This window comes from Miscanthus floridulus, chromosome 5 (genome assembly GCF_019320115.1).
Source record: "Miscanthus floridulus cultivar M001 chromosome 5, ASM1932011v1, whole genome shotgun sequence".
NCBI lineage: Eukaryota > Viridiplantae > Streptophyta > Magnoliopsida > Poales > Poaceae > Miscanthus > Miscanthus floridulus.
The window spans coordinates 134,248,295-134,318,283 of NC_089584.1; the positions used below are offsets into that span (position 1 = coordinate 134,248,295).

At 48.6% G+C, this 69,989-nt stretch overlaps 5 protein-coding genes and 2 pseudogenes across 5 annotated transcripts; 3 read left to right on the forward strand and 4 right to left on the reverse strand.

The window, feature by feature from the left end:
* The first annotated feature begins 7,676 nt into the window (after positions 1-7,676).
* Positions 7,677-14,034, forward strand: LOC136450860 (serine hydroxymethyltransferase 7-like). Its single transcript, XM_066451502.1, has 4 exons — positions 7,677-9,135; positions 12,660-13,062; positions 13,217-13,318; positions 13,428-14,034. Exons 1-4 carry the CDS (start codon positions 8,083-8,085, stop codon positions 13,649-13,651), a joined length of 1,782 nt encoding a protein of 593 aa, XP_066307599.1. The 5' UTR covers positions 7,677-8,082; the 3' UTR covers positions 13,652-14,034.
* Positions 14,035-16,216: 2,182 nt separating this feature from the next.
* LOC136453687 (uncharacterized) lies at positions 16,217-18,289 on the reverse strand. Its single transcript, XM_066454246.1, has 2 exons — positions 17,370-18,289; positions 16,217-17,148 (listed from the first exon to the last, which is right to left on the reverse strand). The coding sequence occupies exons 1-2, from the start codon at positions 17,694-17,696 to the stop codon at positions 16,519-16,521; spliced, it is 957 nt and encodes a 318-aa protein (XP_066310343.1). The 5' UTR covers positions 17,697-18,289; the 3' UTR covers positions 16,217-16,518.
* An 8,726-nt stretch (positions 18,290-27,015) lies between these two features.
* On the forward strand, positions 27,016-29,833 carry LOC136453688 (uncharacterized). The gene is made up of 3 exons (XM_066454247.1): positions 27,016-27,688; positions 28,476-28,603; positions 29,350-29,833. Exons 1-3 carry the CDS (start codon positions 27,254-27,256, stop codon positions 29,495-29,497), a joined length of 711 nt encoding a protein of 236 aa, XP_066310344.1. The 5' UTR covers positions 27,016-27,253; the 3' UTR covers positions 29,498-29,833.
* Positions 29,834-30,552: 719 nt separating this feature from the next.
* Positions 30,553-31,728, reverse strand: LOC136455398 (zinc-finger homeodomain protein 8-like; annotated as a pseudogene).
* A 731-nt stretch (positions 31,729-32,459) lies between these two features.
* LOC136453689 (ubiquitin-like domain-containing CTD phosphatase) lies at positions 32,460-36,143 on the reverse strand. Its single transcript, XM_066454248.1, has 6 exons — positions 35,727-36,143; positions 33,849-33,993; positions 33,462-33,576; positions 33,310-33,373; positions 33,025-33,199; positions 32,460-32,919 (listed from the first exon to the last, which is right to left on the reverse strand). Exons 1-6 carry the CDS (start codon positions 36,038-36,040, stop codon positions 32,674-32,676), a joined length of 1,059 nt encoding a protein of 352 aa, XP_066310345.1. The 5' UTR covers positions 36,041-36,143; the 3' UTR covers positions 32,460-32,673.
* Positions 36,144-44,613: 8,470 nt separating this feature from the next.
* LOC136455399 (beta-galactosidase 7-like) lies at positions 44,614-51,913 on the forward strand. The gene is made up of 18 exons (XM_066455438.1): positions 44,614-44,844; positions 45,889-45,984; positions 46,112-46,224; positions 46,375-46,441; positions 46,906-46,998; positions 47,082-47,225; positions 47,322-47,416; positions 47,507-47,615; positions 47,712-47,796; positions 48,336-48,454; positions 48,576-48,737; positions 48,816-49,000; positions 49,101-49,195; positions 49,357-49,469; positions 50,162-50,269; positions 50,349-50,456; positions 50,553-50,698; positions 50,794-51,913. The coding sequence occupies exons 1-18, from the start codon at positions 44,614-44,616 to the stop codon at positions 51,194-51,196; spliced, it is 2,472 nt and encodes an 823-aa protein (XP_066311535.1). The 3' UTR covers positions 51,197-51,913.
* On the reverse strand, positions 46,276-53,242 carry LOC136450861 (uncharacterized; annotated as a pseudogene).
* Between the last annotated feature and the right edge of the window lie 16,747 nt (positions 53,243-69,989).

The following is a 69,989-nucleotide window of genomic DNA, read 5'->3' on the forward strand; positions in this document are numbered from 1 at the left end:
TGTGCTTGGGTAGCCAAAGAGCTTCCCTCTACAAAGAGGGATTAAGCTATACCCCCAAGAAAGGCAAAGCGACCTTTGCTTCCCACAAGACTAGTTTTATGAAGAACAACGGTCGGTTTTGCACTAGTTGCAAGCAAGTGGGTCACAAAGAGCAAGAATGCAAAAACAAGAGCAAAAATGCTAATGTATCCTCCATTAAGCTTAATTCTTCCTATATGCTTATTAAGGGTACAAATAGTGTAAAGGCTAAGTTCATTGGTAAACCATGGATGGGCTCAAAGAAGAAAGCCATTTGGGTGCCAAAGAGCTTGGTTACTAACCTTTAAGGACCCAAGCAAGTTTGGATACCTAAAAAGAATTGATCTTCTTTTGTAGGTCAATTACAAAGCCGGAGGAAGGCATTGGGTTCTTGATAGTGGGTGCACTCAACACATGACCGGTGATGCAAGAATGTTCAACTCAATCAACACCAATGGCAATGATGGTTATGATAGTATCATATTTGGTGACAATGGCAAAGGCAAGGTCAAAGGGCTTGGTAAGATTGCAATATCAAATGACATGAGCATATCCAATGTGTTGCTAGTAGAGAGCTTGAAGTTCAACTTGCTATCCGTGGCTCAATTGTGTGATCTTAGATTCAAATGCATATTTGGAGTAGATGATGTAGAGATCATAAGTGTAGATGGTTCTAACTTGATCTTCAAAGGTTTTAGATATAAAAATCTATACTTGGTTGATTTCAATGCTAGTAAAGCTAAATTATCTACATGCTTGTTCACTAAGTCTAGCATGGGTTGGTTATGACATAGAAGGCTTGGTCATGTTGGAATGAAATAATTGAATAGATTGGTTAAGCATGACTTGGTTAGAGGCTTGAAAGATGTTGTGTTTGAAAAAGATAAGCTTTGTAGCTCTTGTCAAGCCGGCAAACAAGTTGGAAATAATTATCCTAAGAAAAGCATGATGAGCACTAGTAAAGCATTTGAGTTATTGCACATGGATTTATTTGGGCCAACACAATACACTAGTATCGGTGGAAACAAATATGGATTTATGATAGTGGATGACTACACTAGATACACATGGGTATTCTTTCTAGTGGACAAAAGTGATGTATTTGCAACATTCAAATCATTTGTTAATGGCATTCACAATGAGTTTGAAACAACCATCAAGAGAGTTAGAAGTGACAATGGTAGTGAGTTCAAGAATACTAGAATTGATGAGTTGTGTGATGAATTTGGAATTAGACATCAATTCTCGGCTAAGTACACCCCTCAATCAAATGGCCTTGTTGAGAGTAAGAATAGAACACTCATTGATATGGCAAGGTCTATGCTTAGTGAGTATAATGTGAGTCGATCCTTTTGGGCCAAAGCTATCAACACGGCTTGCTATTGTAGCAACCGCCTCTATTGTCACCTATTGAAAGAGAAGACACCATATGAGCTCTTGAATGGTAGAAAGCCCAACATTGCATATTTTTGGGTCTTTGATTGCAAATGCTATATCTTGAAGAAAGGCACAAGATTGGGCAAGTTTGACAAGAAATGTGATGAAGGATTTTTACTTGGTTACTCTACTATAAGCAAAGCATATAGAGTATGGAATTTGGATAGTGGTACTCTTGAGGAAGTTCATGATGTTGAATTTGATGAAACCAAGGGTTCACAAGTAGAGAATGAGAACTTGGAAGATATTAGGGGCATTCAACTTTCAAATGCCATGAAGAACATGGATATTGGTGAATTGAGGCCTAGGCAAGTAAATGATGATGAAGATAATCAAGTGCAAGTACTCTCTAACTCAAATGAGCAAGATGATACAAATCAAGCTAGTGCAAGTGGCTCTCACGACATTGATCAAGATCAAGTAGCTAGTACATCATCTCAACCAAATAATCAAGCAAGTGCAAGCAATCAAGTTCCAATGCTCCAACCAACCAATATTGCAAGAGATCATCCTTTGGACACTATCATTGGTGATATTTCAAGAGGTGTGCAAACAAGATCAAGATTGGCATCATTTTATGAGCATTTCTCATTTGTATCATCCATTGAACTAAAGAAGATAGATGAAGCCTTGAAGGATGTTGATTGGGTGAATGCTATACATGAAGAATTGAATAGCTTCATAAGAAATTAAGTATGGGAATTGGTAGAAAGACCAAAGGGACACAATGTGATTGGAACCAAATGGGTCTTTAGAAACAAGCAAGATCAAGATGGGATAGTAGTAAGGAACAAAGCAAGATTGGTAGCACAAGGCTATACTTAAGTTGAAGGTCTTGACTTTGGAGAAACATATGCCCCAGTTGCTAGATTGGAAGCAATTAGAATCTTGCTAGCCTATGCTTGTGCCCACAACATTAAGCTCTATCAAATAGATGTTAAGAGTACATTTCTCAATAGCTACATCAATGAAGAAGTATATGTTGAGCAACCTCCCGGTTTTGAAGATGATAAGAAGCCCAACCATGTATACAAGTTGAAGAAGGCATTGTATGGCTTGAAGCAAGCACCTAGAGCATGGTATGAGAGATTGAGGGACTTTCTACTCTCTAAAGGGTTCACAATGGGCAAGGTTGACACCACTCTTTTCATCAAGAAGATTGGAAAAGATCTATTTGTTTTGTAAATCTATGTTGATGATATCATATTTGGATCAACCAATCAAGATTTTTGTGATGAGTTTGGAAAGATGATGGCTAATGAGTTTGAAATGTCCATGATTGGAGAGTTGAGTTACTTCCTTAGTCTTCAAATTAAGCAATTGAAGAATGGTACTTTTGTAAGTCAAGGCAAGTATATCAAGGACATGATCAAGAAGTTTGGCATGAGTGATAGCAAAGTCATTAGCACACCAATGGGAACCAATGGCAACTTGGATAGTGATGCAAGTGGAAATATGGTGGATCAAAAGTTGTATCGGTCTATGATTGGAAGCCTATTCTATGTGACCGCATCAAGGCCAGATGTCATGTTTAGTGTATGCATGTGTGCAAGGTTTCAAGCCTCACCAAGAGAAAGTCATTTGAAGGATACAAAGAGAATATTGAGGTACTTGAAGCATACACCAAATGTTGGACTGTGGTATCCCAAAGGAGCAAAGTTTGAGCTAGTTGGTTACTCTAACTCGGATTATACGGGATGCAAGGTTGAAAGGAAGAGCACCTCGGGCACATGTCAATTGTTGGGAAGATCACTTGTTTCATGGTCATCAAAGAAGCAAAATAGTATTGCATTATCAACCGCTGAAGCCGAATACATATCCATCGGTAGTTGTTGTGCACAAATACTTTGGATGAAGGCCACTTTGAGTGACTTTGGAATCAAGTTCAAGAAAGTGCCATTGCTATGTGACAATGAGAGTGCAATCAAGTTAACCAACAATCCGGTTCAACATGCAAGAACAAAGCATATTGATGTCCGCCACCATTTCATAAGAGATCACCAACAAAAAGGGGACATTTGCATTGAGAGTGTAGGCACCGAAGATCAACTTGCCGATATATTCACCAAGCCATCGGATGAGAAAAGGTTTTGCAAGCTAAGGAATGAGTTGGACATATTGGATTTCTCAAATATGTGTTGATGCACACCCCACTCATATGACATGCCTCTCCTTCGAGTAATCCAAGGTAAAAGTTGATTGGCATGACATACATCATTGTTAAGGACATGATTAGTGCATCTAGTCACATTTTCAATTTTATTAGGACCTTTCAAGTGGTTCTACTTTATTAGGCTCATTCATGAAAATCAAATGATTTTGATGTTTATATGATATCACTATTGCTTCTATGCTTGACTTGATATAGTGATAGCATATGACATGTTTATGGGCTTATAAACCTAGTGGTTGATCTAGAAAATGAGCTCTAAAGTGTTTAACTCAACATGGTATAAGATAACCCTTATTTGGAGGTGTGAAGAAGCTTGTCCTTAGATCAAACTGGGTTAAATATCTTTGGCAAATGATCTAGATTGGATCAAATTTGGGAAAATATCCTCACCTCATTGATTGACATTGATAATCTCAACCTATCTATATTTTGAACCTTTGTGGTCATTGATGACAAAGGGGGAGAGAGACAAAGATATTAGTACATGGGGAGAAAAACGAAGATATTAGTGTACTAAGATAGTAAAAAGACAACAAAAGGGGAGAACTTGACATAGGGGGAGAGATATGACAAAGGAAATGAATCAATTAAAATTTTAAGCACACAAGTAGGGGGAGCAAGCTCATGAACTTATATGGTGCATTTGAATGTGCATTTCATATGTTTGTTTGCATAACACAAGTTTTAAATTTCAATATCCATGCTTGTGTGGTGTATGCTAGTTGTAGGTTTGAATAATGAAATGAAAAACTAGCATACATAGGACATCTAATGATTTCATTTCCAAAGTGTTGTTTCCAAGTGGTATCAAGCAAACTCTGGTGCTAAGGATGGTATAATGGTGCACTCCGATTGGTATCACGCTTCAAAGGTCCATCTTTTATACCTTAGCATCATTTGGTAGACATTATCTCCTATACTTCCTATCTAATCATATGTGTAAGCTACAATCCAAACTCTTAGCACATATGTAGGGGGAGCAATTGCTACCATTTGGGGTTCATGAAACTTGTCCATATCCTTTTACACATGGTAAATATGCTTGGACAAGCAACATGGATTCAATTGAATTTTAATTCATATCTTTGAATAAGGGTTGTCATCAATTACCAAAAAGGGGGAGATTGAAAGCTCTAGTTTGGTTTTGGTGAATTGATGAAACCCTAAGTGCTAACATAGTTTATTAAGTGATCATGAGATAGGTAGCATACTCCAAGTGATGAAGCAAATGAAGATCATAGCATGATGATGATGATACCATGGTGATGATCAAGTGCTTAGACTTGGAAAGGAGAAAGAGAAAAACAAAAAGCTCAAGGCAAAGGTATATTTTATAGGAGCCATTTTGTTTTAGTGATCAAGACACTTAGAGAGTGTGATCACATTTAGGTTTGATAGCCGTACTATTAAGAGGGGTGAAACTCGTATCGGAATACGGTTATCAAAGTGCCACTAGATGCTCTAACTCATTGCATATGCATTTAGGATCTAGTGGAATGCTAACACCCTTGAAAATGTGTGTGAAAATATGCTAACACATGTGCACAAGGTGATACACTTGATGGTTGGCACATTTGAACAAGGGTGAAGAAGTTAGAGGTGAAATAGAGTTGGTCGCAATGACGCTAGCGTCGGTCTACTGACCGGACATTGGGTCGCTCAGCGATCGGACGCTGAAGGGCTGTGTCCGGTCAAGTGGTCGGTCTACACAGTGCTTAGGGTTAAGCACCGGATGCTGGGCTGTGTCCGGTCAAGCATGACCGGACGCGTCCGGTCGGCAAAAATAGGATTTAGACCCTTACTGGAAACGACCGGACGCTGAGGGTCCAGCGTCCGGTCAACTCTGTCGGAGCGTCCGGTCAACATTTCGACCGTTGGAATCTAACGAACACTATTGAACACAGATGACACGTGGCCGCCATCGGGCGACCGGACGCTGAGGAGCAGCGTCCGGTCAGTAGGACCGGAGCGTCCGGTCACCCCGATTAGTGCACAGTGAAGGGGTACAACGGCTCTATTTCGAGGGGGCTTCTATTTAAGCTTCATGGCCGGTTCAAGCTCACACTCTTGGCCATTTGCATTGACATAGCAACCTTGTGAGCTTAGCCAAAGCCCTCCCACTTATCTCCATCATTGATTCATCATCATAGTGAGATTGGGAGTGATCCAAGTGCATTGCTTGAGTGTTTGCATCTAGAGGCACTTGGTGTTCGTATTTCGCTACGGATTTCGCTTGTTACTCTTGGTGGTTGCCACCACCTAGATGGCTTGGAGCAGCGAGGATCATTGAGCGGAGGTGGTGATTATCTCCGGCTCTGATCGTGGTGATTGTGAGGGGTTCTTGACCTTTCCCCGGCAGAGAGCCAAAATGTACTCTAGTGGATTGCTCGTGGCCTGTGTGATCCTCATCTTGTGTTGGTTGTGCGGCACCCTATTGAGGGTTTGGCGTGTGAAGCCAATTAGCGCGTGAACCTCCAAGTGAGTGTATCGCCACAACGAGGAGTAGCTTGTCGGCAAGCAAGTGAACCTCGGTAAAAATCATTGTGTTCATCATTGATTCCGAGGTGATTGATTTTCATTGTTATTCATTCTTATGATTGATTGGTTTCTTCATCTATACGGCGGTATAACCTTCTTGATCACTCTCTTTACTTTACCGCAAACTAGTTGACAAGCTCTTTAATGTAGCTAGTTGTGAGAGCTTGCTTGCTTGGTTGGTGTGGCTCTTTAGTTAGCCTTTGAGAGCACACTAACATAGGGTAGTGTCATAGCTATTGTGTGAATAGACACTATCTAAACTAGAATTATGGTAGGTGGCTTGCATTTTGAGTAGGCTAGCGCAACACTTGCTTCGCCTCATAATTGTCTAACCATTTTGTTAAGTGTTGTTGTAGAAATTTTATTAGGCTATTCACCCCCTCTAGCCATTAGGACCTTTCAGCGTCTGGCTCGGATGGTGTGCTTAGAGGATACGAGGTTTATACTGGTTCGGGCAGAAAGTCCCTACGTCCAGTTCGTCGCTGCTGCTTGTGTTACTAGCACTGAAAGTTTGCGCTACAAGCAAAAGGTTCAATACTTATTCAGCATCTTCTTCAATAACAAGACCCAAAAGAATCATTTCTGCAAATGGGTTTCCAGGAGAGAGGGTACCCATATTTGGGTTGTGTCTCTTAGACAACTCAAAATAAGTCTCCCATATAGGTACTCTATTGGAGGCTGATTTTGGGTCTCTCACTATCCATTTTGGGTTTAGGTCTCCCTACTGGAGACAGTCTGAGGATGGGTGGATTTGCCTCCGTGCCAGCTCAGAGAGGGGCGGAGGCGGGGACACGCAGGTGCTTTTACGAGACGTTGGTCTAAAACCGCAGCAACTTCACTTGCAGGCTGGTTTGCTCGTACAACCAAAGTCGACAAAAATTGATAAGTTATCACCAAACGTTGTCTTAAAAAAAGTACCAACCTCACTGATAGAGCCGCTCATGTAACCGAAGTCGACAAAAATTATTAGGCCATTACGAAACGTTATTCCAAAACAGTAGCAACTTTACTGACAGAGCCGCTCATGTAAACAAAGTCGACAAAAAATTGTTAGGCCATTACGAAATATTGTTCTAAAAATGTAGCAACTTCACTGACAGAGCCGCTCATGCAACCGAAGTCGACAAAAATTATTAGACCATTATGAAACATTGTTCTAAATCAATAGCAACTTCACTAGCAGAGCCACTCATGCAACCGAAGCCGACAAAAATGGTTAGGTCATTATGAAATGTTGTTCTAAAACAGTAGCAACTTCACGGTAGAGCCGCTTGTACAACCGAAGTCGACAAAAATTGTTAGCACCTCATTAGGCAACTAGAAATTTAGGGTGACTGACCGGTTGGGCCCACTTTCAGTCGCCCACGACCACGACGGCTCGGGTTCAGGTCCAAGTCCAACATGAGTCGCCCAGAGGCCATAAGCCCAGCCAGCCCTCGCGGGCACATGCCCGTCCTCCCGTCCCGATGGCAACAGCTCCCACCGGCCACCGTCTCCGGCCGGTTCCCCGTCCAGGTTCTTCCTCCTTGCCCCGATCCCCTATTTCGGCTATTCCCATCGACCACATCTCACACGACCACATCACCCCACCCCACGCCACACCACCACCAACCCTTCCCTTCATCAATTGGAGCACGGCGCCCATTCATTCCCCTCTCCTCGTGCCTCCGACACACCGATTCCACCGCGTCATCTCGTGCTTCCCAATTCCCATAGTTCCGGTTGATCCCCAAAGGTCCATGGTTTCCTCCGCCGCCGCGTCGCCTCTCGTTGCCACCGCCGCTGACTCTGCTTCCTCCTGCGTCGCCCACCTCCGCTGCTGCTGCTGTCGCGTTGGTTGTTGCTGTTGTTGTTGAAGACGCGTAGCTCTCTAGGGTTCGTTATTTCTCGCCGATCGATTCGGGAATTGGTAAGCTATGGATCTCTCGCGGCCCGCATCATCGGACCTCTCGCTCGGGCTCCACTCTCACGGTCACGCCCACGCCCACGCCCGTGCCGCTCGCGTGCACGCGGTAGCCGCGCCGCTGCGCCTGTTCGGCGACGCGGAAGACGCGAAGCCGGAGCGCGTCGTGGCCGGGGAGGCCGACGCGGAGAGGGATGACGAGGACGGGGGCGACCAGCACTTCTCCCTCCTCGGCCACTCCCTCTGCGTCAAGCGCCCGCGCCGCGCCGTCAACGGCGGTGGCGGCGGGGGCGGAGAGACGTCATCCTGCTCGTCCACGTCCGCGGCGCTGCGCCCCGCCAAGCGGCAGGCGACGGGGGAGGGCAGCGGCGCGGATCTGGAGACCCGCCGGGCCGCGGTCCGCGCCTGGGGCAACCAGTCGCTGGCGGAGGCCGACCCGGATGTGCACGCGCTGATGGAGCAGGAGCTGGACCGCCAGGTGCGAGGCATCGAGCTCATAGCGTCGGAGAACTTCGTCTGCCGCGCGGTGCTCGACGCGCTCGGCAGCCACCTCACCAACAAGTACTCCGAGGGGGCCCCTGGTGCTCGCTACTACGGAGGGAATCAGCACATCGACGCCATCGAGCGGCTCTGCCATGAACGCGCCCTCACCGCCTTCGGTCTCGACCCTGCCTGCTGGGGCGTCAACGTGCAGCCCTACTCGTGCACGTCTGCCAATTTGGCTGTCTACACTGGGCTCCTTCAACCCAAGGACCGCATCATGGGGCTGGAGCCACTGTCGGGCGGCCATGTTAGCCATGGTTACTACACGCCCAGTGGTAAGAAGGTGTCAGGTGCCTCTATTTTCTTCGAGAGCATGTCGTACAAGGTGAACCCACAGACTGGGTATATTGATTACGACAAGCTTGAGGAGAGAGCAATGGATTTCCACCCGAAAATTCTCATCTGTGGTGGGAGCTCTTACCCCAGAGAATGGGACTTCGCACGGATGAGATTGATTGCTGATAAGTGTGGTGCAGTGCTTCTTTGCGACATGGCACATATTAGTGGGCTTGTCGCAGCAAAGGTACATTTCTACGTTGACGCATTTATTTTTATCTTATGGTTAGTTTATTGTAACCTGCTTAACAATGTGCGCAAGAGTATCTTAGGTCCACATTTTGATCTTACAGTTACTATGACTTTGTACTGCTTAGCATCAAACGTAATTGTACCTAGTGTTGTATACTTGTATGGGCTAGGATTGCAGTTACCAGCTACCCTTGTGTTCTTATTTCCAAAGGTTAGAAGGCTTTTGTTGCCATTTAGGTTACCATTTCATGCATTTAATTTGACTGTATCTTACTAAACAATTTGGTTGAATGGTAGAGTCTTACGAGCCGTTTGGTTGAGTAACTGTAAACGTAAGTGGCAACGGTAATGATTCACACTCGAGTGGGAGCGGTAACGAGTTTGAATAGACAGGTATCAGTTCCCAGCGTGATCTGGCGTGACGGCTGGACTTAAACAAACATTAATTAGGGGGTGTTTGGTTACAGGCCACGGCCAGCCACGCCGTAGGTTCGGCAGCGCCACACCTGTGTGGCGAGAAGAATGGCCACCACACGCCACACCTTCGCCACAGACAAAAGTCGGCAGCGCCACACCTGTGTGGCAAGAAGAATGGCCGCCACACGCCACACCTTCGCCACAGACAAAATGACAAGCTAGGGAGCAAAATGACAGCTGTGGCAGCCAAAGTTTACATGGCAACCAAGCAGCTGCCAAAGTTGACGAACTTTTGGCGTGGCGAGTTGTGGTGTGCAACCAAACACGCCCTTAATGTCATCTGTTTCCATGTAATTGAGTCACGTGACTAATATGTCAACCAAACAGCACCTTAGAGATACCTCTCATCTTAGTACTTTATTACCCTCTAGAAGATTTTGTCAAAAGCTAGAGTTTGTTGTGTTGATTATTTTGACTAGAAGTAAATCCTACTGTTAAAACCTTGAAGCTTGATAAAGATCGCAGAGCACAGCATTCATTTTCTTTTGGTCCATAAATTATTCGTTGAACTACCTTGGAAGATTCAAAACACAAACTTCCTCTGTTGAATGGAAGTTACTATATTGGTCTTTCACCCTGACAAAATTTAAGTCACTGCGATGGAAGTTAGTACTGATTCTAGGACTTCCATTTTTCCCTTGTCCAAGGTTGTTGCTACCTTATTCATCAGGAATTTTAAACCACTAAATGCATGATCGATCATGATACCTGGTCAATTGGTTAGGTTGGCACTGTAGCCTGAATTTGATGTTTGAGTGCATAAAGTAACATTTCCATTTGAATTTGGTCCTGAGTTTGCTTTTAGTACCTGATGTCTGCTGAATGTGAATTAAGGCAGCGTGCTTGGCCAATCCTCAGTTTACCTGAACGATGAAGATGCTTTATATGGCTAGTATCCATTGTTGTGTTTTGTCTATGATGGAAACTTCCTTGTAATTGTAAATGATAATCTAAGGTGTTTCTGAATTTTCTTACCATAGTGATGAATCATGATTCACATGCTTGTTACTTCTCAGTGCAATGAGAAACCTAACCCAATTCTTTGTGCCTCAGTAAGTTAATAGAGTCACATCTTTTGTTTATGCAACTCCCTTTTATAACTAAGAATGTTGCAGCTGAAATAAGCATTTTGTTTTGCTTTAGCATATCAGATACTAGAAAGATACCCGCGCGTTGCTGTGGGGATCATGGATGATTTGGAATGAAATTAGATGACTTAAGGGATAAATTATTATAAATGATTTTTAGTGGATGGTGCGGTATGCTGTCGTGGCAAATAAATGCATGTTTGTGGATGTTGTGGCTTGTTGGCATGGATAGTTTGCATGAATAGATAGATGTCATAATTGCATGTACTGGTGAGCTCTTGATGTGGATGGCTTGCATGTTAAGATAGAAGGCTAGTGGGGTTTATGATTATAATTATAAAATATATAGAAATATATATAGATATATAGATTGCTTATATTTCTATTATTCTTATTGCTTGTAGTTTTAGCTCCAAACAAGGTTGAGAAATACCATATGTAGTTATTCAAATATCTGGATCTTGATAATCTCCTTAGAGCTTGTTTGGTTAGCTAGGAATCTACCCAGGAATCGTTACAGCTCATCAAACGTTATATAAATTAGCCAAGCATTCCTGGTAGGAATTGTTTCAGGGCATGGTTCCTGGGTAACCGAACGATGCCTTAGGCTGCAAGAAACATCGTCCAATGAAACTAATTGAATCGAACTCCCCCCCCCCCCCCCCCCCCCCCCCCCCCCCCCCCCTTAACACAGACTTGAGTACTTAACCTCTCAGGCATCTTGCATGTTCCTGAAAGAGCTTAAGTGAAAGTGTTCCCTTGTTGATCAGCAAAGCTCTTGCCGCCCTTTCTAAAAAAAGGTGTTCCCTTGTTGACTGTAGCATGCTACTTATGGCTGTTCCATGTGATGCAAATCATGCTCGTATTGAAGAAAACATTTAATGTTTGTATTATTGTCACACACACAGTACCTACATACGCATGAAAGTGCATAAGGCCAGTCTCAATGGAGAGTTTCACCTCCCAGTTTCCAACACGTGAAACTTTGATATGAAACGGGTCTCTCCTACAGTGCAAAGTTTCATGGCATGGTTTCGTCCCTTATTTTACTATTCACGGGTCCCACCTATCCCTATCATCCCCCTCTTCCCCGCATCCTTCTCGTCACCGCCTGGAGGCCGAGCATGGCGGCGGGCGGGCGGAGCCCTCACGCTCGCGGCGCCCGCGACCGGCAGAGGACGTGTGGCGGGCGGAGTCGCGACGGGGCAGCTCGCGACGGACGGCTCACGACGAACGGCGCCGGCGGATCTCCCGCGACTGGCGGACGAGCGCCCGCGGCCGGCGACCTCGCCCGCGGCGGTCCGGTGGCCGCGCCCTGCGGAGCTCCCGCCCGCGCCGGCGGATCTCCCGCGACCGGCGGACGAGCGAGCGCGTCGGGCGGCCTCGCCCGCGACGGTCCGGCGACCGCGCCCTGCGGAGTCGCGATGAAGAACGCACGGTCCCGGAGAAGAAAAGTTGCGATGAAACGAAGGAAGGGCCGCAGTGCAGGTTTCACGGCGTTTCCAAAGTTTTGGAAACAGTGCGGATAAGTTTCGTGGCCATGAAACGAATCCCTTCTCTCTCCTCCCAGTTTCATGCAAAAAAATGACGTGGCACCTTATTAATTATGCCTGAAACCCCATTGAGACTGGCCTAAGTGAAAAGTGTTCCCTTGTTGACTGTAGCATGTCATTTGTGGTTGTTCCAGGTGATGTAAATCGTGTTCACTTGAAGAAACCATTCAACTTGTGTATTATGGTCCTTCACTTGTACACCATGTTGATTTTAAACTTTTATTGCAGCCATCCTAAATTCATGTTTGGTTGGGTGATATATACACTGTTTAATGCTTTGATGTCCTTCATATGGTATATAGATTGTTTGCCCTTTCTGTTTTTGTATGGTTATATTAGAGACCATAGACTGATCATTGAGGATAACTGTCTGCTGATAATGGAATACTGTGGCTTTGTAGGAATGCCGTAGCCCTTTCGACTACTGTGATGTTGTTACGTCAACTACTCACAAGAATCTTAGGGGCCCTAGAGGTGGTATAATATTCTTCAGGAAAGGGAAAAATTTAAGGAAGCGAGCTGGATCTTTTTCTCAAGGAGATGAGAATGAATATGATTTCGAGGATAGGATAAATTTTGGTGTTTTTCCTTCGATGCAAGGAGGACCCCATAATAATCATATTGCTGCCTTGGCTATAACTCTGAAGCAGGTAGCAACTCCTGAATATAAAGCATACATTCAACAAGTCAAGAAAAATGCTCAGGCTTTGGCATCAGCTTTGCTCAGAAGAAAATGCAGATTGGTTACTGGGGGCACAGATAATCACTTAGTACTTTGGGACCTCAGAACTCTTGGCTTGACAGGTATAATTCTGCTTCCTATGTGCCTGCCCTTGGAAATGTTTACTTTCGTATAAATGTTTGTACCTTTTATCTTTCTTGTGCACTTTTAGTTTATATATTCTATGTGAAGTGCTGGTGCGTATTGGTTATGATGTTATTCTTTAATTTTGGACAGGCAAGATCTTCGAGAAGGTCTGTGAGGCATGCCACATATCTATCAACAAGACGCCAATTTATGGGGATAACGGCTCGATATCGCCTGGTGGTGTGCGGATTGGTTAGTTCTTTCAACTCGATATCTCTATTCTTTTTAGCCTTTTGTTCCTGTCTCCTTATATAAATGCAGAACTGGCAGTACTGATCAGCTTGATATCATGTCGCTATAGGAACACCTGCAATGACTACTAGAGGTTGCTTAGAAGAGGACTTCGACGTGATTGCAGACTTCCTCATAAGGGCTACTCAGATTGCTAGCAATGTTCTGAAAGAACATGGCAAAGTGCAAAAGGAGTTTCTAAGAGGCCTACAGAACAATAGGGATATTATAGAACTCCGAAATCAGGTTGAGGCATTTGCGTCACAGTTTGCGATGCCAGGTTTTGATGTATGAATGTGCATATATACTGTATTCAGCAATTATCCAGATTCACAGCAACATTGCCATCCCTTCAGTTCCTCTAATACTAGCAACTATTGCTTTCAACTGCACAATGATTAGGAGAGTTTTTTTTAATTAGTTGATAGATGGTCTTGACTCTGGATTCAAACAATTATGTACAGCAAGTTGTGATGAGTTATGTAATGTAGTGAACCTTGGTATGACGGGTTACTATAGGAGATATTTTCTTGTCACTACAACAGAATCTTTTGTTGCCTTTTGAGACCTGTTGTTGCCGAGGCCGAATAAGCTTTAACCATATGATTTCTGGCTAACTATTAGACGATTGGATGTGGTAAACTGGTAAATTGTATTGGGGCGTACAACCAGTTTGGTAAGTTTGCAAACCCATCGAGAATTAGGTGTTCATGGCTTGTTGCATCGACTATTAAGATGCGACACTGTTCAGTTTTTTCTGCTTTATTGTTCTTGCTTTCATGGCCTTGTTGGATGCTCTGTCCACTCGCATAGGGACGGTTTGCTTGTACTGGTGGTACAGTTTGATCTTTACTGACGTAAGTCCACATTGAATAATCCATGAGCTCCGTCGCAGCACGAAGCCATGAAGAGTTCACCAACATAGCTGCAGATTATTGTTGACTTACTTCTTTATATGTAGTCAACATTATCTTATGCGTCTTGACTATGGCCTAGGAGAAGACAAATTTGGTAGCCTAAGTACCGACACAGTGTCACGGGTATCATCAGTTTTTAGCCGCTAACATCATGAGGCTCGTTGTCTGGGAAAATCATCATGAAACTTTGGTGCCTAGCTGCCTAATTCCGGTTTCAACACCCCAGACCGACGCGCACCTCGTTTGTTCTCCGAGACCTGACCGCGACACCAAGCTCCTTTTTTCTTCCGGCCATGATCCGACTCAGTTGCCGCCGATCGATGGGATCCATGGGCAACCTTCCACTCCCATCTGCTGCTTCTTCCTCCAGGGAAATGATGGCCCGGCATGGATCCATGGACCGACCGACGGGGCCGGCGAGGCGAGCGACGACACAGGCGGCAAAGGGCCAGAGCCCAGAGGTCCTTTTCTTGAATGCGCAGCAGAAAGCCGCGCTGCACCCCGGGTCAGGCCAGTCCCCGTCCCCGCTGCCGTTCCAGAAAACGCTTTAATCATTGCGATCGACCGTCCGCTGCACTGCAGCTTCCCGGCCCGGGACGGAAGCCGGCCGCCACAGCCACAGTGTTTCCGCGCCGGTCATGTGTTGCGCTGCCTTCCCATCCGTCCGTCCATCCATCCATCTCCGGATCTCCCTCCGAGGCTCCGTACAAGGATACGCTACGGGCTTGTTTAGTCGGGTGAAGTTTGAGATTTTAACTACGGTAGCACTTTCGTTTTTATTTAGCAATTAGTATTTAATCATGGACTAATTAGGCTCAAAACGTTCGTCTCGCGATTTTCAACTAAACTGTGCAATTAGTTTTTTCGTCTACATTTAATGCTTATCGCAAGATTCGATGTGATGATTACTGTAACACTTTTTTGGAAAAGTTTTTGAAATAAACAGGGCTACGCCTCGGCAGGCCGGCGCTCGGCGTCCTCGGCCAGGGCCAAGGAGGGGTACAAGGAATCCCACGGAGCGCGGCCTCGCTTTTCGACACCCCCTGTTCTTGCGATGGTGGAGACCGTAATGATGGGCGAGACGGAAGTGAGGTCGCCACTACCACTAGTAGGAGTAAACAAGTGGCGAGATCCTCGGCGTTTCACACAACACATCGCTTTCTTTTAGGTCCTTTTTCTAACGAGGAGAAGAAGGAGAAGGAAACAGTTGTGCCTGGCCCGAAGAGGAAGCGGTGGATATGAAACGGCGCTAAGCCCTACTAATAATGCACACGCCGCTCGATCGCCCGGCTTTTGTTTCCTACCATACCAGGAGTTTGATTGAGCGAGAGCACCTGGCCGTGGGAAAGGAGGCCATGATGGCTTGCCTTTTGCCGGCGCGGCGAGGCGATGGATAATGGATCCATCATCCGTGTCGTGTCGCCGATGAGGTTGTTAGGCTCTGTCAAAACGAACCAAAGGCGTGGCGCGGAATGGCTTGGCTGTCGTGGTGCGGACACGGGAGCTGCTACTGATTGCTAAGTTAAAGTAATGTCTTAAATCTTAATTAACCAGTGTAGTTTTCGTATAGATGCCATGCCAGCCAGAGAAGAGCCGCTGGGTTGGACTCTTGAGGCTGAAGCTGCTTGAGAAAGCGAGTGAACGGGAGAAGTGTAAGGAGGGCAGAAGCAACCAAAGTTTTCCGCGGGGATGGCAAGGGGTCGGTCCAACCTAGGCCACTTTCTGCGCGCCCTGGCGAACAAACAAAAAGCAACCTTTCGATGCGCAGCTGCGAGTGTGCCGCCGATTCCTGAGCCAAAGATCTCTTGGCTCTTGCTGTGTGTGATCGATGGATCAGTTGCCTCCCTCTCCTCCTCTTCCAAACTCCAGTACTCCACCTCTCTCTCAGTCTCATCCCCATCATGCCTCGTCCTTTCATGGCAGAGGCGCAGACGCAACAACGAGACAGGAACAGCATCATGGCCAACCAAAATGCTGCGACACCACAGCCCACAGGCTCCATCACTCTCTCCATCCCTAGACAGAGATGGCGAGAGAGAAGAGGGACAACAACAGGCTATTGCTAGCTAGGGACACTGCTAGTACGTACGTATTTGACTTTGCTTGTACTACCATGCAAGCAAGCAACGAGCATCATTCATTCGTTCATGTGAATCTGCGATGGTGATGATGATGATCTTTATGCTGGGACTGGTGGAGCTCCGTGGTTGGATCGGGGGCACCGCACGAGGTGTGATCGATCCATCAATGGCTGCACAGGTCAGAGAGCTCCTTCCGGCCCTCGACAATGTCGTCCAGAAAGTCGTCCAGCTGGCACACCAGGCTATCGGTGCCGGTCCGGAGCACGTCCAGCCACGCCTTGAGCTCCTCCACCTTGTCCTTGACGCAGCCGCCGCCCTCGCACTTGCGGCCCGCCGCGGCGACGCGCTCCACCTCCTCCCGCGCCGCCTCCACGGCGGCGCGCGCGCACCGGAACTCGCACATCCTGATCCCGGGCGCGCCGCCGGGCCCGTCGGATTCGACCTCCTCCGCCATCCTCTGCTGCAGCATTGCGATGGACGCCATGAAGCCGGCTCCGGCGTCCCCGCCGGCGGCGGTGTCGTCAGCGGCGCACGGGCCGCCGGCCGCCGCGGCCGCGCAGGAGACGGCTCCGCTGGCGAGGATGAGCAGGAGGAGCGAGCTCGCGTTGTGCAGCGCGAACAGGAGGCCCCGGAAGCCGTTGAAGCCCGTGAGCCTCGCGGCGTCCGTGGCGCGCAGCAGCAGCCGCTCGTCGAGCTGCAGCGACAGCGGCGCGATCCTCGCGTCCGCCAGCGCGCGGTTCTCCTCCTCCGCGGCCATGGCCTCCCTCCTCGACACCGAGATCGCCCGCAGCACCTGCGCGCGCCAATCAAACCATTAACCATAGCGATGGATGATGATTGATGAACGATAATGATGCGCAGCACAAACAGAGCCACGAGCGTTTCAGTCTTTCAGATAGACAGATACAGAGCAAAGGCATGAAGGAAATGGAAACGATCGATAGTTTATGAGACGCGATCGATCGATTGATCAGAGGACGCTTCAACGGAAGTCGGAAGGAAGGAAGAACCAACCTGGCGAGTGGAGAGAGGAGAGGGATCCTGGAGCCAGTCATCGAGCGCGGCGGCGGCGCAGGAGGCCGCGGCGCAATACCGCTCGACGGAGGCGAGGCCGAGCTTGACGGCGAGGCAGGCGTCCCAGAGGCGGGCGGTCTCGTCCATGTACTCGTCGAGCCAGCGGCCGCCCGGCGGCAGGTGGAGCTGGCCGACCATGAGCGTGAGCTGCGAGTGCAGCCCCCTGAGCAGCGCCGCCGCCCGGAGCAGCGCCGGAAGCGACGACAGCCCGCCGGCACGGCCCAGGTCGTCCAGCCCGCGCGCCAGGGACGAGAAGAAGGCGTTCATGGCGTCGTCTGTCTCTGCCTCTGCCGCCGCCGCAGACGCCGCTGCACTGTTTGAATTGGGAAAGGAAAGCCTGCTGGGCTAGCTATATATAGCTAGACAGGTGCTAGCTAGCAAGAGCTCGGTGCACCGGCACGGCAAGCAAGAAGAGAAGAGGGGGAGCAGCAGCCAGCAAGGGAGGGGAGAGCAGAGCACGAGAGGGGCAGCCGAGGCGACAGACACGGGAGGGAGGGGTGCAGCGCGTTGTAGCGCAATGATGCGTGTCTAGACGGGAGGGGGAAGGGTGATGATGAGGACGAGGGACGGAGGCAGAAGCAGCGGCACCGGCAGCAGAGCCATGGTCGCGGTCGCAGCTGGCTGCTCGACTCGATCACTGCCGCTCTTGTTCGCTCGCTGCTGCCTCGTGCTCGCCAAGAGCAGCTTAACGTGTGCTGGGGTGGTTAACCCCGTCCCTAACCGCAGTCATCGGTTTGACCGCACCGCGCCGCAGCTGTTTACCACCAAAAAAGCGGTGTGGCTCCTTGTCAGCCAAGTGGGTCCCTTGGAGGTTTCCTGCTGGCGCCATTCGCTGAATTTCCCTGTCCTCTTGCCTGCTTATTCAGGTCCCTGTCTCTGAAAGTCTGAATCTTTCGAACTTTTTATTTATCATCAGGGATTTCTCTTTCTTTTTTCTTCTCTGAAAAAAGGGATTTCACTTTCTTAAACTGGTTTTAGGAGGACAATAGGTCATGTTTATCATACTATTGTCCTTCTGAAATGATGTAAAAAAAAACTCTGTCCTGCACGGATTCCTGGAGCTCCTTGGATAGGTTTCTCTGGACCAGACTTCTCCAGCAAGGTTTATTACATTAAGCAATGCGATATTTAGTACCATCAGTCCAATCAGTCCCCAAACCTTGCGTTATTCGATTCTATCTTAATCTTATACATACTACCACCCCTTTATTCCCTTAACCCCCTTTCCAACTTAGAGATGCAAATCATATCCTGCCAATGCCATCACCATCAAAATTCCTCCACAGTTCACTCCAGCTCCTGTTGGCAAGGAGCTATACTACTTGGAGAGTAGAGATCTCCAGAAATACCGGGGATACTGATCGGATTAGTCCAAATAATCATGCTTATCGTCGAAGTTTTCTTTTCTTTTTCTTCTTTCTGAAAGACTATCTTCCAAGCTGCCTTTCACAAAGGGGCTTGCAATGCCAACTTATCAGCAAATTCTCTTCTCCATATGAAAACATGATCGATCAGTCTTGTTGTAGGAAAAAGAAGGCAACAAAAAAGAGGGGGTGGTAAAGCTGACTGGCAGAGGGATGGCAATGGCATGGTAGTGTTAGGTTCCATTGAATTCACTGGGATTTGGTCGTCAGTGTTTGTTGCGGCCAGAGCATCACTAGCCACTAGCTCTCCCTGTCTCCCCGGACTGGAGGAGGAGGAGCAGTAGCCCGACATGCATGGGATTAGCATGCTTCTCTGGTCTCTGAGCACCCAAGAGTTTTCGTGTTCCCGTCCCGTCAGGCCCGTCACACGCGCCTGCTGGAGAGAGGCATGCAGTTGCAGTGACACTCGTAGCCTCGCAGGTACTCCTAGACCGGAGCAGCGGACACGCATGATCACGGCGCACGCCATGGCAGGGCAGGGCACGGCAGCGGAGCTCCCGAGCTTGAGGACCGGACTGGACGGCAGGTTTTCTTGTCCAGGCCCGTACACCTTGTCTGTGCCCGGCTCCCGTATCTTGGAGGCAAGGCAATCGATCATCACCGCCCTAGTTTGCAGCCAATTTCTTTGATCATATAGGAGTACGTAGGTTTGTTTGATACCGAGACTAAATTAAACTTAGTCAGCTAAACTTTAGTTGTAATCCATACAAACAGGTGAACTGTTTAGTTATGCACCGTTAGTCCAGGAGGCCGGTTATATATACAAATTGCTTTGCTCACATCAGCTGAATGGATGACGTGATTTCCTCTGAGATATAAAAGATATGGAGGCAGAGACCAGAGGATCAAAGATCGGTGCAATGGTCAATAGGCATCGAAGCCTGAGGTCCCCCAGATCCACGCTTTTGACTAAGAGCGGCATCGGAGCAAATCGATCTTTCCACTTCATATGTTCCTCTGCTTTTATATTTTATCTATCAACGCTTCCCTTTGTCATTTGATAAATAAACATACAAGAACCGTGGTGTTATCATTCATATCAGCAAGCAACCAAAGCAAGCAAACAGACGGACGGACACATGTAATCGCACACCACATGGATAAATCTTGGCAAAAGCAGGAGATTTTCATTTGGGTGTGGTTAGGTTAGGGCGCTCTAGCTATGGATGATCTGCCCGTGGGATCTCGGGGAATGTGATGCTCTTCTTCCTTGGCGATCATCAGCGAAATAAACAACAGCGTGCATGCTCCTCCCCATAAACAAACCACCTTTTGAGTGGTGGAGATATGCTCGATTGCTCATAGGGCAAACAGCCTGATAAACCGTGATCTCGCGTAAACTAATAGAAAATTATGGCAACGCTAACATGTGATAGGTGCCTCGTGTCTAGACTCTAGAAGCTTGCATTTTTAAAATCTCGGGGAATGTGATCCAAACACGAGAATATACGGTTTGTATTTTTCCTGTAAATTTTAGTACATTTGATACGCCAACGAGTAATGAGGCAGTGTGCTTAATTGATAGCCAAAATGACATCTGTATGAGCAGCAGCGTGTATATATACAACACAATGCATCTGCATAATGCGTCGTTTCTCTTTTTGGCTCTAGGATGAGAAGATGCATACATGCGTCGTTTCATCTGCACCCAGCTAGCAGCCACATGGACGAAGCGACAAAGTCTCCTGCTCTCTCAAGTGAGTCCCATCATAGTCACTCATGGCTGTAATTATAACCGCAATTATGCCTGCCCAAAAGCCCAAAGCAGGCAAAACTCCTTTTCGAAAGAAAACGTTAATGGAGGCCATATCTATCGTCCATGATTAATTTCAGTTTTCAGATACAACGCCACACAGTCTAAATTAACTCTACTAGCGGTTCGATCAGTCGCTTAAAAATTCATCGGCAGGCAGCAATAATGTGCTCATCCAAGTCTTGAGTCTTGACCGGTAATCAGCACTAATCAGAGAGCGGGAGTGGGGTGGCGGTACGAGGCGCTCATGATGGTGCTGCGCTCGTAGGGCGCTCGTCCTAGAATGCTGCCCCAAAAGGCTGCCGCCTGATTATTTGCTCTGATCCTTTTTGGACATGGCATGATGGCTAATGCCCCGGCTTAACTCGGCCGGCCCCGATTTTTAATACAGCCCCCTGTCCCGGCCGGTGGGGTGGGCAACACGATCTCAGAATCAGTAGTACTAATGATCTGCGCCGGTCGCGAGGAGAAGCGCGGGCAGCGGCTGCGAGGAGCTCGCTCGCCCAGTCGCTGCCCTTGGTCGCAGTCGCGGGCAGGCAGCTGCATGCATGGCTAGGCTGTAAAGATCGATCGCGCAGCACGAGTAGTAGGAGACGCGAGGTTTCTGCGTGTCAGGTGGATCATGGATGGACGGATGGAACGGCCGGGCGGCCGGGTGCAGCCGCGTCTGCGGACGCCGCTTGCCGGCCGGGCCATGATGCGGTTCAGTATTGGGCCCAGCGAAATCTACCTTCTGTCGGCAGAGGGCGGCCGGGCGCAGCATGCATGGACGACGACGACGGGTTGGGGTGCTCCGGTGCGGCGGGGATACGCGGCCATGATGCGATTTGCGATGTTCGCGGCTCCGCCGCTGGCTGCCGTGTGCCATTGCATATTTGCATTGGCGATTTTTGGCGTTAGCGCACCACCTCCCCCCGAGGGGCGGTAGCATCGTTCGTGGTCGTTGCGTTGGTCTGGCTCTTGTGCGTGACTGCTGAGAAAGTGTCGCGCCGCAGCGCACGCTTTGCCAATTGCCAGTGCCAGCCTTGAACTCCTGTGCAAAGATCCTGATGCAAAGCACTTGACTACTACTTGAGTGTGTTGGTGACTTGCTAGTTGGTACTACTCTCTCCGGTTTGACCGTTCGCATCTCTCGATCGACAATCCTACCTGCAACTCGCAGTGGTTGCAAGATTCCGATGCTCCGGTTCAGTGAACAGCAACCCGAATAAAGAACAAGTGCAGCAGACTGCAGGCCACATCCAATAAAGACATAAAGTTTACACGGGCCAGCATGACCAGGCCCATAGATGATCCGTATTTCTTTTCCTTACTTTCCTCCATGGCACCGCACAGCGGCCCGTATGATGATGGACGGACGGCGGAGTCGCATGGGCCGACCCGGTCGCCTCTGGTGCCCGCTCCACGCGAGCGTGTGGTAGTGGGCTGGGTCGTTGCGGCCCGTAGAGATTACCGGCCTCGGAGCCAGCTCGCACATCGCTCCACGCCTCCAAGTCTCCAACGCTGAAAATCGCCCCGTCCAAAGTCCGCGGCGTGCCTGCCACGGCCCGGTCGGCCCGCCGCAACATCTGCCGTTTCTGCAGGCCAGTCCCCCTGTCACACACAAGCGATTCCTCCCAATCCGTACTCGCACGAACCAGTGCAGTGTGCCGTACTAGACATGTCGGTTTCATTTCTCCAAAGACGGACCAAAGCCCACCGAACGCCGCTCGGTGTACATCGCCATTTTCTGGACTGCGCATTTCCTGTTACTACTTAGCAGTGAGTGTTTTCTTCTAATAACAAATCAGCATAATCATCGATATAAGCTAAATTTTAGCGAAACAAGCAGGGCCTTTATTAGTTACGATCCGTTCGTCGCGTCGAATTGTTAACTGTGATTCTCAGAAGCACAGAGGAAAAAGTAAAAAAAATAATAATAAAACGATGTCCGGACTTGCACTTCTGCTTACCCCGCTGTCCGGGCTCCGAACAAAAGCCTTTCCGGCATTTGAAAACAAAACCCGCGGTACACGGACAAGCGCGGTACGTATAGCTTGCCAGCTCGCACACTATCACGCGCCCGACGTACAGTAACAAACAGTGGACGCAGCCTGCAGTCTAGGGCAAAGGTGCAGGTCGAAACAGTCGAACTCGAGTACCATTGCTCGTGACAGGGGCGAAACAGTCGAACTCGAGTACCATTGCTCGTGACAAGGGCACGATAATCCGCACCCACGAGGGCAGTCCAATGCTATACCTATTAATTTCCATAGACTTTACACGTAGAAACCATAAATTCGATGAATAGTTTCTACGGAACAATTTTTGTATCTAATCCCATGCATTCTTTCTCCGTTCTCTACCAATCACCAGCCTGTTTCGTGGCTTGTCGTGAACGATCGTAAATTTCCAGCCGGAACAGTATTTTTCTGTCACACAAACTAGTCAGCAGTACTTCTTCACGAACCAGCAACGATACGAACCAGCCAGCCGAACAGCCTGCACGTCCTAGCTTTCGTGTCTTGGTTTTCGTGTAGACATGGTTTCTAATTTAGACCTGATTTATATGATTTTTTGCTCTCTTCAATAACTACGTTGCCACGTTAGCGAAACACTTAGGTGACACTGCGTTGAGAGTGCCCTGGACCGTCGATCGGCTCGGACGAGCGGCCGGGATGCCGACGGACCCGGGGCGCTACCGAGCTGGCGCCGGGACCGGGAGTGGTAGTCAGGAAGCGAAATACCCGGGTTGCATTCAAGTCCGCTGCTCACCCTGTCAGGCCCTGCCGCCGTCACAGGCTCCGCTGGCGGCCGCACGCTTCCTTCCTCATCGGCTCCTCCTATCATATACTCCTCCCGTTCCGTCTGTTTCTGATCTGGCCGTGCATGTGCATGCGGCGATGGTCCCCGGCCGTCCGGGGTCCGGCCCCCCCGCTGCCGAGCACGGCGACGTCGAACGGGGCTTCCGCTGGTACGCTGCTGCGCACGGACGCGCGATGAGGGGAGGGGGAGAAGGCAAGACGCGCTGTCCGCTTTCCCCTGGACGGGGTGGACGCATCGGGTGCTTCTTGTCGCGCGCCGGCGTGCTGTCGGTGGGGTGAAAGTGAAACCGAGCGTATTTTTGCTTTTCACCGTTTCACGCCTGGAGTATTTCGGACCTGCCATTGTTTCCATGCAATGGATTGACAAGACCACGCTGATATAGTAAGTGATAACTGTATATTTCCGCGGTTCAAACCACGTAGTACTAGTATAGTAGTACGTTACTACGTACTGCCGCGCCCGCACAGCGCACACACTACGGCATCTAGCGTTGGTCGCGGAAAAGCTGACCCCAAAATCATTATTACCGCCAGTGGTGTTTGTACGAGCCGAGTAGAAAATCAGCAAGACGACAGCAGCCTTTCAGGCGCAAAACGCGATGCGTGCGGATTCAATCCTCCAGGACACAGGCCTTAAACCTGGGGAATTTGCCGATCAAGGTCAGACGACGATTAGTTTATAACCGAAACAGGTAAAGTAGTTTAATCAAAGTGCACTGAGCAAGTGCATGGGAGTACAGTAGTTAGCATACAATACAGCACCGCGCTCTTGAAATGTCGTGTGCTGTACTAGAGGGGAGGCCTCTGACGGCCGGGCGGCCGGCGGCCGGCGGCATGCGTGCGTGTCAGCGTGTGGTTTCTGGCGTGACGTGGTGACGGGAGCTTGGCATACAGACACGGGGCCTTGAAATGATTGCTTGTGCCGGTAGAAAAATCATAAATTAAATTGGGCCACGGGGTAGCACTGTTACTTATTATTGCTGTATGTGGCCACTCCCTGTCCTGTCCTCTCCTCTCGTCCTGATTTGACGTATGATTCGTCTTCGGCTTCCTCAGATCTTCCATTAGTGGCAGTATATACTACCGTACTCTTACGCACATGTACACGCCCACACGGTCCCTTCGACCCTTTGGCTGCACAAGCAGCCACGCAGGGGTTGTTGCCCTAGTAGAGTGAGTCTCTCCAAAAGCACCTGCAATACCGAAAGAATCGTTTAGATAGATACTAGATCCTTCCCATGCTCAGTCATTGGAATTGGAATCATGAGACAATAGTGCAACGTCTCCCTGTTCGCTTGCTCGTAAACGATCGTAAATTTTCAGCCGGGAACAGTGTTTTTCTCTCACACCAAACCAGCCGGTAGTAAATAATCCACGATACGATACGGCCTCCCGAACATGCTTCCATTTCTACTCGAATCAAAGGAAGGATTTGTGCAAGTGGACCCCCTAGGAAACGCACAACGGAGATGTGTCATTAACGAGCGAGGGTCGTCACCTCTCGCTGCAGTCCGATCCGTGCACCCACCGGTACACCACCCCATTGCCCACGCCGTCCCGTCAGTTTCCACAGGAAACGCACAATGCCTGACGCATCGACGGGGCGGGTTCTGGTTCGCGCACACGTGATCGCGCCCAGCTCTGGACTGGACGGCCTCCATTTCTGGTTTCCCTCTTGGTGCTCTTTCTGAGGGCCCCAGAACCAGAAAAAGGCGCGGCCGGTAGGCCGTAGCTCTGGAAATACAGTAGTATGGAATAGGCCGTAGCTCGTCACGAGCAGATCAACTGAGCATTGTGAAATGTACGTAAACCCCAGCGTACAATCGTAGGCCTCACAATAGATGCCCGCTGGCCGCTGCAACCCCGCATCCGCATGCACGCGCTGTGCGCCGCACCGGCGGCACGTCTCGGGCGCTTTCCGGCGCCATTTGCGATGGATTCCTGCCCGGCGGATGTGGCCGCCCATGGCGCTGCGACCATCTTTTGCAGGTCGCGGGAACATCATGTCACGCTCGGCAACTGATGAAACAATGCAATGGTCCTCCCAGAAAGTAAAAAAAGAAAAAATGGTGAGAGGAACTTGAGAATCCGCGCTGCGCCACACGCTGTGAAAGCCATGGCCTGCTGTTGCCATGCGGTCATACAGATGGCCAGAGCGGGGGGCATCCGGCCGTGGCACGTTCTCGGCCGCTAGCTAGCTCGCATGGGATAAGAATATATAGGATAGGGTCATATTCATAGGAATACCGTAGAATACATGCGCGTCGTGTGCATGCAGCTAGCTAGCAGCATCGTGCGAGAAAATGTCGTCACTGACGTTAATCTTGCGTAGGCTGGTCCCGCCAAAATCTAGCGAGGGGGGTTATCTCTAGGCAATTTTAGACCTGTTGAGAACAGTGTCTATTCTTTGCTCCTCTGCTAACCTGGTCTGAAATTCCTGAAACGCATACGGAGCCACGTAGGTTTGGGTAGCTAGCTAGCACATGCACATGGAGTAAAACTGTATTTATTTGGTACTGGCACTGTAGAGTGTAGAGTAGTACAGCAGTAAAAGCGAATTAGGAGCGCATACATAACATACATGATACGTGTGGAGATACGGCCAAGAATCCCGCACATTGCGAGCCAGAGAGCGCGAGATTGGATGCCGTATTGACCAATCCATCGGGGTTTTGGAGCTAACAATACCAACGAAACCTGCCGTATTCCCTCGGCGGGCACCGATCGAAAACATCCGTACGCATGTGAAATTGGTAGGCCAACAAGAATCTACCCTCAAAACACACGAATCACACTATACTCTACTGTACCAGCGACAGCGAGATTCGAGTAAATAATAAAATAAATCAAGCTGCAGTAAATAATAAAATAAATCAGCTGCAGTAAATAATAAAATAAATCAAGCCAGCACTGAGAAATCACAGCTGATGGAGTCAATTGAAAATGCAAATAGTACGATAATATGCCAGTACGGTAAGTACTGCTTGCACCTGCATTTCTTCTGTTTAATTTACCAATGCGTTCTCTGTTGATACTAGCTCCTCATGCTCGGGAAATATACGATTTTGATTAAATAATCTATAGCTTAACTAAGTTTATATATATATCATTAGTACTAAATAAGTATTACTAGATTTGTCATGAAATATATTTTCTTAGTATATCTATTTAGAGTTATACATCTTGATACTACATCCAATAAATTCAATCAAACTTAAGATGGTTTGATTTTGATTTACTCCTTCAGTAAAAAAAAATTCTAGATCCGGAATAAGTCAAACTATCTTAAATTTAACTAAATTTATAAAAAAAATAGTATCAGCATTTATATTTCTAAATAGGCTTATTAAAAATAATCGATATAATGATATTTATTGGAAATCATAATTTTATTATTTTTATATACTTTTAATTAAATTTAAAATTATTTGACTGCTCGAAGGTGATTTTTTTTTCTGATTTGAGACAGAGGCAGTACCTTTTTTCACCGCCAGCCTTTTTTTAGCTGAGGTGACTAGCATATACTGTGTCTGTATCGGTAGGAGTACTAGTATTTAATAAGGTTGCAGTGGCGCTGCTAGTCCAATATGCTCGTGACCACCTCTGCTTTACGCGGCCTTGTCCTTTGCTCCACCTCGCCATCCAACCATATAGCTCTCGACGATGCGCTCTCCCCTCTGCACGTAGCCATATCACACCGCACACGGTACTCGTCCTCCTCCTTGCAGAGCTTGCACCAGCACGCCACCCTAGCTTGCTTTGCTCGCACTCGCACAGTTTCGAGCGCATTGCATTTGCGCAGCACGCAGCTAGCCAGTAGGCGGCCGGGAAGCTAGCTGGTTGATGGCGAGCAGCGCGGGGGACCGCTTCCTGAGGCAGCTGAGCGCGAGCAACGGCGACGAAGGGGTCTGCGGCGGCCTGCAGCTGGACCAGCAGCAGTACGGCGGCACCAGCGCGGGGAGGAGGGGCTCCCGGAGGTGGTCGAAGAAGCGGGCCGCCGCCGCCGCGAGGGGCTACGGCGCCGGCGCCGGCGGCAGTGGGTACGGCGTGAAGCAGCAGGCTGAGGCCACCTCTGCCGCGAGGAAGCGGGTGATGGTGGTGGTGGACGAGACCTCGGGCGGCAAGCACGCCATGATGTGGGCGCTCACCCACGTCGCCAACAAGGGTGACTTCCTCACGCTGCTCCACGTCCTGCCGCACTCCGGCAGCGGCAGGGGCGAGGAGGCCTCCTCCCTCGCCAACTCGCTCGGCACGCTCTGCAAGGCCTCCAGACCAGAGGTGCGCATCTGCAGCACATGCATTTGCATTTGCTGAATAGTGGAAGCTTAGTTATAATTAGCTAGTACTCGTTACTCGTAAGCAGGGCACATCTGAACCAACTTTGGTTACAGCTAGCCTTCTTTTGGTAGCATATGCTTGGAGCCATGCACAAGAGAATTACTAGTAGTTAATTAACTAGTGAAAAAATTACATCAACAAGAGAATAAGTAGGAGTTAATTAAAAACAATGACACCAACAAAAAAAAAGGATCAATAATACTATGTGTACTTCATGGGTTCATGCCAGTTCTTGTTGAAGAAAAAGGGATTCTGGTTGTTAGGTAATCTGGAGAAGTCACTCATCACCTGAGGCCTTAAGATTGCCTTTTTAGACTTGTAACCAGTTGGGGAGATCATAGATGAGATCAGAATCCACTTTTTTTCTGCATGGATCAGGATCGATCCCAGACAGACCAAAAGGGCACCATATATATCAATCAACCTGGGTCTCCATTTCTACTACTACAAAGGAAGTAAGCAACAGACTGTGGGGCTCTTCATTTCCTCCCTGGTCCCCTAAAATCTGAAATCATAAACCCTGGCATTATGAAATGCAATCTCATCCTGCCTGGTTTTGGTTTGCTTCAATCAAAAGCCATAGTTATTTCTTTGTCTCTGCACCTGCCTGCTTAAGTGTGACAGTAGAGGTGCATCAGCTATTCCTTTGTCTTGTTGTGTTGTGGCCTGTAAGAAGGTCATGATGGCTCACGAAGAGAAAAAAAATGGGTGTAAATGATGGTGGTAGGTGGAAGTTGAAGCGCTTGTGATCCAAGGGCCCAAGCTCGGCACCGTGCTCAGCCAGGTGAAGAAGCTGGAGGCCTCCGTGCTGGTGCTCAGCCAGTGCAAGCCATCTCCCTACTGCTGGCTAAGCTGGTAAGGCGCTCATCACCATACCCCTTTCTATCTTATCCACTACTATGCATATGTCTTGGAAATGTGAAGCTCTCAGAGGTCAACTATGGACAGTAAAACTGTGGTGAGAGAATCTCTCATGATCCCAATCCATAGTGTTTCGTTTAAAAATGGAAAACGAAGCATATATTTCAGAACTGTAGTAATTTATATATCTACATGCCAGCAGAATATTCGACTGTTATAAGATTAGCTTATCCTCTCAGGTAAAGAATCCTAAAAACACTAGGTCAAGGTTCTGGAGTGAGCTGATTGGCACTTGGTTAGTTGGTTTGCGTCTCAATGTATACTCTCTCTGTAAGATACTACTATTAAAAAGAAGATAAAAAAATGTAATTATGAGAGGCCCTACTCACAGGTGGTGGCCAAACTAGTTGTAAAGAATCGTTGCTCACCACCGTTCAATATTAGGGTCCATGCCTTTGGCTGAAAACAACGCTTTAGGATGCAGCGGCCATGTGCAATCCGTAAATCGCAGATGCCATGCTTGTCCTTCTAGATACACCTCTCCCAAATAAAGCAAGAACCATACACACAGATACCAGCGAGATGCACTTTTGCTGCTACTCCTATGTCACACAGTCACATCACATGTGGAGGGGCATCTTAACCTCAGTAGGTTGGATTAGGCAAATGAACTCTTCACCTCAGTGATAACCAGCTGTTGTTTGAGCAAATTCCAATGCTGTAATTCCTTTTTGTTTCAGCTTCCTACGGAGCAGCAGCGAGGAGTTTGTGGAGCAGTGCATCAACCAGGCGGAGTGCCTGACGCTGGCGGTGAGGAAGCAGAGCAAGGGCGTGGGTGGGTACCTCGTCAGCACCCGGTGGCAGAAGAACTTCTGGCTCCTGGCCTGACAACCATTTTACCTACTAGTTGCTGCTGCTACTGCTACATGATCGTATTTTACTCCCGTATATCTGCAGTCATTTCGTGTAACCAAGTGCGTCTCAAGAAAAACCATCTCTCTCCCTCTGCCATGCCGTGTATGCGTCCGTGGATCGTCCCGCCTCCTGTTGTAAAGCCAAAAGAGCCCCCAAATCTGACCACCCTCCTACAAATCTGTATCTTCCCTGCGAGTCTTCATCGTGCGTGTAATCTGTACTGGACAATCATGTAATGCTGCATAAATGACCAATTCTGTTGTACGGTGTTTCTTGTTTGCTGGAATTGACTTGGGGAGGTTGAGGCTGGCTGGCTCTTTGTTTGCCGATTACGCTACCGGACGAGCCTGATTGCGTAACCACGAGAGAACAGCGCAAAATCAGGACGAAAACATCGGCAAGACCAAGGCGACGTTTCCAATGCAGTAGCTCGAAATTGGACATGCGACTCGCCCTCAAGCTTGGTTGCGAGACGGGAAGCTCAGTGGCATTGGGTATTTCATACTACGCACAGTATTATAAATCGGTCCCGTTCCGCCTGCCACTATCCTCTGAAGCACAAGTTAAACCAGTGCGGCACTGCGACACCGCTTCATGGTCGCGGGTTTGGGAGGCAACGGGGCAAAGAATTAAAACGATTATTATTACCGATGGCAGGTGACGACGCAGATGGCAGTGCTGCGACATCATGGATCATCCACCAGGATCCAGATACAGAACCCCAGTTCTGCCGAATTTCCACACACACAAAAAAAAACTACCAATATCCACTTTGTTTGGCTTTTTTTTTTTCTTCAGTCGAAACAGTATTCTTCTTTCACAACATTTTAGCCAGAACAGTATTTTTCAACCACTCTCAGCCAAGTTGCAGCAAGCCCCCGTCATTGTTCATCGCTCCCAAAGTCCCAATTCCAAGTCCTGCCACTGATGATGCTACTATTGCCGAGTACGACGACGTGTTCCCAGATATGTTACCTTGGGCAGGTCTCTTATCCAACAACAAAAATAATATTTCAGATTTGCTTGGTCATTCCCACTTAAAGGACAATTGTCTATTCAACATCTAAAGTGATGGTCATTTGCTGACAGACACTCACTTTGGAGCATTTTGTCAGAAGACACTCTCGTTCGGTCAAATTAGGCTTCAGGACACCGCGAACCGGTTGTAGCTGGTTGAGGAGAGAGAACAGCGGTAAAATGACATTCTTGCCCCTGTCACTTTTCTTCTTCCTCTCTCCCTTTCTCTTTTTTTCTGTTTACTGTCCCCGCAGTTCAAGCAAACAACAGTGCGGAGGAACGACATGTCTCCTACCAAGCAAACCAAAGGGCGTCATCGCGTCGAAGCTGTGAGTGACATGCCAATGCCCGCGGCGGCAACACGAGCGCCTGGCCGCCGGTGAAGCAACGAACTAGGGGTGTAGGTGCGGGTGTGTCGATGCCGATGCCCGCTGCTGCGGCAGCGGCGGAGGTGGAGGCGAGCTGGTTCTTGTGGTTGTGCATCCACACCTTGAGCACCTGGCGCTTGACCCCAATCTCGTCGCAGAAGCAGTCCAGGGCGCCGTCATCGTTCCGCTAGATGCGCCAACCCTGCTTCTCTGCGAACTCGTGCATCTGCTCCTTCTGCCCGAAGCTGCCGCTGCCGCTGCCCCCGCTACCCCCGACGCTCTCGGGCACGTAACCGACGCCGACGCCGATGGCGAAGTCGTCCGTGCGCGGCGGCGTCTCGAAGCCGGCGCGCGTGTCGAGCCACGGAGGCTGGGCGGCGACGGTGGCGTTAGGCACGGCGTGGTACGGCAGCGCGAGGTGCGACGGCGCCAGCATCGGCACCGATGACGGGAACAAGGCCTGCAGCGCGGTGGCCGCGGCCTGGTGGAGGTAGTGGTGGTGGAAGTGCTGCTGCTACGGCGTCGGCGACGCGGGCAGCGTGAGCGGCGATGTCGGGCGGGAGAAGACAGGCGGCGCGCACGACGAGCCCGGTGGCACCAACGCGGCGGCGCCCGAGGCGGCGCGGCAGTGGAAGCTGCGGTGGCACCCGCAGCCGCGCACTTGAGCGAGTTCGGCGAGGAGGCCATGTACTTGCCGCAGCCGTCGAAGGCTTGCCCACCCATGGCCGCCGCGTGGTTGCGCATGCACTCCTTGTACTTGCCGCCCCCCGCGTCACCCCGCTGCTGGCGCCATCGTAGGACAGGAAACAGAAAAAAAAAAAAAAAAGAAAGGAAGAGAGGAAAAAGAAAGCAGCAGGGGCAAGAATGTCATTTTAACCGCTGTTCTCTCTCCTTAACCGGCTGCGACCGGTCCGCGGTGTTCTGTGGCCTAATTTTACCGAACCAGAGTGTCTTCTGGTAAGATGCTCTAAAATAAATGTCCGCCAACGAAGGACCATCACTTTAAATGTACATCAGACAATTGTCCCGCTATACTTAAATGGCCACAGAGCTTCAGCACCGAAGCTCTAAAGCGTCATATGTTGCTAATAAGAATCTGGCATTTGATAAGGGTATTAAACCCCAACCACCACCCTTGATACAGTTGTCACACCAAATACTACCACAGGTCTGTCTCTGCCCAGTAAATATTGGCTCCGGTACAGCTGCCCCTTTCATCAGCATAGCAAGCAACGAGTATTATCAAGGCGGTCCTCGCGGCTACGGGCACGCTGAATTATGAACAGAGCTGCACGCGCTAGACCGGGACCATCACTGTTTCCTACACACATGTCATATAGCCTGCAGCATCAGCACCATCACTCAGATATTATGGTGGCCTTACAAGAGCCAGAAGAAGACCCCTACTACTAAGTACACCCAGCTCAGCCCAGTCATGGCCCCATCATAATCCAACAAGGGCCATGCTCATGAATGGCTCAGCAGCCTAATAATTGTTGCAGACAAATGCAGAGGCAAGCTGGAACGGAAGTCAGCGTGGGGCACAGAGATGGGCAAAAATCAGCGTAAGATTCAAGTTTTAACTGAGCAGAGATTCAGGAAGTAATGTAACCTGACGAGGCTGAAGCCCCAAAATGTTCTAAGTAAATCCTGGGGTTGTCCTGGTCATTCCGTTACTCTAATCTGCGTGCTATCCATAGCACTGAAAACAAAACAAAATGGGTGTTCTGTTTTTCTTTCTGAAAGTCACTATACCGAACGAAGCTAAGAGTGCTTGCGTCTCTTTGCGCTCTCATCTACAAAGGACTCCCATTTACCGTGGTCCAGCTTGCTGAGATCTTCAAGGTCTCCGATCGAAAGCAGGTAGTGTGTAAGCTTCACCAGCTCGTGATCATCATGCCTGTTCGAGTGCGCTTTCCTAAATGGCTTGATCACGAGACCGTTCTGTGGATTCATGACGAAATTCCTTCTTAGATCATCAAACATGATGGTGTTCTTTTCATTGTAGTACTGCAAATGGAGAAGATACAGCAAGTGAGCAAAGAATTGGATGAGAACCCAACACGGTTTCACATTAAATTGGTAATACAAGAAGCACAGAAATAGAATACTAACCTCAGGGAATTGAGCCCAAATGACACCAAGAGGCTTGCAGTCAAAAGTTTTCTTTCTACTTTGATTTTCGGATTGCACAGTTATCATAGCCAAGTGATCCATAAGAGCAGTAATTTTGTAGTCAGGGTTGCTAAGAACTCCAAGTTGTTCCATTTTCAACTCCACCCATTTCATACTGTGTCCAAGGGTCAAAGGTATTATTAGTATTATTACTACTTTGCCTTAGCAGTTTCAAATCAAAATCATAACCAATTAGCTGATAGACGAGGGTGCCAAAAAGCTTACCTAGTTGCTGACCATATCATGATGTCATATTTTGAATATGCAGCTGTGAGGAACTGGTGAAGATCTGTAAAGACGATTATGGCACACAATTTAAATGACAGCACACTAGAGGAACGTAGCAGATTAACAGTGGTGCCGAAACGTCCCCTTACATGGGCGCATGAGTTCCATAGGATTCTCAGCTGTTGACTTATGGTCAAACAGAGTATAATCAATGTCAAGGACAAGCAGCTTCTTTCCTTTGCGGCATGGATTCAAGAGCTTGATCTATAAGAATATACACCAAAAAGCATATCAATCACTGCCTAACTTTAACATTGTAGTAACTAGTAAGAGCTCAACACAAAAGCAGCATCACGCACTCCTACCCGTTCCTTCATGTTGTTGTCAACACCAGTATTAAAAGTAGGTAGAGAAAACAAGAGACACTTAGTTATGGTTAAGTAATCATTGCTCAGATAACATAGTGAATATAGACTTTAAAATAGGTAAAAAAATGTAAACCATATAGCATTAACTTGAGAAATAATAAAATGTACCTTATATTGACTTGCACGCCGCTTTAATTTTTGCTTGTAGACATCTTTATCCTTAATGGCTGTAGCTTCATTCTGCTCAAAGTCAAAATCATCAAGTAACTCTGGATCATCTTCTTGGCCGACAAATATTTCTTCTTCAATAGTACTGAAATTTAGAAGAGGCAACTTTAAATACATACAAATTACTATGAGGAAACAATGACAACCTTCAAAATATAGGGAGGAAACCAGATAGTCTAAAATTTTATATTTCAAACATAAGCACATTGTTTGAGGTATATGGTCACAGTAAAGGAATGATTAAAAAACTTTACATGAATTATATAACCCTGCTGGATGTTGAGTAAAGATAAGACAACTAGACAACTGGTCCACTGCGCACAACAAATACTTCACTATGACAGGATGACCACTTAATTGCTTATTATGGTTCAGAGAGATACTCCTTAGGCATCACATAGGATTCACTAAAAGCCATAGGAATAACTGAATCAGATATTTTAAAACTTAAAAAGGATCTCAAAATCGAATTTGGGAGTGGTATTCAAGTGAAAATTATGCATTATCTTACCAAATCTTACTAAAACCTAGCTGCTACACATATGAAGATTTTCATCCAATAGTAATGCACACTTAAGTGCGCAAATATCTCACTGCCATGAACTCAAGATGCATCTTTATCCTCAAACTGTCTCATCCCACCCACTGTACACTAAGAGTCTAAGATAGCCACAAACTCATGGTCCACCTATGTCAAAAAAAATCAAAAACAAATTGACCGCAAGACAGTCCAAACAGAAAACAAAAGCTTCATAGGATGGCTGTACGGATTAAGCATAAGGTGCAGAGCACAGATGCATCTTAACAAAATTCAACAGGCAATGGTCTAAATTTGGGAGATTTGGGAATCTGTAGACTATAGGGTCTGACCAAAATAAAATTTGTTTGTTTGAGAAATTTTTAATAGTAAGTCCCAAATTATTTTTGAGATTAGGATGTCCAATGCCATCTATCAAATTTTAAACAGATTAGATTTCTCTGAAATAATAAATAAGATCATATTATATATGTAACATGTCAACTGAAGACAGACATTACCAATAGGCCTCAAATAACCACCGATACGGTACGTAAACTAAAATCCAGAAAGTTCAAACTAAGATTTGTAGGATTTGGAGAATTGTCCATCATCACAGTAGTAACATCAAATACTACACAAATGGTTTGATCATTGGTGCAGTCAAGCTAATCCAAATCAAAATGAACTGCTCGTCAGTCATCACCTTACAGCAAAATGTGAATATGTAATCAAACTGCAATTGTTTATGGTTCGAGCAGGTAGTAACATCTGTCACAGCTAAAACATCTTATTCCCATCTCTATAAAGAACAAACTGAACCTAGCACATGCTTCTGCCATCATCGCCTATCCACTCGAACAACCCACGAAAAGGTTCCCAAATCACAAACACAAAAAATGGAAGTAGGGGACTGGAGGTTTCCATAACCCCAGAAAATTCCACTATCTCAATTCACAGACCTAACCAAGCACCACGATTAGATAACGAACACCAGTATACCACCACGACGAAGACAGATCAACCAAAGGAGTCCAAACAAGCTAGGGTTTAGCGATCGGGTATTCTAGCCCCAGACCTCACCACTCCCGTCTCAAAATAAGAGCACTTCCCCCACGATCCCCACCAGGTGTACCTCTCCGAACTCCGATCCATTCGGCAACCGGTACCCAGCGGCCCGGCAGATATTCACAGACCAACCCTCCAATTCCACGCCAACCACGCGTTGAACCCAAATCACGCAAGCGAGGAGATGGAAGGGGTTTGAGGAGGAGCAAGGGACGGGGAATCGCATCGCTTACCCGATCATGCTGATCTTCCCGTTGGGCTTGAATGGGATGGAGGAGAGGAGGGTGGAGTCGTCGATGTCCTTGAGTATGAGCTTGGGGTAGAGCAGCGTCTGACGCTTGGGGAGCACCCCGGTGACCTCGCAGATGCGCAGTTTGAGCTCACCCAGCGTATCGTCCCCCACCATCCGCACCGTCTGCTCCTGCCCGCGCCACTTCACCACCAGCGTCATCTCCTCCGGCGGCGCCGCCTCCGCCACCGCGGCGAGAGAGACCTCGTCTACCGCCGAGGGTCCCACTGCTGATGAGGACGAGGCCGTGTCCGCCATGGGCTTTGGCTGCGAGTTCGAATAGAAGAGGAACGAAGGGTTTCGATTCGTCCCCCGACCCGTGCCAGGAGAGGAAGGAAATGGGGAAGGAGAACTGACCGACTCCGCGTAGTTTGTTTCCGTGCAGAGGGTGCCCGAACCCGAATGGATAGCCAGGACCAGACCAGAATGAGGAACACAGACCCTTTCTAAATTTCACTTTTTAAATCATCGTTTGAGAAGCTATTTACATAAAAATCGTTTTCTATATTCTTTTACTCTCCAATAGTTTTTCATATCTCATGTGCGCTTCAGAGAGCCATTTTCGTCTTCTATTTTTGAGTAGCGAAAAATCCAAAATAGAAGATGGTTATATTTGGATGATTATTTAAAAAAGCTGTTACAGGGTAGTTTTTTTACCAAAATTTCTATTCCTATCATTTAGAAGGAATATAGAGAGTCTCTTGAAGATATTATTAGGGCATGTTTGAATGGACCAGGACCATTTTTGGATCAGCTATGACTAAATTAGTCAGCTATTTTTTTAAAAAAATATAACCAATTAAAAATATTGTAGAGGTGTTTAGATCGTAACTAATAGATATAGCTAATAGCTCTTTGATATCCAATAGTTATTATCTTCTTTTCTCATACTTAGGTTATCTTCAATAGGAGATCCAAATTTAAAATTGGTCTATAATACAATACCTACAGCCTCCAACAGAGTACATATATGGAAGACTCATTTTGGGTGTCAGGAGAGGTATAACTCAAATCTGAGTATCCTCTCTCATGTAGACCCATTTGCAGAAAGGGTTCTCTTTTGAGTCTTATTGTTGGAGAAGATCAAAAATGAATATTGAACCATTTGTCTGTAGCGCTACCCAAACGTGAAATGAGTCTTGTATTTTGAGTAATGATTATTGGAGACTTACATCCACCCACCCACACTTTTAGCTCTCTTCTCAAGTACCTACACACCTAGCGAGTGGCATATATCTCCTTTAACTCCTCTCTCTCTCTTCTCATACACGTGCGCACATGCTCGAGGACGGTGCTGAAAGGTCCTAATGGCTAGAGGAGGTGAATAACCTATTAAAAATTTTCTACAAACAACACTTAGCCAACCGGTTAGACAAATATAAGGCGAAACGAGTGTTACGCTAGCCTACTAAAAATGCAAGCCACCTACCGTAATTCTAGTTTCTATAGCCTCTATCCACGCAATGGCTATGTCACTACAGTAAGTTATTGTGCTCTCAAAGGCTAACTAAAGAGCCACACTAACCAAACTAACAAGCTCTCACGACTAGCTACACTAAAGAGCTTGATTACTAGTTTGCGGTAATGTAAAGAGAGAGATAGTAAGATGGTTATACCACCGAGTCGAGGAATAAACCAATCAATCACAAGAATGAATACTAATGAAGATCAATCACCTCGGAGTCCAATGATGACACAATGATTTTTTTACCAAGATTCACTCGCTTGCCGGCAAGCTAGTCCTCGTTGTGACGAATCACTCACTTGGAGGTTCACGCGCTAATTGGCATCACACGCCAAACCCTCAATAGGGTGCCGCACAACCAACATAAGATGATGATCACATAAGCCACGAGCAATCCACTAGATTACCTTTTGGCTCTCCGTCGGGGAAATATCAAGAACCCCTCACAATCACCACGATCAGAGCTGGAGATAATCACCAACCTCCGCTCGACGATCCTCGCTGCTCCAAGTCGTCCAGGTGACGGCAACCACTAAGAGTAACAAACGAATCCCACAGCGAAACACGAACACCAAGCGCCTCTAGATGCAAACACTCAAGCAATGTACTTGGATTTACTCATAATCTCACAAAGATGATGAATCAATGATGAAGATGAGTGAGAGGGTTTTGGCTAAACTCACAAGGTTGCTATGTCAATGCAAATGGCCAAGAGTAGGGGCTTGAGCCAGCCATGGGGCTTAAATAGAGAGCCCCCACAAATAGAGTCGTTGGCTCCTCTATCTAGTGAAACACGGGATGATCGGACACGCTAGACAGGTTGACTGGACGCAGGACCCCAGCGTTCGGTCGCCCAATGCTCGCCATGTGTCATCAGTCTCAAATGCTGAGCGCCCGGTCTTAACGGCTAGTCTGCTTCGCGCCACGTGTTAAGTTGCGATCGGACGCACTGCTTAAAGTGACCGGACGCTCCATCACTTGTGTCGGGTTCATAAACCCAAGGTCCCTCATGGGCTGGCTTCCCAACAAAGGCTCGGCCCAGCAGATGACGTTGTGAATGACGCACAACTCATGGGCCGGTCCAAACACCTAAAAACAACAGGCCAGAAGGGCGATCCAATCTCCGACCGAAAGGCCTGCCTCTCCGACCAGAAGGCCTGGCCAAAGAGGAACAACGCTCGCTTCCAACTTCGGCCTACCTCTCCGATCAGAAGGCCTGACCAAACACCGCTTCCAAAAACTTCGAACTGCGTCTCCAACCGGGGACGCACCGAACCCCTGCTTATAGCTCTTCTCCAACCGGCGTAGTTGGAGCCAACTGGGACCAATCGATCGAGGACGCCCACTCGATGAGGACCAGGAAACGCACAGAGCAAGTAAGGTAGGGCACTCAAGTCAACCGTAAGACCGAGAACCATACCCTATATACCTACAGGACAGTACCGACAGGACATGTCAGAAGAGTGCCCTGCAACCTTCCAGGCATGTCAGAACAGTGTTGTGGGCGCCGACATTTGCCCTACAGTGTTATGGGTGCCCGCAACAACTGCCATACTGGACGAGTACGGTAAAACCCCTTGCATGCCTCTGGGCATCAACAGTATGACAGGCACCGATGTCTGCCATACCAGAAGAAGAAGACGTGACCTCCCACATGCATCTGATATTAAATAGTGTTATGGGCGCCTACAATCATCTTGTACCCGACGGTGTGGGCAACAAGACTTAGCATACGTACACTCTCTGATGAGGACATCACTACTTCATCGCATACAAGCCAAGGAGAGAAAGGGGTCTAGCATGGACGTCCAATTCAGCTTTCTCATGGTGGAGGCCCAGTCCAACTGAAGTTGGAGCCCATCTCGGGTTCCAGGACTAGTCTATCATAAAACTGGTCACACAGGCGCGTCCGGGCTCCGTTTTTGACGATCCACATATAGATGGAAAGCTAATTAGATAAGGAAGCCAATTCAAGTGGTCTCACCACAAAAGCCCTTCGGAATCAACGGGAATCATCAAAACAAGTCAGCGTCAAGAATCTGCCAGGGTACTACAACACCGTCTTTTTGTCCGTTGGACCGTGTATCATGTTTGGTCCCATTTGGGGGCGCGTCCAAGGGGGGTGATGCCCAAGACTCTATAATTAGTAGTTGTCGCTCTCCTTAGGGTTTGTGGTTTTGTTTAGTTCTTGATTTTCTTATAAAACAGACGTCGTTTTGTTATAACTATGCCGCCAAGGTCGCTTGCTGTCAACCAGGGCCCTAGTTTTTTATCTTGTTTACCTATGGCGATTAGTCATTTCGAATAACGACTTGAACTCCTTGTTTTCTTAAGCCTCATATTTATTTGTAATTTCATATTGCGTTCATCCAGTTCTTGCTTGTATTCTCGATTCGCTTGCAGGAAAGCCTTCTCGGCAAGGTCAATCATGTTCGCGTGGTTGATAACCAACGGAGCAGTGGTGTAACGGTTGCGGGGGTCCAAAACAGTCTTGGTTAGAAGCCTAGATCATGAACGTTGAGTCTCCACCAATCGACGCTATCATACCTTTTGGAAGATCAGGCCTTGTCTACATCACTCTCTCTCTCACTTGTAAGGCCATCCCCTTCATCTATAAAAGGGGATGCGCTCTCTCCCAACAGAGAGATCTCTCAGTTCACTGACATCGATTCACTCTTTGTAGCTTTACACACTCTGAAGCTACACATAGCACACGCTCAAACACTTAGCACATAGCGGAGCTCTCATCACTCTCGGCCCTTCAGACCAGAGTCCGACCGGACCTCTTGTATCCCCCCATCTTTCTCCCTTCCGTTTGTAACCCTATAGCACACTTCGAGCACCTGGGCTCAGGAATAAAGTCACCGACCGACTCAAACTGGACATAGGGCATATTGCCTGAACCAGTATAAACCCTGTGTCATTGAGTGCTTGACCACATCCGATCACAACGTACAACAAAACTATAAATATTTATGTGTTGGTCATTTTCTGCGACGACAACTAGAGTCCAGTCATTTCCAATAAGGTTTCAGAGAGGCAAAAACATGACCGGCCGCGGCTCAGGGTCCGGTCCTCACTGGCTTGTTCTAATGTTTGCGTCGACGTATGTCATAGCCTGACTGGATGCACCACCAGCACGTCCGGTCCTATTTCTTCTCAGCGTCTGGTCAAAGGACCGAGGGCGGCCTTCACTACGCACTATTGACCGGACGCAGGGTTAGAGTCTGGTCGCTGCCCAAGGCAGAGTCCGGTCAATACGAAATAGCTCTTTTTGACCCCCAAACTTCACCACCCTTGATCAAATGTGCCAACCACTAAGTGTAACACTTCGTGCATGTGTGTTAGCATATTTTCACAAATATTTTTAAGGGTGTTAGCACTCCACTAGATCCTAAATGCATACGCAATGAGTTAGAGCATCTAGTGGCACTTTGATAACCGTATTTCGATACAAGTTTCACTCCTCTTAATAGTATGGCTATCGATCCTAAATGTGATCACACTCACTAAGTGTCTCGATCACCAAAACGAAAAAGCTCCTATCAAGTTTCACCTTTGCCTTGAGTTTTTGTTTTTCTCTTTCTTCTTCTCCAAGTCCAAGCATTTGATCATCACCACTTGGAATAATGCTACCTATCTCATGATCACTTAGATGAACTAGGTTAACACTTAGGGTTTCATCAATTCACCAAAACCAAACTAGAGCTTTCAGGTGCCAGGCAGCCGAGACGAACACGGTGGTGCTGGCGGTTTCCGAAGGAAGCTTCTGGCACTGGTAGCTGGGCATCTCTTGGCAGTGGCCGAGGAAGCACCTGGGGAAGCAAAAGGTCAAATTGACGGTCGATATGGACCGGTCAACCGAAGAGGAGGTTGGATCGACGACCAGTGCGGTAGGGTTGGAGGTGGCTGAGGACATGGGGCCACAATGAGGTTGGAGGCGGCCACTACTCATCAGAGACCACGCAAAGGGTCATGGCAGCATGGAGGTTGAGGATGGCATAGAGCTCAAAGAGAGCAAAGAGGTCGGGCAACATGGAGGTCAAGGGCGTGAGGAGGCCGAGGCGGCAGAGGGTAGGGATGGTGCGGAGACGTAGTTCATCCCCACCACGCTCCTCTTTCCTTCATTGGCAAGTGGGCGAATATGAAGAGAGGCGGCCCATGCATGTCGTCTCGAGCTACGTCTAGCAACCATGGATTTTGCTGTCAGATTTGGCGTGCCCGAGAGAGAGGAGACAGAAGACGTGAGACCATTGGCAAAGCCAGGATGTTGCAACATTGTATTCCATGTAAAAAGTTTTACAATTCAAATATACAATATATTGAACCATACATTCATAATAATAATCAAAGTTTACTAATGACCATAACAAATCCATAGTAACAACCAAAGTACAAATTGTGAACATAGTGGCATTGTAGCAATATCTCTAATACTTTAGAAAGATTACAAAATAGTAAAAGCTATTACAATATAACTCTATGATTTCCATTTTAGAAGTGATTGATGATATCCTCATCTTTCACTTGATTGAAGAATTTTCTCTCATAAATATAACCAAGCAATTGTTTAAATAGTCATCACCCATTTTATTCATTTACTTGTTCTTCACATAATTCATAGTAGGAAACACCCTTTCAACACTAGCAGTGGCTACAGGAAAGAATTAGCACTAACTTAAGAAACCAGTAAACAACATAGTATTGTTCATGTTTTTTCTTGACAAGCATAATTGAAAGCTCACACAGGTTCTTTAAATTTTTAAACCTTTTATCACAATGGCCAGTCACTCGTGGTGATTTTGTCAATTTCAAGATCTATCAAGGATAGAATGTATGTATGTGCCTTTGTATGGATCCGTGTGCGTGAAAGTATGAATGATTGTGTTTGTACTGTGATTTTTTTTTAAAAAAAATAAAAGGGCAAATGTTACACGGACCCTCTGCTTTCGGTTGCCTGCTGCACTAGTACAGAAACAAGTTGTACTCCCGGTTGGGAAACCCCTTCAGTCCCAGTTTCCCAACCGGGAGCACGAATCCAGGACTAAAGGAGAGTCCCTCCTTTAGTCCCAGTTTCTCGTCCGGGACTAAAGGTCCACCTTTAGTCCCGGTTGATAATACCAACCGGGGCTAAAGAGGCCTCCCGACCTGGCCACGTGGATCGGCCCTTTAGTCCCGGTTGGTATTACCAACCGGGACTAAAGGTTTTTTTTTGTTATAAATGTTATAATATGGTAGCTGTTGTTTGGTTTTTTTGTTATAATATGGCTGCTGTTTGGTTTATTGTTATAAATGTTAGATAAAAAGTTGTGGTAGCTGTTTGGATTGCAGTCGCATGTTAGTCAAAATGCCCCGTATACATTCTCACTAGGAAATGTTTGAATAATCATCACAGCACACGAGAAGCTTAATAATATTTACTAAAACAGTAGCACCAGAGCAATATACTATCAGCTTCTAGCTTTTACAAAATGAACAGCCAACCACTACAAAATCAACAGCCGGACTTCCATTCTTCATGACGAGACCGTCCTTGCCTTCCATTCTTCATGATCAGATAGTCAAAATAACACATGCAAATGTTCAAAAGAAAGATGAAATTAGTAATATAATAAACTAAAATAGCTTGGAATACAAATGTACCGTATGAGCTAATTTTGTCAACAACAAAAAAATTCTAACACCACATGCCAAATCTGAAGATTTCCTATATATTAGTTAACAAAAAAATTGTCTATTCGATAGCAATCTTGCCTAGATTAAAGAAACGAAGCACCTGCAATGATTTGTCCATATATACTAAAGAAAGGAAGCACTAACTAGCCAGAACCAGATGGATTCACCATATCTCTGCATGGATTTATTCTTACAAAAATCAATGGAAAGGGAAAAATGGAAATGCCTTCTCTAGCGGCTGCAGGGGTTGCTGCCCCTGAACCTTCTTCCGCACAGACTGGATCTGCATGAATCACCACCACGAGATGGATGAATCTTTACCTGGCTGATTGATTTGCCTCAGTTGTGGCTTTCGATTCCACATCCACAAGATCACATCTTCTACAAGACCAAAAGTATATTTTAGATCTACACAGATGGGAAAAACTAGAGATTAGCAGATGGTAACGGGAGAGAAGATGAGAAGCTGCACAAGTTCATCACCTGTGTGGACGGAGAAGACATCCGTTCTCAGCGGGCAGGACGGTTCTTGTATATAGGAGGGGACCTTTAGTCCCGGTTAGAGATAGCAACCGGGACTAAAGGTCCCTTTCTAATCCCGGACGGAGCCTCCAGCCGGGAGTAAACTTTTACTCCTGGTTGGAGGGACCAACCGGGAGTAAAAGTTAACCTTTAGTCCCGGTTGGTAGCTCCAACCGAGACAAAAGGTCCCCTACAGCAAAAGCCTGACGCAGTAGCCGTTGGGCAGGGACCTTTAGTCCCGGTTGAAACTACCAACCGGGACTAAAGGTTTCTCTAGTCCCGGACACGAAAAATACCGGGACTAAAGCCAAATTTTAAAGTGGATCAAAAGTCGTTTCTCTACTAGTGCTGCGTCCTAGGTTTCTTGTGCTTCATTTTTCATCAGCCCCATAATTCTACCTGATATCATCCTTAACAGTAGTAGTGGTCGCATTTTGCAAAAGCTTAATTTTTAGTGGTTATTTGTCCAGTTCGTTTGGGCTTGTTTGGCTTATAAATCGTACTTTTTCAACCAACAAATAATATTTTTCTCTCACACTAAATCAGCCAACGGTACTTTCACCCATGGCTTATCAGCCAAATAAGACGAAACAGGGCGATTTTTAGCGGAGTTCGATGGGAATTCCAGAGGGGGCAATGGTATTAAAGTTTTTATTTATGTGCAAATCTCCGTTACATCGAAGTACTTTAAATCTTTAATTGCCAGGGAGGGCCGTGACCCACACTCACACGTTGCTCCGTCACTGGTTACTTTAGACGCACGCTGTCCTGTTTAGTGGGATCTTTACCGAAACGGCGAAACGCACCAAGAAGTTTTGGAAAGCCTTGGTAACCCAGATACAAAACTGAGAAGACGGATATGCTCGTTACAAAATAAAAAAAGGAGGAGAAATATGCCAAACTGATTGATTAACACTGGCGCCAAAAAAAAAAAGAAAAAAAAACAGCGCATGTATGCGAGCCTTGCAACCTACCGCCTCCTATGCGATTCACAACCTACCTCGGCGCACAGCGTACACGGCCGGTGAGAGGTCCGGTAGTATATAAGCAACACAGGTACACGTACGCGATGAGAGAACGAAGAGCCTAGCTAGCTACCTGAGGCGTGCAGATCAACAGCTGCAGCAGTACGTAGCATACGGTAGCAGTAACGACAAGACGGGCAGAGATGACCGGCGTCGTCGTCGCGACGGTGATCATGGTTGTGGTCGCCGCGTCAGCGGCGCTGGCTACGGCGGCGGCGGCGGGAAGAGGAGCGAGGGCGGCCGCTGAGGACGAAAGAGGCAACACGCCGGCGGGCCGCAGAGAGGCCACGTACGACGGCAGGGCGCTGATCCTGGACGGCGCCAGGAGGATGCTCTTCTCCGGCGACATGCACTACCCTCGCAGCACGCCTGAGGTACGCCGCTGGATGTTGATGGTGCCTATTGGACGCATAGTGCTCATGCAGTCATGCATGCGTACGTCGTGTACTCGTGTGTGCACCGCTTCGATTTGCTTGCGGTTTTTTCATCTCCTCTCAGGCGAGGTTTGATCGTCGTCAAGCTCATCGATCGTGTCGTTGCATCCAAATTTTGCCTTCTCCGAAGTCTGAACTCGGCGTGATCGTGAATATCTTCAGCTTAGCCAGTTACTGCGCCATAAAAATTCTAGCCACTTGCACTCTTGCAACCGACCGGACGCTCGGCGCTCTTTACTGTTTTTTTTTTAAGAATTGCTCTTTACTGCTTGATGAAACCGTGCGATGCATGTGAGGTCACAGGCGATGCATGCGCACCGTTCGTCGAGTAAATCTCGGTCACTACTGCTCGCATTGCTGCCTGTGCCTGGTAGAGAACAAGAAACGGCGCAAGAGAGTTGATAGCCCATGAGAAAACCGTGCCCAGGTGTTGCCTAGTTTCGAGTTTCAATGCTGACAAGTGAGACAGACCAACTGAAGCTGAAAACCATAGGCCAATGCAAATTAGCCATTCAGCACTTCACTTCTACCTTTAAAATACATGATTTGCTTTTGCTTTAACAGCATGGAAGATTGCATCTCCAAAAAAAATATTGTAGTGTTCTGTCGATACAACTCTGAGCCACTGCATGCAAGAAAAGAGAAGGAAAATAAAGGGACCAGATCATAATATGAACGGCAGGCACGTAAATATTTTTTTCCACCCGAGAAGTTCCCAGGCACCTAAATATTTGTTGAAACAATTGTCATTTCGCATGCAAGGTGAACTAGCAATACAAAATACCGAATCATTTTAAGCATTTCATAAAGCAAAATTGCTGATGTCTAAGATACAGCCTCCAATTCATTAGGGGCCAAAAACAGAGATGGTGAGTATTGGAACAGTCAAGCACAGCACTGCATACATTTCAAAAAATATATATACAACATTATATTGCATTCTTATATCAGCAATCATATGAAGCATAAAACTTCATTATACAGATGTGGCCGGACCTCATAGCAAAAGCCAAGAAAGGTGGCCTGGATGTCATTCAAACATACGTCTTCTGGAACGCACAGGAGCCTGTTCAAGGGCAGGTAGGTGACATATATACAATCTCATATGTCAAACTTAAAAGTTACAGTCTACCAAAATAAAATTGAGAACTTAATATAGGAGCGTTTTGTAACAATGGACTCTTCAAATTCTCTTTTGCTGGATCAGTTTAACTTCGAGGGAAGATACGATCTGGTGAAATTCATCAGAGAAATCCATGCTCAAGGTCTCTATGTAAGCCTCAGAATAGGTCCCTTCGTCGAGTCGGAGTGGAAATACGGGTATGAAAGCATGAAATGCAAGATTACCATTTCCATTATCCCCAGGCATAGTTAAAATTTGCTGAATTCTTAGTACTTCAAAACATACACAGGACAAAGAAACAAGGAGAAAAAACAAAGTTCCTAATTGAATTTCTTCTATTCATGCAGAGGCTTACCCTTTTGGTTACGTGGCATCCCAAACATTACATTCAGGTCTGACAATGAACCCTTCAAGGTATCCTGTTTCAAATTGCATACTTGAGATAGAAAGATAATCCCTTGTTTCCTTCGTGCCTCCTTTTGCATGGTTAACAATTCAACTAACATTTTCTCAGCATATTTTCTCCGTTGACTCTTATGTAGTACAGAACAACTGCAGTACCAACAGTCCATTACTAGCGTCGTTTCAATATAATTTTAAGCAAGCAACAAAAAGAAACCTAGTTTATACAACAACAACAACAACAACATAGCCTTTCAGTCCCAAGCAAGTTAGGGTAGGCTAAAAATGTAAGTGTGTCATACATGGTGTGAGAAGAGCATGTTTTCACCTAGGCTAAAAACTAAAATAAAAGAACGAAAAGGCAAGGATAGATAAAGAGAACAAACTCATCGATGACCAAAATAGTGAAGGATAGAGGTAAATTCATTTTTACACTGTTGTTTTGTCATGGTACATTATTCATATATAACATGCAGAGGCATATGCAGAAGTTTGTTACCAAAATAGTGAACCTGATGAAGGATGAAAGACTATTCTACCCACAAGGAGGCCCCATAATCATATCACAGGTCAGTTACAGGAACTAAAGAACACTTGTCCTTTGAACTCTATATAAGGTGATTGCTGTTTAAAATTTCAATTAACCTTGCAGATTGAAAATGAATATAAGCTGGTTGAGGCTGCATTTCATTCAAAAGGGCCACCTTATGTTCACTGGGCAGCGGCAATGGCAGTAAATCTGCAGACAGGTGTTCCATGGATGATGTGTAAGCAGGATGATGCCCCAGATCCAATTGTCAGTGACTCAGTGGCCATATTTATAGCATTATAGTGACTTATAAATTGAGATGTGATTTTTGAAAATCAGTGCAATGTTGATGATATGGTTTAGATTAATACCTGCAATGGGCTCATCTGTGGGGAAACATTTCCAGGGCCAAATTCTCCAAACAAACCGGCTTTATGGACAGAAAATTGGACATCTCGGTGCAGCAAGAACTCTTGCTTTTCTTCTAATATTTCTACCATATACTCTGTTTGGTAAAACACCTAACACAATATTTCCCCTGAATACAGCTATCCTTTATATGGTCAAGATCAAAGATATAGGTCAGCAGCAGACCTTGCCTTTGCAGTAGCACTGTTTATAGCAAGAAAGAAAGGGAGCCTTGTAAACTACTACATGGTAGAACAAATGAAGCTATAGACCTGACAAAACTATTTTCAAAAGAATCTCTTACTACTTCTATTACTCCTCTCACATGAGTTAAGATTTATGTAGTACCATGGTGGAACAAACTTTGGAAGGGTTGCATCTTCCTATGTTACAACAAGCTATTATGATGGAGCCCCTCTTGATGAATATGGTAAGTTGGTAGCTTCATTTAACTTGCCCAACGCTGCTGACAACTAGTAACGGCAAATTTGTTGTATGAAATATCCTAATAACATGGGCGCACAGATCAAGAAGGGCCACTGTATAAGATCACATAAAGACCAATACGCCAGATCATAAAGCATATCTAGTCAGCAATTGATGCTCGATGACAATTGACAACTGTAGCTGTCTTCACACTATAACAATGAGAATCCTTCCACCATAGAAGCCTTTCTAGGACTGCCCTATGGTAGCTTTGGTGCAGAAGTTCTGAATTTGCAGCATTGCTGATCTATACTACTCACCATTTTCTCCAGATACTATACAATTAAGACATCTTGTAGCAGTTGGAACTTGGAAGAATAGAGAGTTTCTTACAAAATTGCATTCAATAGAAAGAATAGTATGTGGTATTCAAAAACATAGAAAGAATAGTATGTGGTATTAAAAAACTTAGTAATTACATTTCTCTCCTTAGAACATCAACATTTAGATAATATCCATTGAAAGTAACAAACATACATCCAGGATTAATATGGCAACCGACATGGGCTCATCTCAGAGAACTGCATGCTGCAGTAAAGCAATCTGCAGAGACATTACTTTGGGGAGCATATTCTAATCATTCATTTGGTCAACAACAAGAGGTGAAATTAGAGTAACCTTGGCTTTTTATATTTCCAATAAATTATTACGTTCAAAAAAAATATTTCCAATAAATTACTATATTTTAATCAATCTAACTGAGAAAATTTTGGTGTACTGCAGGGGCATGTTTTTGCAACAGATTCTGGGTGTGTGGCTTTCCTGGTAAACTTTGACAAGCATAAGGTATCAACCATTCAATTTGGTGAAGAGGTGTTCCAGCTAGCTCCTAAGTCAATCAGTATCCTCTCACAATGCAGGGAACTAATATTTGAAACAGGCAAGGTGTGCATGTTACATTCATGAAACTCAAAATGCTCACTTACTGAACACCTTAAATGCTTCTTGAAAATTTTATGGCAGATAAATGCTCAGCATGGTTTAAGAACAGCACAAGTAGTGCAGCCTCTCAATCATGCTGATAGGTGGAAAATATTCAAAGAACCAATTCCTGCAGTACCAAGTAAAATCTCACATGTTGGAAACCAGCTATGCGAACACCTGTCAACTACAAAAGATGAAACAGATTATCTCTGGTACCTTGCCACGTAAGATTAGCTTCTTCCACTAGTCTATACCATTCAGCATTTACTCCAGTTTCTAGCACTTTCTTGACCCTGGTAACCATATAATAATGAAATCATGCAGGTACAACTATAGACGAAATGGGAATGACGACTTAGTGCTTAATGTTGAGTCACATGCACATATTTTACATGCTTTCATTAACAATGATCATGTTGGTAAGGACATAAATTGCACTCACGTTTGCAAGTATATGGACTTATGGAGTACACAACAAAAGTAGAAATAGGAATGTTATTCAGTCTAGGCTAAGTTATTAATGAGTAATTAAAACTTCTTAATTGCATTTATGTCTGATATATTTTCCATATTGTATTAGGAAGTGTGCACGGGAGTCATGATAAACCTGGCAACATTGTTCTTAATGCGGCTATTTCACTAAGGGAAGGACAGAACTCCATATCACTGTTATGCGTCATGGTCGGTTCACCGGTACAATGACAATTTATTCTATATGGCATATGGTCACAGACAACAAAAGCTAACTTATTGTTATGTGTTTGTGTTGCTTGAAATGAAATAAATAAATGACTAGAGTCATACCTTATGTTATCATATCCACAGCTGGTAATACCATTTAGATCCAGTTTATATGAACAAAGCTGAAAAGCAACAGAAAAGAGGACAACTTAGGTTGAGAACAAATGGAACAGTTAGCCAAACAAAGAAAACAGATTGCCAGAAATCATGCATACTTTCTGAACTGATACCTAATAGCTCAAAATGGAAAATGGAAAATGGAAAAAGCAAAAAAGAAAGACCAAGGCTCCACAAGTCCATATAAGTATTTAAAAGAGTGAAATGCACTGTGGGTCCCTAAACTTTTCCTGTATTCTCATCTGGGTTCATGAATTCTCAAAGTGATCATATGGGTCCCTTTGAAGTGGTTCATTCAAAGTGTGAATTTAAGTCCATGATTAGACCTAGAGTGAATTTAGAATGAACCACTTGAAAAGTTGAAGGACCAAGATGATCACTTTGAGAATTCATGGACCCAGATGAGAATACATGAAAAGTTTAAGGACCCATGGTGCATTTCACTCTATTTAAAATGTGTGAAAAAATTATGAATGCACGGAACCTAGAATTTGCATTGACCTGGGGTTTCATACATCTACTGTAAGGGCTCCGGCGCATATATGGAGAGAAGAACCTTTGGAGTGCGAAAAGTGAGCATAAAACGAAGGCAGCAGAGACCACATTCCATAAACATTGAGCTGTGGAAACACCAAGTAAATCAATCCAAGCTAACGTTAATTCTGAATTATTGGATCACCATCACATGCTCATTTTCAAGTGTGCAATGTATAGGTTGGCTTATATGGAGAAACAAATAAAATTTACACATCTGAAGGATCATCTCATGCAGAATGGACAGCAGTTGACAAGTCCGTACATCTGCCGCTTATCTGGTATAAGGTATGCAAGACATACACCGGTCCTGATATACTTGACTTGCATGTTTACTCTTAGTGTTTGGATTAACAGCTTGGGAGAATTATTGTTGTTTAACAGACAACATTTGACACACCATGGGGAAATGACCCTGTGACACTGAACCTAACTAGTATGGGAAAGGGTGAAGTATGGATTAATGGACAGAGCATTGGACGGTACTGGGTCTCCTTCAAAACCCCCAGTGGGAAACCTTCTCAATCCATGTCAGTACTCAAACTAGTTCTAGTGTAAAGTAAATTCTTTTTGTACAATCATGACTGGCCAATGTAAAATGTCTTGTTTGGCTCTCTTTTCTAAGGTACCATATACCTCGAAATTTTCTGAAGACTGGAGAGAACCTCCTTGTACTTATGGAGGAAATTGGTGGCGACCCACTACAAATAACAGTAAACAAAATGTCCGTTACCAGAATTTATGGTACCGTCAGCGAGTTCTCTACCCCATCCCTCTTGTCAAGCGAAAATCATCCAGCTGTTCACCTCCGGTGCCAGAAAGGCAAACACATAACAGATATCGAATTTGCAAGCTATGGAAATCCCATCCAAGACTGCAGGGATTCTGGACGGAGCTGCCAAGGAAGTTGCCATGCAGAAATGTCTGAATTCGTTGTGAAGAATGTAAAATTCAGCCACCCCAATGCTACATTTGCATCAACGCGGTATAGTATTGCCAAGATGCTACAACAAAGCACAAATTCCTAACAACTGAATTACTATCTTTGTTCTTTCAGGCTTGCCTAGGCAGAAGGAAGTGTGTCCTTCCAGTACGGGCAAACAAGTTTGGAGGTGACCCATGCCCCGGAATCGAAAAATCCCTTTCTGTTGCGGCGATCTGTGGATGAAGAGAAGATGAACCACTTCAATCAAGTTGTGAATAATCAACACTGCAGGAGGCCCCATAATCATATCACAGGTCAGTTACATGAACTAAAGAAACTTGTCATTCAAATTCTATATAAGGTGATTGTTGTGTAAAATTTCAATTAACCTTGCAGATGGAAAATGAACATAAGCTGGTTGAGGCCGCATTCAATTCAAAAGGGCGACCTTATGTTCACTGGGCAGTGGCAATGGCAGTAAGTCTGCAGACAGGTGTTCCGTGGATGATGTGTAAGCAGGATGATGCCCCAGATCCAATTGTCAGTGACTCAGTGGTCATATTTATACAATTATTATAGTGACTTATAAACTGAGATACGATCTCTGAAAATCGTTGATGATATGGTTTAGATTAATAACTGCAACGAGCTCATCTGTGGGCAAACATTTCTAGGGCCAAATTCGCCAAACATTTCGAGCATTGCAAGGTCTACTGAACTTTCACCAATATTCAAGTGTCACACACACAACACTCATCAGAAAGAAACTATTTACCATACACAAACACTCTTCCTGGATGCAGTGCAGTTGACCTTATTTGGACGTGTCAGGCTTCCACTGCTTGCTTGGTGTGTTTGGCTTTGAACTTAGCCTAGAGCTTGATGCATTGCTTCCAGCAGTGCCAACTGCAACAATTTGCCCAGAAGCCGCCGCCGCTGCTGCCTTTGCAGCCTTTCGTGCACTCCTGTCAAGCTCGATCAAGCTTCGGGCTGCTAAGATTGCCTGTGGCACAAGGTCATGGCACGCACGGGCATAGACAACCCTCACTGCTTCTGCTGCAGCATCACGCACCTCGGCAGGGTTCAGCGGTGCAAGCAAGCAGTGCCCAAGAACCCTCATCACTGGCTGGAGCAGCTCCCAGGGAAGTGGCACCCTCGCCTCCTTGTCCTCCTCGCTGCAATTCCAGCCACTGCTGTCTCCATTGACACGCATCCTGGCCAATTCGTCCTCCAGTTCCTTCCCATTCTCAGCCTCAGAGGACATTGGCGAGACAGACCCAAAAGAGTCAGCCTCCTCTTCTTCCAGTTCCTTCTCATCCAGCTCAAAACAGCATTTGCAGTACTGCCCCGCTCACGCAGCCGCAGCATTGCAGGCATCCACCTTCGACGCAGCAGGCATCTGCGAAATCTTGGAATAGTAGGCCTTAAATGCGATCCCAATAATTCCCGCGCGCTTCGTCGATTTCACCGCGGCCTGTGGCTCCAGCGGCGGCGAGAGCACCCCTACCACCGGAGTCGCCTGTGGAGGGGGAATCGGCGGGGGCTACGACCGGCGAGGGGACTTGCAGCTGGGCCTGGACGACGGCGTGTGGTACAGGGATGGGACGGCCAGGTCGGGCACCTGGACGACGACCGGCTTCCCCTGACGATTCTTGGCCTCGGAGGAGTACACGGCGAGGAGGACAGCCTCGAAGCCGGAGAGCGAGGAGGGGAGCTCGGGCGGGAGACGGCGGAGGTAGAGCGCCGCCAGCAGGGGCAGGAACGCGAGCGCGGCGAGGCGGAGGTCCGGGTCGGCGGAGAGGAGCGTGTCGTAGAGCCAGTGGCAGGCGGGGTCATCGGCGCTGCCGCCCGCCCGCAGCGCGTCAGAGAGCGTCGCATAGGCGGCGGGCGAGCGGAGGAGTGCGCGCGCTGGGCGGTCGGCGTCGGCCAGAGCCGCGACGTCGTGGCAGGCCGTGGCGGGCAGGATGGAGGAGAGCGCCAGGATGCGGGACCGCGCCTGCGAGACGGACTCCCACCAGGACGGGGGCGGGTCGGAGGCTGAGGCGGACGCGGAGCCGGACGGCGAGGCGGCGCCCGCCCCAGAGGATGGGGAGGGAGGCATGGCGGCCACGGCGGCGGAGAAGCCGAGATGATCTCTCCCTTTGGAAAGGCAAAGCGCGAACGGTGGACACTGTTTAGTCAACTGGCCTACCACACAAATTTGACTCCTCTCTGCATTTTTTTTTCGATCCTCTACGCTAGGCCTGGGCGTTCGGTTAATTGAAACCGATCAGTTCGGTTCTTCGGTTTATGACACAAATTCGGTTCTTCGCAAATCTTGGAACTGAGTAAAATCGGTTTCGGTTAGTTCGGTTCGATTTCGGTTCCGATCGAACTAACCGAGAATTTACACAAGCAGCAAAAAAATAATAGGAAAAATAGGAAAAAAGATTTTTAAAAAAGCACAATGCCGAGATTTTAAAAAATGTGAGGGTGTGAGGGGGTGTCATCCACCTTTTATATCTAAGGTTAAGTTGGTATTATGCCTAGGTTTTAGGTTTATTGGGCTTGTTTGTGAATTTCGGTTCCTTCGGTTATTTCGGTTAACCGAGCCCAGGAACCGAAATTTGATCAGTTAATTCGGTTCCTAAGAACTAAGAACCGAACAGCTAACTGAAATTTTCGGTTCCGGTTCTTTCGGTTCAGTTTTCGATTCTCGGTTATTTTTGCCCAGCCTAACTCTACGCTCAGTTCGCACACCTTTAAGACTTTAAATGTAGTTGTGTTAATTCATTTCATCTGAGAAATTTCTCTCGTTTTCTCTTCACTCTTTTTCTATTTTTAACATTCTCTCCTCTTTAACCGAGTCTGTCTACCGGGCATTTGAGCGTTTTGGAGGACAAAAACACTCTTTTTTTTCTTCACAGCTTTTTCTTCCCCAAGCCTAACACGCCGCCATCGCACCACCTCGCTGTGACGCAATAAGGTCTCGCCGGAGTTTTTTTGCTGTCGTGGCCCAACGAGACCCTACCGTGTTCGTGGATGCCTCCTTCTCCCCGCCTCCCCCCGCCGCCGTCATGCCCCCCCCCTGCCCCGACTTGGTCTAGCCGCCTCCTACGCCGTCAGAAACATAACCGCTGCCCCTCCCACCGCCTGGCCCGCCTGCTTCGCCTGAGCCCCTTCTAAGCCTGCCGGAATTAAGGAAGAAGAGGGGGAGAGGTCGGAGATGGAGAAGAATGAGAAGGAGATGAATCGAGTGTTTAGAGGGAGAGGACGTGAGAGCGCCGCCTTGCCCCGTTCTGTCTGCCCCAAACATGCAAGTCACGAATCGTGAGGACGCGAGAGCGCCGCCTTGCGGGCCGCCGCCGCCCTCCACTGGACACCGCCCGACATGCTGTCACGGCAGCCACCTTCCTGCTCATGCTCATCTTCTACCTTTATTGCACGCCCTGTCTCTACACTTACTGATGGGGAAGTAGTTCCCGATCTTTCATCAAGTGTAGATAACTATCGTTATGGTTGGAGCATGACACATCGATCATGTTTCACACCAAAAGACCCGAACCCTATAACCTTAGCATCACGACTCCTCTAATTATCAACCATGTCACAGTCCGGTTGATCTCGCCGAGAAAGCTAATCCCTACCTACGAAACAAAGAACACTAGCATGAACTCGAAAGAAAGCGACTCAATTGAAGTGACAATTGCAGATGTATTATCAAGCAGTCGAAACTTGGGGGTTCACAAACGATGACGACGACGTTCTATGACAAATTAATCTAAAGCAAAACCCCAAATCCTAACTTTGGCGACCTCGACCCAATATAAAGTGTTTGAGGGCATGATACCCCATGGACGCCCCCCTAACGGGCTCTAAGACGATACACAGTCCAACGGAATAAAAGACGTTGACGCAGTACCCTGACAGATTATGGACGTTGATTTGTTCTGATGATTCCTTTTGACTCAGGTGGAATTTTGATATCAAACCAAACCATTGGTTACCTTATGAAATTATTTTTCCATGTATACGTGGATCATCGAAAACGGGATCTGTGTGTGTTTTGGCGTCCGTTTACTACTGGCTGGTCTTGGAGGCCGATGCAGACTCGAACTCAAGTTTGATTAGGCCTCCAGTTTTGACTTGGACGTTCTTGTTGGTCTTCTCCGCCTCCATACCTCTCTCCAAGTACTTCATGAATCTCTCTAATGTTCCTAAGCAAGATAACACAATTAGGTAGTAAGCTATTCTCAAGACTATAAAAAGGATTGCTTAAGAACAAGTCCACTTCTAAATGTAATTATCGCATTCGAGCTCTGATATTGGACCTTACATAATGGCTGGAGGATCAGCCGTGCATCAAAGAAGTGGTGCATCAAAGAACAAGACCCACGGGATACCCCGCAAGGAAGGGAGAAGATCTAGTCTAACTATGATTCTTCTCATGTAATCTTAGTAGCAGTATTATTCTGTAATCCTACTAGGAACTCTCATTGTAAACCGACTAGGACTCTGGCCTCCTAACTATATAAAGGAGGGCAGGGCTCCTTGGATCGGGGGTTCAGATAACAATTGTACGACACAACACTTGACAATCAATCCAACGCAAAGGCTAACGCCGACTGGACGTAGGGCTATTACTCGATCAAAGATCGAGGGTCCGAACCAGGATAAATCGACTATCTCTTGCGTTAACCGTCGAGTTCCGCATACGCTGAAACCCGAACATACTGTCCCGGGTACCCCCGTGGCAGGCTATCGGTGGTGAAACATCGACAGCTGGCGTGCCAGGTAGGGGCTTTCAGCGACTTTGCATCCGAGAGCTTGATGGACCTCGACAACATGATCTTCTCGAAGGGATCAACCTTCATCTTTGGTTCATGGATCTGCGAGGCAGGCGACGATGGCAAGCTCCAAGGCCGTCTCCTCGAAGATTCAGATCATCATCAGGACTTTTCTATTTCGGCGACAACGACAGATCAGCTTGCTGGAAGATTCGCGCAGCTCGTGATGTCCAATCCAACTCGGATTTCGTGACTTCACGCATCCGATTCAAACTCAGGTTCCGCTTCCAAGACGGAGTCTTATCCGAGTTCTTTCGAAAAACCGAGTTCTTTTCCGACAAGGCTCCGGAATACGACATCAACCTATCAAGGATACTACTCGGAGTACACTCAGAGTACTTTAAATAAGTCAGGTCCTCTTCCGTTTAGACTCCACAACATGGCAACGTCTTATCAGATGTGGCCCGAAGGATCCACCAATCCGGTGCTTAGAATGCCACTGAAAGGAGCCTAGGAAGGTCTTGTCTTAACTATAACATCTCAAGACTACATCGTCCACTGGCCAGGTTCTGTTCCTAAGGATAGCGGCACTCAACTAGTCGACAACGCGACAACAACAGCTCTACCCTACCAAGAAGGAGACTCGATCTATGACCTTGAAGCCTCTACTGAAGTTATCAACAACTCTAGCAGTATGGAAACCAGCGACGATGACAGAACAACTCACGCTAGAGAAGTATTCATGATTCGCCGTCCTCGATCACCATTGGTCCCCCCAGAAGCACCCGACGTCAGGTCTTCAGATGAATCCGAATCTAACATATCACCATTTATCCAGGGGCATGATGGTGAGACTGAGAGTTAGAGGCAAGCCAGAGAGAGAAAGAACAAATTGAAACAAGGACGTCAACGCCGTGCTAAGCAGCGAAAGGAAACTTGGGTCAAATATGAGTCAGACCTAGCTAAGTACAATAGAAGAAAATCAGAGCGAGAGGTCGAAGAAGGATGAGCAGTGAATACACCCTACGATAAGATCCGAGAAGCACTAGAAGAACTCAGGGCGACTTCACATCCCAATGAAAAACAAGAACAGCTCCGGGACTTCCTCCGATCAACAGTCCTAAGGACGCACAACGGAAGGGCCCGCTCAAGACTACCTGATAGGTCAACATCTCATGAGCAGGAAGATCAAAATCAAAGGAAGTCCGCTTTCGAGAGACTTGGACCAAGTGAAAGTCACAACAGAGAAAGTAGAAGAAATCATAGTCAAAACGACCGAGCCGAACAACCAAGAAAAGCCAGAAGCAAAGCACCTACTCGGATAGCCATGCAAAACTACTCTCACCAAGACAACGGTTGGCAAGAAGGGGGCGCTGAATCAGAATATACAGAAGCCAGAACGCACGATAGATTCCCCTATTTTGCAAACAGACTTGCTTCAATATGACTACCTCACAAGTTCAAGTCGTCCAACCACTCTAAGTATGATGGCAAGACCGAACCAAGACAGTGGCTCAGAATTTACTCGCAATCGATTGAATTGGCCAGAGGAGACGATGACATCAAGACCTTGTTCTTTCCCATGGCCCTCGAAACCATGCCTCTTCAATATTTTGACAAATTGAATCCAGGATCAATCAGAAATTGGGAGGACTTGCAAAGGGATTTCTATGAAAATTTCGTGGGTATCATTACACACCCAATCACCCACGTAGAGTTAAAAGGACTCAAGCAGAAAGGAGGCAAAAGTCTCAGAAATTACTATCGACGATTTGGTGAACTATAAGCTCAAGTACATGACATCACCCAACGAGAAGTAATCAAAGCTTTCTCTCACGGAATCATGGCTAGGTGGCAATTTCAAGACTTCTGCAAAGAAAACCCAAGAAATAATGAAGAATTCAGACAAATAGTGGAAAAAATGATTACTGCAGAGGAAAAGACACGAGAAAGATTTCTAGATAGAAACAACTGAGACAACCCGGATAGGCAAAATCTTCGAAACAACAGACATTAGGAATGAAAACATGGACCAGACAACACCGTAGCAGTGACTGACAAATCAAGGAAGTTTTCCAAGCCTAGAAGGTATGACAACATTGAAAACATGCGTTGCCCCTTGCACCCCAAAGGAAATCACACCATCGAAGATTGCTACACCTTCAAAGATTGATACACGAGGAAAGATAGTAAGGAGAATACCAAAGAAGGCAATCAGAAAAAAGAAGAAGACAACCACGAAGACAAGGGATTCCAAAAATCCAAGGGGACAGCAGCAGTAATCTTTGCCGGGGTTCTAGATTCCAGAAGCAAACATTAAGAAAAGCTAGCGTTACGAACCATCATGGCAGCAGAACCTGCTACACCAAGATATCTCAATTGGTCAGAGTATCCAATCCTATTTTCAAGAGAAGACCAATGGACCAGCGTAGGAAACGCAGGCCATTACCCACTGGTTCTAGATCCAACCATTGCCGGTATGACTGTTACAAAAGTACTAATCGACGGAGGAGCCGAACTCAACATTATTTTTTCATAAACTCTAAGGAAGATGGGACTATAACTCGCCGGGATGATTACACCAACAAGCACGCCTTTTTATGGCATAGTACCCGGTAAGGCAGCAATGCCACTTGGACAAATCACTCTACCGGTTACTTTTGGGACTCCCTCGAACTACCGTACAGAGTTCATCAAGTTTGAAGTTGCGAACTTCGATTCATCATATCACGCAATCCTCGGGCGCCCAGCACTAGCAAAATTCATGGCAATACCGCATTATCCATACCTGTTGCTTAAGATGCCAGGGCTTAACGGTGTCCTTTCTCTTCGGAGTGATTTGAAGCGCGCTTTTGACTATGATGTTCAAGCAATCCAAATTGCAGCAAAAGCACAGGCCGCCGATGGAAGAAAAGAAATAGCCACTGTTGCAGTAGAAATGAGCCCAGAAGAGCTAGTAATACCGGCTAAAAAACCCAGCATCTTAGCACCACCAAAAGAAGCCGGCGTCAAGCAAATCGACCTAGGCACCGGTGATCCCTCCAAAACGGCAACAATCAGCGTTCACCTCTCGGCAAAATAGGAACTCGCGCTCACCAACTTTCTTCGGGACAATAAAGATATCTTCGCTTGGAAGCCGGCCAACATGCCAGGGGTCCCAAGAGAGTTGGCTGAGCACAGAATTGATATCAATGAAGGCTCCAAGCCTGTGAAGCAACGACTACGACGATTCTCACCCGACAAGAAGGTAGCAATTAAAAAGGAAATTACAAAACTAATGGCAGCCAGATTCATCAGAGAAATCCTCCATCCAGATTGGCTAGCAAACCCAGTTCTGGTATAGAAAAAGAATACAGACGAGTGGCGCATGTGTGTCGACTACACAGATCTTAACAAACACTGCCTGAAAGATCTGTTCGGGCTACCACGCATTGATCAGATAGTTGATTCAACAGTAGGATCTACCCTATTATCCTTCCTTGATTGCTATTTAGGGTATCACCAGATCGCATTAAAGGAACAAGACTAGAGCAAGACATCTTTCATCACTCTATTCGGTGCCTACTGCTACAAAACCATGTCATTTGGACTCAAAAATGCTGGTGCCACTTACCAAAGAGCTATCCAGACGTGCCTCGGTGATCAGATCGGCGAAAACGTAGAAGCATACGTGGATGACGTAGTAGTAAAGACAAAGAACCCGCATACACTCATTGAAGACTTAAAGCAAACCTTCGAAAACCAAAAAAAATGGAGGTGGAAATTTGTCGGTGTTTCGGACCGGGGGGTCCTCAACCAACTAGTGAATTTATCCTGCGTGTTCCCAATTCCAGATGGTGATGCAAAGAGACACAAGGTTTATACTGGTTTGGGCAATTCGGGCCCTACGTCCAGTCTGGGAGATCGATCTTGTATTCCTTGTACCGAAATGCTTGTTGTAGGGGGTTACAAGCTAGGTGAGAGAGGGAGTTCGTCCCAGGTCTCGGCGAGGTGTGGTGTGGGCTGCTTGAGACGTTGCTCTCAAGCGGCTGGGAAGTGTGTGTGTGTTACAGGGCCCTGTTCTTTGTGAGTCTCTATCTCTCTAGAAATAGCCCAAGTCCTTTCCTTTTATAGTTTGAAGGGAGGACAAGGGTAGTACATGAGCTAACTATACGGCGTCGTGCAAACAGAGGCGGCGTGTCCGAGCCCTGTGGCCTGTTCCTATGGCGGCGTAGTCATCGGAGTGGTCCGTCCTTGAAGCGCGGGGGCGACGTGCCAGTCACCTCCAATCCTATGCGTCGTGGGGGCTCCAGGGCTACCTCGAAGCAGGCGTGGCGGTCAGCGTGCGGGTCGCTGTGGATCGATTGTGCGCGAGGCCGAGGCTCAGTCGGCGCCGAGGCTGCACCGTAGTGGGGGGGTCTCGGCGGACACGAATCCCGAGATAGCCGAGACCCTAGTACATAGTGCCAAGGCCCGGAGAGAGCGGTTGATCTGGTGTGCGATCTCGGAGGCGGTGATGACCCGGGCCAGGCTGTCCATGTCGTGTTGTTTTTTAGGCAGGGATCGCGGGGCATAGTGTAATGCGGGCGCTGATCATGGGCACAACGTCAGGATACAGTGACCGGTAATCCCCGCCGTGCCCTGTCTCAGCCGGTATGGCGCTGATGCGACCTCACGTCCCGTCGGCCATTCCACGGTGTCAAGCCATCGTCCGGCTGAGATTGCGGGAGTGGTTGACGTATTAATGGGACATGACGTGCTGTCGGGAAGATCGGCTGAGGCGGGGGTGACGGGCTATGGACAAGCCAGCCTCGAGCGATACGGAGAATGAGGCCTCACGCGAGACGGAGATTGGACTCCTTGCCGAGGCCTTCCGTGAGAGGCCTCGCGCAAGGCGGAGATTGCACTCCTTGCCGAGGCCTTCCGTGAGAGGCCTCGCGTGAGGCGGAGATTGCGTCAGGACACCGAGACCTCCTGTGTGAGGCTCGAGGCGAGGTGGAGAGCCTAGTGGGCTCGGACGTGGCCGGCGATGAGCCCATGGCTTACCTTCTAGCTTTGTTTTTTGATGGGACTTAAGTGACCCTTTTGATGTTCGCTAGGGGTATCCCATTCTACGGTACCCAACAGTAGCCCTCGAGCCTTCGGGGGAGTGCGTGCACTCTCCCTGAGGGTTTGCCGAGGCTTGGTTTATAGCCGCTCTCGTAGGAATTGGGTTTTGTTTCTTGAGGTTTCGGTGGATGCGCGCGAGTGCACCCGCCGGGTGTAGCCCCCGAGGCCCTGGAGGAGTGGAGTTACTCCTCCAGGGGCTTTTTTCATTTTCGTGTTTGAGTGAGGAGTTTTTATCGTATTTGCCGAGCCCACAAGTGCGAGTTCGGGTCGCGGGGGTCTCGGCGAGGTTGCAGGAAAAGCCCTCTAGCCTCCGCACGGAGCGAGAGGTCCATCAGGGGTCCCCCTAGCTTTTGGTACGACCCTCACGCTTCCTTTTCGCTCGGAAGGAGGGGTGGAATGTGCCAGGCTACCCTCGATGGGCACGAGCGTTGGCACTTCCGGTGAGCTGTTATCGGGTGAGTTCGAGTGGACGCCCGTGCCCCATTCGCTAGGGGACGACTGGTGGTCCAGAGACATACTCCAAGAGTACCAGAGGGTTTCTCTAGTGGGTGCCGAGGCCGTTCGCTGGGCCTCGGTGGCTCGATGCCTCCCTACGGTGGGATCCCATTCGGAGACTTCCCTGCCGGTCTCGGACACGACTTAGGATGCCCCGAGCGATTGTTCACTCAGGCCTCGGCCATTCGTAGGCTCGCTTCGAAGTCGTCCCTGACTCTGTTGCCCTGGGGCGGCTGTCAAAACCTCTAGGGGGCCAGCCTTCGAACCCCTGGACCGTAACGGGCTCGGTGCCCTTTATCGTATTTGTAACAAAACTTCTAGCTTGCACTTAGACCGTTTGTCTTTGTCTTGGGTGCATGAGGAGCCCCTGAGCCTCCGCCTGGAGCTAGAGGGCGGTCAGGGGTCCCCTGGCTTTTTTATTCAACCCTCACATATCCTTTTCGTTCGGACAGAGGGTTTGTTTGCTGAACCCATTCGGGTGCGAGCCAGAGCCGCTGGGTCTCAGCAAGATTGCAGGAAGAGCCCCCTAGCCTCTGCACGGAGTGAGAGGGCCATCGAGAGCTCCCCTGGCTTTTTATACGCCCCTCGCGCGTGAGGGTTTGTTTGCCGAGGCCCTTTTGGGCGCGAGCCTAGGTCACGGGGTCTCGGCATATCTGCAGGAAGAGCCCCCTAGCCTCTACATGGGGCGAGAGGGCCGTCAGGAGCTCCCCTGTCTTTTTGTACGACCCTCACGCTTCCTTTTCGCTCAGAAGGAGGGTTTGTTTTGCCGAGCCCCTTCGAGTTCGAGCCGGGGTCGCTGGGTCTCGGCAAGGTTGCAGGAAGAGCCCCTTAGCCTCTGCATAGAGCGAGAAGGCCGTTAGGGGTTCCCTTAACTTTTTGTACGACCCTCATGCTTCCTTTTCGCTCGGAAGGAGGGGTGGAATGTGCCTCGCTACCCTCGGTGGGTACGAGCGGTGGCACTTCTGGTGAGCTATTATCGGGTAGTCCAAATGGAGGCCCGAACCCCATTCACTAAGGGTCGGCTAGCGGTCCAGAGACGCACTCCAAGAGTACCAGAGGGTTTCTCTAGTGGGTGTCGAGGCCGTTCGCTGGGCCTCGGTGGCTCGGTGCCTCCCTACGGTGGGATCCCATTTAGAGACTTCCTTGTTGGTCTTGGACATGACTTAGGGTGTCCCAAGCGTTTCGCTTGCTTGGGCCTTAGCCCCGTATAGGCTCGCCCGCGGTCGTCCCTGACTCTGTTGTCCTAGGGCGGCTGTCAAAACCCCTTAGGGCCTAGCCTTCGAACCCCTAGACCGTAATGGGCTCAGAGCTTGGTTCCTTCATCTGAAAGGAATAGGCCAGGGGGAATACCTTCCCCATTGGCTCGGCAACGGGTGGCGCGCCTTTTGAGGCAGTTTCCTGGGGAGGCGAAATGACGCCTGCTACCGTAGTGGCTGAGCGTGACATGGTGGATGGGACGTAACTGTTTCCGCAATTAATGAGAAAGAAGTGGGCGCGTGGGCGGTAAAATCGGCTCGTGGTTAACCACGCCGGATCGGGGGGAAACATCCCCGATTTCATTGCCCGTTCGTTTCACCTTCCCCCTGCATAAATACTCGAAGAGTCTCGCCCCTCCTCACCTTACCTTGCCTGCATTAGCTCTGCCTCCATCGAGCCATCGCTAGAGCAGCGGGTGCCGGGAAGAAGAAGGGAGAAGAGCGAGCCTAGGGAGAAAGAGAGAAAAAGCGAGAGCGTGGGAGAGAGAGAAAAACTCACTGCCGCATCCAATCCCTCCATCGCACTCATGGCCAGCGACATCGTTGTTGTCGAGGCAGACCCCTGGGATCCTTCCGATGTTACCGTGGAGATGCTCCAGTCGCTCATCGACGGCGGACTCCTTCGTCCGGTGACGGACTCCACCAGGTCGGAGTGGATCGCTCCATATGGTGAGCCAGAGCCGAGGCCTCGCGACGGCTACGTCGTGAGCTTCGTCTCCTTTCATGAGCGCGGCCTCGGCGTCCCAGTGGATCGGTTCATGCAGGCGCTCCCGCACTACTATGGCGTGGAGCTCTACAACTTCAACCCCAACTCCATCACTCAGGCAACCATCTTCGTTGTCGTCTGCGAGGGGTACTTGGGGATTGCTCCCCATTGGGAGTTGTGGCTCCATCTATTCCGGGCGGGACACACCACTAAGCCGATGGGCACGTCGGGTACGAGGGCCGGTGGCTGCACTCTCCAAGTGCGCCAGGACCGCCAGCACCTCTACATCCCGGCCCAGCTCGCGTCATCCAACCACCGGTGGTACACGAGCTGGTTCTACCTTCGTAACGACGATGGAGGACTTCCCCCCTACACTAGGCGGATTGTGGGGAGCTGCCCTGAGAGATGGAAGTACGGTGTCCCGAAGGACGACCAGCCCAAGCTGCAGCCGCTTCTAGAGGGGCTGGAGAGGCTACGGGGCCGTGGCCTTACCGTGGCCGTGGTCATGGCTACCTTCCACTGCAGGAGGGTGCTGCCGCTGATGGCTCGGTGGTGGCGGCTGTTCGAGATGAAGCTGGGTGAGCCCATTGAGGGCATCTGAATGTCCTCCTCCGCCCTTTCCGATGAGGAAATTGTTCGTCGGGTGGGGGAGACGGTAGATGCGAAGCTGAGGGGCGGCAACTTGACCCCCATCGTGATGCGACCGTCGCGAGGGTTCCTCTCGCTGGTAAGTAGCCCCCGAGCCTCCTCCGTTTAACCTTACTTCTTGTTCCCTTATGCGTGTTCGTCGTTCCTGCAGGGGATGAGGGACGTGCGCTCCTCTCCGCCACCCATTCCCGAGGACGCGAGGCGGTAGGCGATTAACCGGGCGCACGCCGACGCGTAGAAAAAACGGAAAGACGCCAAGGTGGCGAAGCGCACAAAGAAGATCCTCATGCGCGAGGAGCTAGACAAGCACCGCTGTCAGCAAAGGAAGGATGGCCTCCCGTTGGAGGAATCCCCATCGCCGTCGCTGTCGACGGAGGCCTTAGACGGGGATGACGAGGGCGAGGTGGGGCGAGGTCCCCTGGACCATCTCCCTAACGTAGAGGAGGTGGTGCCCGGGGCGTTGGCAAGCAGTCTGGCACTCCCAGGAGGAGGAGGAGAAGCAGACCTAGGGTCGGCGATTGCCCGCTCCGGGGCTAAGGCCGACATGCCCAGGGCACGGGCGTTGGGCAAACGCGCTGTCAGCCCGGTGGGCTCGACGGCGATGGTGGAACAAGTGGCGGCGGAGGCGATGCAACCACCCCCGCAGAGGACCGATAGGGCGTCGGGGTCCTTTGAGGACCGGCCGGTGCCGATGGACATGGAGGCGATGCCTCTGCCGCTGCCACCGCCTTTGCGGACGATGGTTGCCATGGCAAAGCGGTTGCCGCCCTGTTCGAGGTTGGTGTATTTTTGGCGGGGTCACAGTGCCTTCCGTTCGCTCTTTTGTCTCGCGCTGACCCTGTAGGTGATTTTTCCTTAGTCGGAAGCGGCCTGCGGACGAGCTTCCCTTGGCGCCCCTTAAGGCGCTCAAGGCGAGCCCCGACTCCTCCGCCCACTAGGTGGCGGAGTCCCAAGCCGCTATACACCGCGGCACGGCGTCGGCGAGGGCCGACCCGAAGGAGCCGGCCACCCAAGGAGGGGCTGCCGAGGCGACCCCGACACAGACGGGGGAGGGAGTGCTTCCGCCCCTCGAGGGCGAGGCTCACGAGTCGGATGGGGTCGGGGTGCCCCTAGTTGGCGAGACCCCCGGGGCCTCCGAGGCTGAGGTGACGGAGGCCAGGGCGCCCAAGACCGCTGAGACCGCAGCGGCGACGATCGGTGTTTCTGCGACCACCGAGGCCATGATGGCGGAGGCCGGAGCCCCCGAGACCGTCGAGGCCATAATTGCGGAGGCCGGAGCCCCCGAGATCGCCAAGGCTGACGTGATGGCGGTGAGGCCGTCTGTCCACGAGGCGGAGATGAAGGCGGTGGAGGCCTCGGTGGCGCCCTTGATTCAGGGCCCGCCGTTGTTACGAGAGAGCGCCCAGGAGGCGGAGGTCTATCCGATCTCTTCCGACGATACTTCCCGGGTGCGGGAGGTGGTCGACGCCGAGGAGACCGGCACCGTGGAACAGCCGGCTCCGATCTTCGGTGAGGGAAGCTCGGCCCTCGTGCAGGCGCGACCCGAGCCTCGCGGGTGGGATCACCCACGGGTACTGTGGCGGAGCCGGGACGACCCTGAGGGGGAGCCCCTATTCGCCCTTGAGGATGCAGCCGAGGGCGGGTGTTGGGACACCTTCGAGCAATACCGCCAGCTAGCGGAGCGATCGCTACAGACGGCGCTGTCCGTGGTGGCCGACGAACAGCTCGGAGTCGCCCAAGTTCGCGTTTTCCTTTCTCGTGCGACGTTGTCTTTTTCTGAGTTTTGTTGCAATCAATGACCCCTATTATGCTTCCCTAGGAGCTCGAGACCCGGTCCCTTGGGAAGTTGGTCTTTCTCCAGCGGGAGAGGGACATCTAGGACCAGCTCCAGCGGCAGAAGGGCCTGCTTGCGGGAGCCAACGAGCTTCTGGCGGCACGGAGCACGGAGGTAGAGGACCTTCGGCTTCGTTGTGCCGACGCGAGGGTCGAGGTGGTCACGGCCTAGGGGCAGGTCACCCCTTTGATGGCGCAGGTCAAGGAATTGGAGGAGGAGCTTACCCGCGTCGCCGGTGATCAGGATGCCTTCAGGTCCCGGGCTAAAGAAGCGACAGCCTCAGGCAAGGCCCTCGCTGGGTAGCTAGGGGCAGAGGAGAGTGCGCACCAGCTGATGAAAGGCGCCTTGGACAAGGCCCTTACGGCGGTTGAGGCCTCCCGGACCGAGGCTGTGGTCTGGAGGGGAAAGACCGAGGGTGAGTACTATCCCCCTCATTTTCTTCATTTTTCTTGTGTTTTGCCTCCTAACTCCCTGATGTGATGCAGAGCTGGGGAGAGAGGTCTCCAGAGCTACCGAGGCTTCTCGGATCGAGGCCCAGCGCCCAAAGGAAAGGGTCGAGGCCTCCATGGCCGAGGCCCAACGCTGGGGAGAGAAGGCCGAGGCCTCTCGGGTCGAGGCCCGTCGATGGGAGCAGAAGGCCAGGGGTGAGTTCCATAGGCTTCCATCCCTTTTTTGGCTCACTTTTTCTTTGCACTCAATCTCACTCTGTTTCCCTAGGTGCAGAGTTGGAGGTGGAGGTCACTCGGGTGGCTGAGGCTTCCAGCGCGGTGCAAACGGTGCTCGAGACCGAGATCAGGGAGCACGAGGCGCTGAAACATGCCGCCCTTTCCACCTGTGAGGCCTTGGAAATCGAAGGGGTTCAGTTAGGCAGCTCCCTTGGGAGCCGTTTGGTTGCGCTGAGCAGCCAGATGCGCGAGCGGCTCCGAGGAGCGCTGCACACGGGTGTCAAGCGGGCATTGGCCGTCATCTCCTCTCACTATGTTGGCGTCGACCTCCCGGCCATCAGTGACGGCTATGTCTTGCTCGATGATGACGAGGAGGTCAACGCGGCGGTCACGAAGCTGATGGAGGCGGCGAAAGGCCCTGGCACGGCGCTGGCAACGCTCTTTGAAGAGGAGGTGGTCCCTCCCCTACCGTCTGCCGATGCTGGAGGCCCTGAGGCTTGACCTGGGCCCAAGGGGCCATGTAAAAATAGAGTAGAGTAGGAATTATCCTTGTATCGTAACGCTTGTGGCCATCGAGGCCTTTCTTTTTGAAGTATTTGTGTTTCATAGTTGTTTTTCTCATGTTTTCGAGCCTCTGCCCTCTGTTGCTTCTGATCAGATTTCTTTTGCAAAACGCCTCCTTGGATCTTAAGCCGTCCCTTGGGCGAGAGGTAGTGAGGGAGTGCCGTAGCCCGGAGGCGTAGGCTGTCTCGCGACTCTACCGGCCTCTTGCTTAGGAAACAGACTTTGGTCCGAGGGGTTTTTACAACCGATTCGTCAGAGCGTGTTAGAGACTTGGCGTAGGAATTTTTTCGAAAAACGACTAAAGAATGGTGCGTGGGACTTAGGGGGAGTCCCCCATCTAGCCCCCGAGGGAGGCTTGGTTCTGCAGAGGCAGAGCCGAGTCTCCCTTACCGTGTTATTGTGTTGCCAAGACCCACAATGGGCTCGGGGGGGGGGGGGGGATTCTCGAAAAATTATACCAACTAAAGAACGCTTCTTAATTGTATTCCGAGAAACAATATATACAATGCTTGGAAATCTAAGGATAAAAGCGATGTAGTTGTTCTATGTTCCAAGCGTTGGTGAAGATTTCGCCCTTCTCGTTGGCTAGCTTGTAGGTCTCGGGCTTCAGCACTTGGGCGATGATGTACGGTCCTTCCCATGGCGAGGTCAGCTTGTGGTGGCCCTTGTTGCTCTGTGCTAGCCTTAACACCAGGTCGCCTACCTTCAAGTCTTGGCCTCGGACGCGCCGGGCCTAATAGCGTCGTAGGGTCTGCTGGTATTTAGCCGAGTGCAGTAGCGTGACATCTCGAGCTTCCTCTAGTTGGTCAAGGGCGTCTTCTCGGGTGGTGCGGTTACTTTGTTCGTTATAGGCTTGTAGCCTTGGGGAACCATATTCCAAATTAGTGGGGAGGATGGCCTCGGCCCCATAGATCAGGAAGAAAGGCGTGAACCTCGTAGCTCGGCTTGGAGTGTTCCTCAGGCTCCAAATGACCGATGGGAGTTCGGCGAGCCATTTCTTGCCAAACTTTTTCAACCGGTTGTAAATTCTTGGCTTGAGGCCTTGTAGGATCATGCCGTTGGCACGTTCTACTTGGCCGTTGGTCCTTGGGTGTCCTACGGCTGACCAGGCCACACGGATGTGGTGGTCGTCGCAAAACGTCAAGAACTTTCTGCCGGTGAACTATGTCCCATTGTCAGTGATGATGGTGTTAGGAACCCCAAACCTGTGGATAATGTCAGTGAAGAACAGTACTGCTTGCTCAGATTTGATTCGATTTATCGGATGAGCCTCGATCCATTTGGAGAACTTATCGATTGATACTAGTAGATGGGTGTAGCCCTCGGGGGCCTTTTGCAGGGGCCCAACCATGTCGAGCCCCCATATGGCGAACGACCACGTAATGGGGATGGTTTGGAGGGCCAGGGCTAGGAGATGTGTTTGTCGAGCATAGTACTGACACCCTTCGCAGGAGCATACTAGCTTGGTGGCGTCGGCGACCGCCGTCGGCCAATAAAACCCTTGGCGGAAAGCATTTCCCACAAGCGTCCGAGGCGCCGCATGGTGCCCACAGGCCCCTACGTGCAAGTCCCAAAGCAGGGCTCGGCCTGCCTCGGTGGTGATACATTGTTGGAGGACACCAGAGGGACTTCGCCTATACAGTTCATCATTGTAGAGGATGTAAGTCTTGGCTCGACGCGTGAGCCATCGGGCTTTGGTCATGTCACTAGGAAGCTCCCCTCGATCAAGCCAATCGAGGAACGGGATTCGCCAATCCGCGTCCTAGCCGTTCTGCGGAGGCTCGGTGTTGACTTCCATGACCTTGGGCTCGGTCGAGGGGGTCTCGACAGTAGAGGGGGCATCGAGCCCCGCCGCAGATTCCACAGGTGGGCCCTCCTCTGTTACCAAGGTGTAGTTAATGGAAGGTTTGTGGAGGTCCCTGGCAAAGATGTTCGGGGGGACCGGAGCCCGTGCCGAGGCCATCTTTGCCAGTTCATCGGCTGCCTTGTTGTACTTTCGCGTGATGTGGTTTAGTTTGAGACCGTCGAACTTGTCTTCTAGGCGACGTACCATCTTGTAGTAAGCCTCCATTTTGGGGTCAAGGCAATTTGACTCCTTCATGACTTGATCGACGACGAGCTGCGAGTCACCCCGGACGTCGAGACGCCGTACCCCAAGTTCGATGGCGACTTGCAAGCCATTGACGAGGGCCTCGTACTCGGCCACGTTGTTGGAGGCGGGGAAGTGGAGCCGCACCATGTAGCACATGTGTACTTCGAGGGGCGAGACAAAGAGGAGTCCCGTGCCTACCCCAGTCTTCATCAGAGACCCGTCGAAGTACATGGTCCAGCATTCTGTCTGGAATTGGATAGGTGGTAATTGGGTGTCGGTCCATTCAGCCATGAAGTCGGCCAAGACCTGAGACTTGATCGCCTTCCGAGGCGCAAAAGTCAAGGTTTCCCCTATAAGCTCGACGGCCCACTTGGCTATCCTGCCTGAGGCCTCCCGGTTATGAACTATCTCCCCCAAGGGGAAAGATGATACCACAGTCACTAGGTGAGACTCGAAGTAGTGACGCAGTTTGTGCCGGGCCAGTACTATGGCATAGACCAGCTTCTGGATGTGGGGGCAGCGTGTTTTGGTCTCGAAGAGCACCTCGCTGATGAAGTAAACAGGTCGTTGGGTGGGCAGAGCATGCCCCTCTTCCTGCCTCTCTACTACTACGGCAGCGCTGACCACTTGGGTCGTTGCGGCGACGTAGAGTAAGAGGGCCTCGTCCCTGGCCGGGGGTACCAGGATGGGAGGATTCGTGAGCAGCGCTTTGAGTCTGTTGAGGGCCTCTTCGGCCTCGGGGGTCCAAGAAAAACGCTCAGATTTTCTCAAGAGTCGGTACA

Coding starts and splice junctions, on each gene's coding strand:
- LOC136450860 (XM_066451502.1), top strand. CDS start 8,083: ATGGATCTCTCGCGGCCCGCATCATCGGACCTCTCGCTCGGGCTCCAC. Junction 9,136..12,659: donor GTGGGCTTGTCGCAGCAAAG/GTACATTTCTAC, acceptor GTGGCTTTGTAG/GAATGCCGTAGCCCTTTCGA. Junction 13,063..13,216: donor CAGAACTCTTGGCTTGACAG/GTATAATTCTGC, acceptor AATTTTGGACAG/GCAAGATCTTCGAGAAGGTC.
- LOC136455399 (XM_066455438.1), top strand. CDS start 44,614: ATGACCGGCGTCGTCGTCGCGACGGTGATCATGGTTGTGGTCGCCGCG. Junction 45,985..46,111: donor AGGAGCCTGTTCAAGGGCAG/GTAGGTGACATA, acceptor TTGCTGGATCAG/TTTAACTTCGAGGGAAGATA. Junction 48,455..48,575: donor CATTTGGTCAACAACAAGAG/GTGAAATTAGAG, acceptor GGTGTACTGCAG/GGGCATGTTTTTGCAACAGA.
- LOC136453687 (XM_066454246.1), bottom strand. CDS start 17,696: ATGAACGCCTTCTTCTCGTCCCTGGCGCGCGGGCTGGACGACCTGGGC. Junction 17,149..17,369: donor CTCCTCTCTCCACTCGCCAG/GTTGGTTCTTCC, acceptor TGGCGCGCGCAG/GTGCTGCGGGCGATCTCGGT.
- LOC136453689 (XM_066454248.1), bottom strand. CDS start 36,040: ATGGCGGACACGGCCTCGTCCTCATCAGCAGTGGGACCCTCGGCGGTA. Junction 33,374..33,461: donor TATGGAACTCATGCGCCCAT/GTAAGGGGACGT, acceptor TCGTCTTTACAG/ATCTTCACCAGTTCCTCACA. Junction 32,920..33,024: donor TTTGGGCTCAATTCCCTGAG/GTTAGTATTCTA, acceptor CTCCATTTGCAG/TACTACAATGAAAAGAACAC.
- LOC136453688 (XM_066454247.1), top strand. CDS start 27,254: ATGGCGAGCAGCGCGGGGGACCGCTTCCTGAGGCAGCTGAGCGCGAGC. Junction 27,689..28,475: donor GCAAGGCCTCCAGACCAGAG/GTGCGCATCTGC, acceptor TGATGGTGGTAG/GTGGAAGTTGAAGCGCTTGT. Junction 28,604..29,349: donor CCCTACTGCTGGCTAAGCTG/GTAAGGCGCTCA, acceptor TTTTTGTTTCAG/CTTCCTACGGAGCAGCAGCG.